The sequence below is a fragment of the Dufourea novaeangliae genome, unplaced genomic scaffold (assembly GCF_001272555.1).
Source record: "Dufourea novaeangliae isolate 0120121106 unplaced genomic scaffold, ASM127255v1 scaffold8, whole genome shotgun sequence".
NCBI lineage: Eukaryota > Metazoa > Arthropoda > Insecta > Hymenoptera > Halictidae > Dufourea > Dufourea novaeangliae.
Genome location: NW_015373923.1, coordinates 10000889 through 10072977, shown reverse-complemented (window position 1 = coordinate 10072977; position 72089 = coordinate 10000889). Strand labels below are relative to the sequence as shown.

The window sequence follows — 72089 nt, the reverse complement described above, 5'->3', positions numbered from 1 at the left end:
TATACTATTCACTGCATTCATATAAACAGTGAAACACTAATATGAATGCATAGCATGAGTTTATTGCATGATTACATGTCGTCAATGATTTAGAAACTAGTCACCCGTTATACACGATTTGAATGGTTCGCTGGCGTTTTACTTTTCGGTCGAGGGCACGCGGCGTGAAAATACAGCCAATTAGAGACAACCTGCTCAGAAACGAACGAAAACTCGTCCGATAGCAGTTACAGACTCTGGTGGGACCAGGTATAGTGCGTAATAACTAATAGAGATTCGCACTTGCTCGTCTGTTTTGCAGTTTGTTTGGAACTAAGCATAATTAAATCAAAATTAAATCAAATCATAATTATATTGTTGATTTCGTTTTCACACCAATTTTTCTTGTCGGAATTGACTGTCGCGAGTTACCCTCAAGAGTATTTCTCGCGAGTGGATCGCTCAACGGTATGTTAATTGTCTGTGTGTTTGTTGTATGTCGTGACAGTACTCTCGACTACTCTCGAGGGCAACTCGCGCGAGATACTCTCGAGTGGACGGCTACCTTAACTTAAATTAAAAGTCGAACCCAGATAAGAGCCCCTCCTTCATTTTGAGGGAGGGACATGGGCGGGGCTGGTTGCGGAAGTATGCTTCGGCGTTCCCATGACCAGCCCACAAGCCCGTAAGGCCACCAGGGGGTTGCTAGCGTAGTGAAATCCCGCACAGGCCGTCACCGCCCCGAGCGAAGACAGTATCGCCTTTAGTTTTCCTTCCGTTAAAAAAAATAAAAAAAAAAACCTATAAGTCGAAATACGAAGTGCTGCCAGAGCCTCCATAATTACACGCTCTTCAAGTTACTTCAAGTGCTGAATGATGAATTACAAAACTATCATCAGTGAATTCTTTTATTTCGCGCCAAAACGTTTATAAGAATTTGGTATGTAGTGGTCCTTTCTTTATGAAGACACTTCGGTAGTCAGTCCTTATAAAAAGTTAACAAAGTTTCATCTGTTTTCCTTGCAATCTTCCAACATGAAACATTATTTTTTATTGCTCTTTCATTTGAACGTGAATGTTACTTCTATTCTGTACCGTCCTTTGCTTATTTTGTTTATACTATTAAAAGTAGAAAATTGCAAAGATTACAATTAATTGATACATCTACAAGGACTTCTTAAATATACTTGGCATTTACATTTTATAAAAAATTGCTTTCATTTCCCTTAAGAAATTAACATCTGTTATATATATGTGTTCAAGAAGATTAATCACCCATCATTAAGTGCAACAATTGACAATGTTATTTGTGCAAAAATAGTTTTATATTTTTTATTTCATCATTCGCAAAATAATGTTTTTTTTCTGAAGTAATTATGAAAATTTCAAGTACTTAAGTTTTCAGTTTTATCGTAAAAAAGGACAAAAAATGTAAGGAAATATTACCATACTACAATTATTAGTGTTATCACTTATGTATCATGTTCAGTGTATGAAACACCAGCACATTCTGAGAGATTGTATTTACAACAGAAAGAAGAAACTGTGTAGACGTCTTGTAATTAACAAAGAAATTACTTTATGTAATGATACTCTTTCTATTTCTATCTTCCAAATTTTGTGATATGTTTGTTTAACAGACTTTAATGGACCTTTATTGACTGTTCTCACTAAGCTGAAATATTTACAAATATTTCTTGGGTACTATGGATAGACTGTAACTATGTATAGTAATATGTTTTTGGAGAAGAAACAATGATACATCAAACAATGGTACATCAACAAAATAACACAAAAAATAGTGATGTTCATTTATACCAATGTACTATTTTTATATAAATTTCACAAAACGTTCACGATACTCAACAATTTGAAAGTTGCTAAAAAAAATTCATAATACACATTGCATGTCTGTTTAATATATTCCAAAAAATTTATAAATGGTTCTACGAATATTTCATACCAGCAGTTAGATCAATGTAACAGTTTCATATATAATCAAAATATAAACATATATGCACTTGAAAAATAGATATTACAATATTTTGTAATCTAAATGACGAACTATGTATCTTAATGTATACATATCTTTAAAGTCAGCAATTACAATAAGCGTATAATTGGAGTCCTAAACAAATTTAAATAATGTAATGCTAATAAACTATGGCTTTTTACAACTATATCATATTGTATGATTATTTATAAGAAACAAGTACTGACATTTACATGTTTATAATCAAATTTTTCTCTCCTTTAACTACTTGTAATCATCTATTCAAAAAGATGTCATACTTATGCACTTCCATTATATTATGAAAGAAAGAAATGTTCTTCAATTCGTATTTGCTTTTAACGGAGCTACAATTTTCAGTGACATGTTATTGCAACCAATTTTGCTGAGAGAATTGAAAACTAAGTAGAATTACTTTCAATAATATAAGTATAATAAAGAGGCTGCAGCTACAGTCAATTTTCTAGTCAGTTTACATTACTGAATTAAAACTGCATTGGTATTAAACATAACGGATATTACAAAGTTTAAATAATAAATATATGATTAATGTTAATTTAATAACTTAACCTTAGACATTTCATTCTTTCACTTCACAAAACCATGAATTATCTTCAGGCACAATAAATTCTAAGTGTACCTTAGTCTTATGCAATGACATAAAATGGCACAAAAATGTATATTCAAACTTTCACTTTTTATAAAAGGCGAGTGTATTACGGCACTGGAAATGTAATATTCTTTCCCTTATTGTAAATCCAATTCCATTCGACTCCCTGAGACAAGAGCTTGAATCATCTGAATATTACATACAAAACTTAACGACTGATACGGTATTATATACAGTACATCGTTAATATATATAACTGTAGCTTCTTAAAGAATAACTGGCAATGTACATTTTCCATATAAAAGACACGTGGTTCTGTTAGCACAAGGCAAGTAGAAAATTTTAATTCTTTTATAGAAATTTGCAGATATTTTTTATCTTTTGTCTGCCCTTTGCACAGATGTTTTACAGTTTCGTGGATATCGAAGACCAACACTTTTATCATATTATAAAAATCCCATCGTATTAGCTTCCCATCATTTTTCGAAGTCTCTCTACTTTTTCACACAAACAATTCAATGGTGTCAAAGAAAAAGTTGCGCATTATTCATGCTCTGTACTTCAAAGATCGGATTTGTCCTTCATGACTTCCTCTGAACAATTTCTGGAGGATAAACAAAGTAATGTCAAAAAGACTATGGAAACATAGAATACAGACAACTACACCAACTCTTATTATGAACAAACATTAAATGTATTTCAACTAATTTCATACTTTGCATAGTATTCAGAAGCTACTAAGTAAGATTACCAAATAAGATATAACGAGTTGGTGAAGAAATTTATATATGAAACAAGTACTGACAGCAAATGATAAATAGAAACATCGCACTGCGTTACATAAAAAAAACTATAGCAAGCAAGAATGTTCTATAATTTGTCACTATATGAAAATGCACAAGGTAAAACCTAATATAATTAAATAAATACACGTTAGTTAAGCTACTCATTAAATTAGTTGTTATTAAGACATCCTAATTAATACTATAAACACTAAATAGGCACCATTATTAGTATTGTTTCTATGATATTAGGTACTTGTGAATAACCTTAATCTCAGAAAAAAACGATTGTAAACTATTGATACAATATGAATTACAAACAATGATATAAATGAATTTTTTCACCAAAATGGATATACACATAACATTGATACCAGCAAAAACCACTACATATAATGAAAAGTAAATAACTGTGAATACTGCATATGCAAATTATGCATATTTCATGACGTGTTACAGCAGGTTTTCCCTGGATAGTATGAGTATTTTAATCCATAACATAAATTACAACACATTATTCATACATCTTCATTCAAGTCTTCCAAAATGAAGTAATAAACTTCTGCAACACATTTACATTCTATTTACTAATAACTTTACATTGCTTTAAATGCACATTTAACTGGAAATTTCAATCCAGTCTATATAATTTGTCAAAGTTAAATGATTTTCTGCATCTACACATTGACATATCTATATCAACATGCAAAAAATATTTACGTATATGGACCTCTTAATTGTTGTGTTTTAGAAGAATAAACACAAAATGAAAGAAGTTAAGGCACATTAACAATGGGCAAGATGACCAAATATGGTTATGTAATAGTAGCGAAAGAAAAATTGAATTGCTTTTGACATACTAATTACAACCTTCTTAACGAAGCCATACTGAGGGAACTGCATTTGGCCTTTCGTGTCGGCTGAACCGACATGGGTGCTACTAGAACATCATCTCTAGATGGCGAGCCTGAACCACCATTACCCAGCTCCTGGAAAGATACAGGAATATCTATTTATGCTACTATCATATGCACACAATTTTGGAAAAATACCGGAAACAATTGAAAACCACACACTTATACAAAACAAAACAATTGTAACACACAAGTAACATTTACTTAATACTAAAATGTGATTATGTTAAAAACAAACAAGAAAAATAATTAAAAACTCATGCAGTAATGTAGGTGTAATGAAAAAAAATGCTTGTACACATCGTTTTTCTCAGTGCAAATATATTTTACAAAAAAAGGAAATAAGAAAACAACAAAATTGGATCCAGCCGAATTCAGCTTTTAGCTACAAGCCATACCAAAAATTAAAAAAAAAGGAAAACGAAAAGATCTGTCGGTATAAATGCCTCTATAAGAGAAATGTTAATTTTGTAAAAATATACATTTCCAACATTTGTAGAATCCATTCTAAAGATATAAGCTTTATTCATTAACAAGATAAATATAAAATTCTGTATCTAATTTGTGACGCGAAGTATTTTGATCCAGTCGAAACACTGCGTGACGTCACATTCCTAAAACGAATTTTATTTGATGAAAAGTAGGACTCTATTAGCCCTCCTCTCTACTGCCGTTCACGAGAGAAGACGTTAAAAGGATGTATCCTTGAATCATTCGCACTAAATAATTAAATAAGTACTCATTCGATAAGATAACGCGCTACAGTATACTTACGTGGTAGAGAATAAAAACTTATTCATTAATATTGTATCATCATAAACATTAATTTTACCATTAATTTGGTACCGGAACAAATATGGTAAAAAAAAAAAGACACACTATGGATAAATCAATGTAACTCACGAAATAACAAATTTCAGTAATGTATTAAAATGAACATGAAAGAATAATATATTATAATGTATATGTATGTACACAACAAATTAATGTTTCAAAGCATTGCATGATGTTTTTATATGACCAAAAGAAGAAATGTGTTAATTCATTTGAATGTTAGAAAGTATGCAAGCATACAATATCAGATATTTATATAATATTGCTTGGACAAGATCTATATAAAAAGGAAATAATATTAAATACAAACACAAATGGTTTTGCAGTCATGCATTTAAGTGGATTCTACAAAAAAGCAGCAAGCATTTTAATATAACTATAGACAATTGCAATTTTAATTATTTTAAATGAAAGTGATATAGAGAAATTAATTTAAAACAGTAATACTGAAGAGATAACAATCTCCTGTCGTGAAACGAAAGTAAACAAGGAGAAATTAAAAGAAAACATAAGCAAAGTAAAATACATGCGATAATAAACAATCAACTAACGTTAATATTGTTGCAACTAGCAAGTCGCATCTGTGCAAGTTGTTGACTTGCTGGTGTAAGGCTATTGGTTGATCCGAATGGTGACATCATTGTTGACATTGCTCTTTTCAGTTTGCTTGGAGTTTTGTTAAAGCTAAACGCTCTGCCGACTTTCATCCTTGTTCTAGATGCAAACCTGAAGAAAAGTATTCGTTACAAATTTATTTAAATTTAATGACTAAGGAAAAAATTAAAGCAATACTGAAACTTTATTTCCCTCTGAAATTTCGAAATAATTGCATACATATTAAAATATAATTCTTCTCAAGGAAATATTTAAAGTACATATATACCAAGCAGAGAGAAATAAACTTCCTAATAATAAAAGAAATTAGCAAATGTAAAATAAAGGAAAAACCCCAAACCTTAACAAACCAGTTCAAGTAAATATTATGATATAATTGTTAACTGTAATGTACATGCAAAAGCCAAGTCATAGTTTATGAAATATTTTCATGCTGTACTATCAGAAAGATTTATCCTACAAGTATCAATCAACATTGTAAACGTATAAATAGGACTGAACTAAAAAAGGAGATTTGTAGATACAAAATATATTGTCTATAAAACAGAAACACAAGTAATGAAAATATATTAGTTATGCAAATTTGTAAGTTGTGCTGGTGTCTTGGTAAAATGTATATTAAATATTTTCATCAATTAATGTTAATAATCTATCACATGTTGGTATTACCAATATTACGCTTGAACTGGTCACACTATTTTCGCCAAACTATTTAATACGTAATTCTACATTTTTAAAAAAGTAACTGATTTATTGAAACAAGCAAGGAACAAAGGACCAAAGCGAGTAAAAAAAAGATAATCAGCCTGGTGCGAAAACTGACGGTAGTGGGACATGTAATGTGGTTTCACACATGCTATTGAGTAGGAACACATACGGGTCCATATACTCCAGGTAAAAATTATGAAATAGGCTCCTGCAACCAAACGAGTCGTCGCCCCATTATTTTTTGTTAACATGCAATACAGGAGAAAAACAATTTAGAGCACCTAATAATTCTTCCATTCATAACTGTGCGCATTGCTTATAAAAATTTATGTTCGAATTAATATATATCTAGCAATGTCTTACAAGGACATGTGATATCTAAATTAAAAGTGCAATAACTTAATTTTAAATACATTCTATGTATAAATACACTTTTGCCCGATTAGATATGCTATACTTAGGGGCTGCCAAGTTTTATATAATGAATGAAGTCAATAACAGCTCAGTGGCCTGTTTCTTCTACATTCTACATGATTTTTTAAAGAAATACATTTCTTTTTGTAAATGCTACTAAAATAAACATTAATGCAATCAATAAAACTACTTTATAAAGTTGAGTTTATTATTAATTAAAAAATAATGTTTAATTTAAAAGATATTAATCTCTTTTTAGAAAAAACATGTCTAAAAATTGAAATGGAAAGCCATCTAATTGTGTAGTAAGATGTAGGATATAACACTATATGAAACTCATCTCATGTTTCGCAGTAATTGAAAGCACACTATGCATCATATACTAATGTAACATAAAAATTTTCTTACTTTTTTATATTTTTACAAAATTTTTCCAGTAGCTTGGTTAAATTCTCCCAACAACATAGAATTTAAATAGAACTTCATTTTAACTAAATCTAGTTGCAATATTATTCGAATTATTTTAATGAAATCGAACATTATATGTCAACTATCAATAAAAAGTGCCTAAATAGATTCATATTTGAATTTATATTTATTAGCCAAATATTATTATTCTATTGGTAAGACAATTTTTATATTGAATTAGTAGTTAGCACATGCAGTAGTTCCTTCCTATGTTTGTGCTCGACTTAACTCCATCAGAGTCAATAAAAAAACGTAGGAAATTGACGGAATAACATATTAACTTGAGTCACAGTAACATATGCAATCCGGAAAAAATATATAACTAAAGAACATACAACTTAATCAAATTTAGTAATAATACAGAAAGGCATATTCTAAGCTAAGCTTGCTTAACAAAGACCATCACATAATGTGTCATAAGAAGCTGACTTCGCTGAAATTTGTTTATGAGGTAATTGTTTGAAAAATCTTTGACAAACATTTTTTTCATCTATAACTGTTCATACCTAAGAGGTAAAAATAATCCTAAAAATTAAAGATGAAAAATATATTTTTCTAAACATTTTTTTCGACATAAATTTTTTTTTTAAATCGTATTCAGTGATAAATGTCATACTATAATGTTTTTCACAATGTCAACTTATTTAAAAAAATACATGGAAACTTATTAATTTTCTATAATTTTTTAATAAAGTAAATTCAGAATTGTTACTATAAACAAACTGATATGAGTCATATGGATTCGTCGAAACTTTCAATTTTTATCTTCTAATACAAATTGGAACTGTTCCAGTAAAACCTCTTTTCATACAAGACAGAAACTTAAGGAACATACTACACAAGAAATTGTAAAATTCAGTAATAATCTGGACATTAGTTTTCTTGATTATTCGTTCTCTGATAACAGATACGAGATAAGTCTCGTGAATGATGTTTTGTAACTTTATCAGTTTTCTGATCCTTTTGCTAATAAGGAACTATTTCATAGACAAATTCTTTAAAATCCACGTGTGAAACTTAAGTGATGACCCGTATTAGAGTAGAATTACTAGTCCTACAAAACTGTAAATATTTTCTTTAGAATACATAATAAAATTCAACGTTCCAAAAATAAGCTTATTTGACAAAACTTAAGCTTATTTGAAAATAAATTATATTTAAGTTTGTAATAAAAACTTTCAGCTCTTGAATTAGTTTTTTATATATTATATTAATGCCTAGTTTTATAATTCTTTTTTATAACGATTACATACAATGTGTAAAAACACATACTTACAGTTGCGTAAGAAACAGACTTACTTAAAAAATTAATAATGTACAGCGATTTCAAGTTTAATTCTGACTACTTACTTAAATGCTTTACTTAAAGTTCCTAATGCTACATCACTTGTGTCAATTTCAAGTTGATGCGAATCAAGACTTATCAGGAACGTATCCTAAAAATTGAAAAGGACAAAACTGTTGTGACTAACAAGTTTTGTAACTGAATAATATGAGTATTGGTAACAGATTTACTAAGGTTAAAGTATGTATAGAAATAAATTTCAAACTTACCGCATCAGCTTTACATACTGTATTAGCCATTTGCCTACACAAAGTCCGTAAATAATTCGTTTTATTTACTTCTTCATCCGTAATTGTAAATGAAAACAGCTTCTCTTTCAACTCTTGATTACTTCTTACCATTAGAGCGAATACTTTATGACATTCTACAAGTATATAAGTGAATAATACTTGAACTGTACAATCGATGTGTAATTTATGAACAACGCACATTCTTTCTTACATGTTATCTTTAAACAAAGTAATATTTAAAAATACGTGGGTCATTTGAAAAGTTTTCAGAGTGGAATGGGAAGACAACTCATATTGTTTTTAAAACATTTCTATATTTCAATATTATTCTCTTTAAAATCAATGCACTTGAACCAATGGGTATGCCAATTTTACCGACCAACGTTCTATACACACTTGCGAAACTTACATTCGAATTCGCTTCTCATTAATTGTCAGGAGATGCGGCACAGGTCATGAAAGCACTTTTTGTTCAAGCAGCTGTATACAACATAAAACCTTCGATGGACTAAAACTCTCGGAACTACTGATATCATCTATACTTCATTTCAAGAACTTTTCAAATGATCCAGTCAATATTAAATTTCACATACTGCATGTTCATTATTTCTAAAAACGAATTACCAAAATTTAATTAAGACTACAAAAAAAGTGTATTCCAATAAAGTAATTAGAGAAAAGAAGCTAAGATTTTCAAATGAAATTGTTCAATGATACAGTGTGTTACTAACATACCGTCAGTTTCTCGTATATCCACAACCTTTTTTATCGTACTAAGTGATAACATTTTAATATGTTTATATGGTTTCCCTTGACTTAATTTTGTTGTATGCAATCCATTTGCTGTATTGGGACTTTTTAACGAATTGAAGGCCTTTGATCTTTTCTTACATATTTCGAGTGTATCGGTAAACAGGAACAAAACTAAATGATCACCACGTCCACTTAAACCTTCACTGAGTTCCATCACATCACATTTACCAATAAATGACCGATGCGAAGAAACTAAATGCGGCGGACAGTTATCAATCTCATTGAAAATGTCAAACATAACTAATTGACCCTCGGTTTTTCTTTTATCTTCGTTTATGTACGTCATGACTTCCTTAATACTGCTAATTGATAACTCCAGTGCGCTATGATCTGGATTATTTTTACTTGTGTGTTTAAGGATATCTATAATATATAATACATAATATATAATACATAATATATAATACATAAAACATAATACATATATATATTTATTTATTTATATTTAAATATGTATCTAAAGTATGATTGCAATTGATTATCATTATAATTAATGTATAATGATAATTAAATCCCTTACCATTTAATAATAAACTAATACTGGGTAACCGTTGTACTGGTTTAATCAGTAACTCCTTTAAGCTTTGTCGACCACATTCGGGTTTTGTCTGGCAAATTTTCAGAAAGGCATGAAATCGAGGTTTATTTTGATCACACTGGTCGAGCATTTCTTTTGTATTTTCGAAGAAGTTGACATACGGTGGATATGCCTTGACTAGGTCAGGTGCAAACTTCAAAAATATATTGCCTATACTAATGTCCTCCATCCAGTGTGTTGCACTATACCTTAATTCTTCTAACATTTTTTTATGGACTTCATAAATGGGTGGAAAATTACCAAATATAATTTTAGCTTCAGTACCATTTAATAACTCGCCGCTTGTATCTATGAGATCTTCTAATGGTGACTTAAACAACTAGAAAGAAACAAATGTATCAATTCAGTTTTTGATCCAATATAAAATACGACAAAGGTATATACTTACTGTCATAATTGTACTGAGAATGCCAACATAATTTGACTCTGTTTGTACTAATTCTAAGAAAACTTGATGACGCGGTGACAAATTTTTCCTAGAGCTGTCCACATTAACAGCTTCCACTTCTGGAATATCTGATAGTTATCAATAATTCGATTTTTTATTATCTTCCCCTTCATATGGTTCATATAAGCGTTTACTAATTGTTAGCAATATTAAATTGAAAAATTTGGATTATGTATGGTGTTAGTGTGATAATATTAAACAAAGTAAATACACAGAATATACCACTTTATCAAACAAAACAAATGAACCACGCAGGAAGGGAAGATGTAATTGGATAGTTAAAAAGATTGAAACGGTTATCATGTATCAGTTTATGCGTGACAACTACTGATTATAAGGAATGATATACAAGAAGCGACAGACTTTCAAAAAGAAGTAAAATATAAGAAATTATAATCGTATCTTAACACTAAATAACTAACCATCAAGTAATGGCTTATCTGGGCTTGCTGTGCAGTCAAGAAAACTTCCACTAACACTCAAAAGTCCTGCATCACTGATGCTGGATCGCCTTTTATGCAGAGCTGGTGAATCGGTACCATTTTGAACCAGACTAGATAAAGTTTCTGCCAAACGTTTACGTTTTCGTCTTGTAGATGCTGTACTCGGAGTCGTTGTTGGTTGACTATCACGTCTAGCAGATATTGCAGGCGATAGAACAGATTCCAAATACTGGACCAAATAATAAAATAAACTATTAAACGCTAAATTTATGTAATAATCTTAATAAACTTACATCTTCAAATAAATACTCCTTTTCATCAGCTGCACCTTCATTTTGCACAGATGTCCAAAACCATTCAGCTTTCACAATGTGAGCTCTAACAGAAGCTAAATCTGGCAACGCATTTACATTTGATTCATCCACAACCTAAAATAACAATAACTTATAATTTCATAGTAATTAAAATTTTTCAGAGTGATACATACAGTAAACACAGAAATTTCTTAGTTTCTTTTATGCTAATACGATTAAAAAACTACAGGGGCACAATATATATTTATAAAGGTAAAGTGTTAACATTCATGAATAATCAGGTAGTATGCATACAAGTATCCAATGGTATATCTACAGATATACAATTTGGTACAACACAAAGATAATATCACAAAGACATGATGATATATAACCTTCACATAACAATTACACTTAAAAATAAACATTTTGTTTCTACATTTCCATGTAATAACCTGATACTCCCACTCTACAACTTAAGTTTTATGATCTCTTTATATGCAATTTAACAATTAACTAATTAAACAACAAATTAATTTGAGTTTCCACAACCTATAATACCCATTAATAAAGTAAAGGTACCGAGAATAATTGTCTGTCCTCCAGTTTCTCCTGTGTCACATAATCATCTTTCGAAGTGCAAGTTTTAGAAATAAGACTCGAATCTTTCCCACATGATGTAAAAGTACTTCTTGAACAACATTCAGTATTTGATAACTTCGCTACCTTAGCAGGTACAGGAAGAGGACTGGGTAAAAGAGTATACTTTTGTTTATGATTTTCTGAAATTTTATGAGATGGACTAACAAGTTTGTATTGCTTAAACATTGGAGAGAAATTTATGTAACTCAGCTTTGACGAAATGGATGAATTCAATTTACATGTACTCAAGAAACTTCTACTTTTTGTCACAGGTATAAGAGTATTGCGTAAGAGAGAATCGTTAAGCTCAGAGTCATATCTCCTTAATAAATTAGGATGAGAATAAATTTTTTTAAATTTAAATTTGTCTGGGGAATTAATTTTATGAATTGCAATGCAAGACTTCACTCTTCGCCACTTAATGTATCGCCTGGGAGTTATAATTTTCCTATTAAAAAAGAAAGAATTCTGAGTACAATGTGTATTTTTACAAGGTTTCAACAAATGTGCTTCACTATCAAAAGATTGTTTGTTTGTATGTGGAGTAATTCTTTTTTTAGACAATGTAGAAGACTTGAAATTATATGACCTTGATTGAGCATACATCATATTTTCATTGACCGTATTTTCATTTGATAAATCAGACATATTATTTGACATAGTAGAAGTTATAGGGAAATTAGTTTGTCCTAATTCTCTTGAGCTATTTGTTTTTATTATGTTATATGGATGCCTTGTTGTGAGCATATCAATGCCTGAATCAGTTTGTGGTATAGAGAATTCAGAAATGTAAGAATCATCTGGTAAATTCGGATAATCGTACAAATTATCATCCATACAAATAGCTGAGTCCTGACTAATATCATCTGCGATAGAGTAATTAAATTTGTTTCTTTTGTACTCTAAGTATTGTGGCACAGAAGAACACAACCAATGTGATAAATATCTGGTATTTAATTTTTTTGGTATATTCATGTGACTAATATTACAGGTCTGTGATGAATTCATTTTGTTTGGGTTAGGAATAGTGTTTGTGTATGGATTGTAGAAAGTAAAAGAAAATGGTTTTGCTTGTATGTAATGGAATGGAATATAATTAGGATCTTTAGCGAATGGTAGCATGTCAAAAGTATCGTTGCATTTCTTGTATTCACGACTTTTTACATCTGTTACCTAAAGAATTTATTAAGTTTTTGTATATAAAATGTTTATGTGTACGATGCTTGTGTTGCAGACTATAAAACATGATAGACGTGAAATGGTTTTTTCTAAACTTACCACATGCGTACAATTTGGATCATCAATTTCTGTCGATTTACCACCTTGTTGTTGTAAAACTTCACACATGTGACGTTTCTCTTCTTCAGGGAAACCAAAGAAACATACTTTTGCACCAAAAAATGGCTTCAGCTTATAAGTTGTGATCTATGTAACAAAATATCTTTTACAATATAATAATAGAATTTTGAAGTTCAGAACACGTTTGCTGGATATATCCTCAATTTTTATTTTCATTATGTACTTATATGGAATTAGCAAGAACATTATAATTATTATGAAGAAAAGTACTCTATTACCAGTTCTTCATTATTTCCATAATTGGAAATATCGTCTTTGGCATTCCATAAAGCTGTCACCCAATCCATTGACATTATTGGCACACGAAAGGTCACAGCATATCTGTACTTATCTCCACCGCAACAATTAGCAATGAGATGCGTCACTTTTGCACCCATTTCTTTTCTAATACTTCCACCCATATTATGAATCATGTTGATCAATTTGGTCTACCAAGGTAAGATTAACATCAAGAAAGTGATTCATACAACGATTCATTTTCTACTGTACTAAATGTAAAGCAATAATTTAACACTAACCAGTTCTTCCTTTTTCCTAAATCCGGTAAATACTACTACTGTGCCTACCATAGCTTGTGTATACATTGGTCTGCTAATACTAGGTAGTGAGTCCTTTCTTTCTGCTAACTGCAGAAGAGCCGTCGGTCCCAATATTCTATAATTTATTACATTAAATCAACCAGAAGTTAGATTCTTCTGACCACTCTATAATAATTGAGGAGCTATATAAAACAAATTGTAACAAACCTATGAGCACTTTTATGAAGAACATCATATTCAGGTCCCTCAAACTGCTTTAATATAAAGTAAGTACAATATGTTGTATCTTCTATATATTCTAAACCAGTTTCTGATTTAAGGACAGGTACGCTAAACTGCTGTGCAGTAGCACCAAGTGCAGGATCATTCCCAGCTGCACCAATTAAGCATATTCTCTTTTTACGTGGAATAATCACAGCTAAAATATTAACAATAATTAATTAGTAACTAGGCGTTTCCCTTATTAAATACAGTAAGTTATTTTATTAATAGGTACACCGACAAGCAAACTCGGCTTCCTCTACGGGAAAAAGCAATGCAGGTGTAAGAGCCTCCTATTACTTGGTATCAGCAATTACTGAAATTTATGTTAAATTAATGTTAGATTTAACATTTATCTCAGTACTTAAAATAAATTTATCAAATGATGGGAGGCCCTTCCCCTTCGCCACTTTTTCTCCTAGCAAGAGAAGAGTTTGCTCGTGAAGGCATGTTTAAATCATGTTTTTTAAACATTTTCATGAAGAACAATACTTTAAAATGTGTGTACTTAACTCATTCCTCATAAATAAAGGAATCATCAGCTAAATTTTATAACAGTATAAATAATATTCTTTACAATAGTATAAATATATTTTATAAAAGTACAAATAACATTTTGTCATAATTAGAAGGGCCTAATTTTAGAATGACACTAAACAAAATCCGTTCCTACTCACCAACAAAGGCTCCAGTAAATACCTATTCCTACATACCTAATCTCACTTCACATAATAGATATCAAAGAGCCCTTTGTACCTTCTACTTTTCCATTTAAATACCTCATAAATAATGACTAAGCCAAAACAAAACAAAGATATATTAGCTCTAAGTATGTAATGTGACATTTTACATTTAATCATTAGTTGATGATTAATTGATACTGAAAGTTAATGCGCTCAACAATTTCTTATAAAAATTACACAGATACTCATTATATTTTATGAAAAATATATATATTTAAATGATACTAAAATAAAGGTTAAAGATAATGTAAACACGAAATACGAATACAGTGGACTTCAAAAACGCTTATAAATGTAATTTTGGAGAATAAGTCAAGGCCGTATTTATAAGAAACCGTTGACATTCCTCCCGCGTAAAGTTCAAATCATAATACGAGAATATATGGTGAAGTTAACGAATATTATACCTTAATTTATACGTGACTGAGGATAGATGACAGATATAAGGACACGAGTAGTATCGCGTGAGTTTTGATAGAGTAAGGTAGGGTTAGTTCGTTCCGCTGGCTAACTTGTACGTATCAACTAATAACGAACATCAACCCGCAAGTGTAATATTACAAGTGACAATGCTGACGAACTTACGTTCACTTCTAACTGCCTCTTCACTATTTATATCACTGATACTGCTGTGAACGCTTTGCTCTTCCATTTTGGCCGTTAGTTACAACATCGTTTCACTTGTACGCTCTTCTTCGTACTGATTATTGAGCGCCTCCTATGGTCGAATCCAGCCTGAGGAAGGACCCCGAAAAATAAGAGAGAACAGTAGGGCTTGATAGCGCTGTATATAACACCTTTGATTTGCACGGTTTGCACAGACGAAATCCAAGTTCCGAATACTAAACAGGTCCCCCACGTGAATCTTTTTTCATAGATCCTACAAATACATGAGAAACCTTAGATACTTGTATATGTGTGCACAGGCGCGTGCGCACCATATGTCCCAGTCGTGTCGGTATCAGTCGCAATCAGTCGGTATTTACGTGACGTGCACGATCAAAGTTTAAGAATGTTTGCTTCATTTAAATCTAAAGGACAACTCAATGCAGTTTTATAAATTAATTTTAATCCCATACATTCTATTAAATGTATAGACTTTCTTGGTGAAATATAAGAATTTGAGTCTAGTGAATCAGAAAAGTTAAAATCTTTATAACGTGAAAGAATATATTAACAAATGTAAAGTGAATGAGCAATACAAAAAAAGAAATAATTGTTCAATTTACCAAAAAGCAAAAGAATAAATGTACACATTTACTGTTGTTAAGTAGGTTAAAAAGCATTTTCTGTCATCTGTAAATAAATACGTATTATATTGATGAAATTTCATACATATAGTGAAAGTTTGTACTTTTAAAATTGTTGTATTAACATCTTAATGAGTGACTTCATATTGTTTTACATAAATATTCTAAAGAAATAATATTTTTTAGAAGTTAATATAACATCAATTTTCTGTTATTCTATTTCTTTAATTTAAAATTATAGTACACAAGAATATTTAATTATGTAGTTGAATAAATTAATGCATTAGGAAAATTATGAATGCGTTAAAATATATGCCCAAGATTTTTGAAAGTGTTATTAATTTCTAATTGTAATCTTAAGATTCCATACATATAGTAAGATTTAACCACACATATTGTTAAATTTTTAGATTACAATTATAAATGATATGTTATTGATGAATGTATAATCACAATATAGTGCCAACTTTATGTCAGATACTCATACATCTAAAAAGATTTAATTTCTTACATTAGAATAATTGTACAGAATTAGTAAATATGTGAATGGTGTATGTATATATGTATATAGACGGTCATCAATTTTATTGTAAATATTCCTGTTTAATAAAATAATAAACTTCAGCATACACCAATTCCAACGCGACTGTATATATGCTAGAATATTGGCACTAAACACTTTCTACCGTCAATGTTTATTTAAAATCCATTATGAATATGACAGCTATGTGATCCACTGTCTTGTTCAGCAGTGTTCAGCAGACACAAAAGTCATGGAGTCGCACGCACACGCACACGCACACGCACTTATCAGTAGCAACGCATTTTTCTCTAATTTATCTCTGTCGTTCTCTTTTAGTATTTCTCTACCCACTTGTTACTTTTCATCGATTACTGATATTCTGTTCTCCTGTTTCTAAATCTAACGCGCGCACAGTACTTAAATGACAATTCCACTCACTTCAGATTAATATGAACTCGTTGTATCGTTCACAAAGAGCTTGGTACATTGAGGTGGAAATTGAAGTTCTGCGAAACACAAACTACGATTTACAATAAAGTTAGGAGATAAATTCACACGCGTTACAATTTATCCTGGAAGATTGTATTTCAACAGCATTACAAAAACTTTAAAAATAATGAAAACCAACAAACGACTCCGACAGTTGGTACGCGTCGTTAATATTGGTTATTATTTGTGTCAGCGTGAAGTTATCGCTAATATCAGAAGCAGACGCTATTTTATACTACCAATTACAAAGTTCTCGTATGTTACAATATGAAAGAATAAGTTCAAAGATATATAAAAAAAGTACGTTCATTAATACGTAGAATAGAAAATCATATGATACTAAATATGTATGTAACTTCCCCTATGAACAAACTGACGTCAGGTGCACGCATCTGATATGGAAATGGAAGATCAGGCCATCAAGCAGTATGTCAAATTCATGTACATCTGTCGCAGCAGTCTGACTGTCAACTGCCGTCATGGCTGTCTGACATTGTCTGTAGTCGATTCGCAGCAGAAACACAGCAGGTCTGCAGTATAATGTAACAATAGATTAACGTCAGAAACAGAGCAAATCTTACGTATATGTCATAAATAGAAATATTAATTATTTCAACGTTTAAACAAATTAAAGTAGAAAACCCTTTTAAAAATAAGTAAAAACAATACATACCTCCTTTTCGTATGTAATGTTAAAAATGTATGTAAGTGTAATAGTAAACACGAAATATAACCTTAAATTAACTTTTATTATACAGGTATATAAATTATTTGTGAGTGCCAAAAAATAGGTGGTAGAAAAGAACATAATCAATATGAACCTTTGGGGTTCAGTGGGAGAAAGAATAAAAAAGGCAAGAATGTAGTATTTTGCAGTGTGCAACTGTGATATTAGAAATACAGCTGTGAAGAGATTAGAATGCATAAATGAGTCTGCAATAAGAAAAATTAAAATTTCTCAATCAAATAAATAAATATGTTTATGATAAGATTAATAACAATACATCTGATGTAAGTATGATAACTTGCAGTACCATGTGTACAGATGAGACTAAAAACGTTTATGAAAAGAATATTAATATCAATAAATGTAAAGCTATCAGTAGTAATGAAATTAATTATTTTACACCTTCACTCAGAACCTCTCCAGTTTCTCTTATTGTACTAAAATTCAAAGAGTTTAAGAAAGGTTTTTGGCCACTTGTAAGATGTAACATTAGCCATGGCCACAACAGTTTTATTATAAACTGGTGAATTTTTCCACCAATCAATTAGTAATACTCCATCTTGTGGTTCATCTTACCTTGTAGAATTAACAAGTTCATCATATTGTGTATCAAAAATTGTTGTTGCCAGTGCCTTCCTTGTAGGAAGCTAATATTGATCATTCAGTGCATTTATAAATGCTTTAAAATGTTCTGCATCAATTAAGCTAAAAGGGATATTACATAAAAAAAATTTTTTCAAATAACTAATCAATCTTTGTCCTAAATAAAAAAAAAACTTTTTATTAACATAATTTTCAATCTAAAAAAATTTTATTTATTATTCTGTATCAATTTTCTGGAACCTTTTAACATCCATTACCGTTTTTCATCAATGTTACCGAATTTAATTTAATTGTTTTTAATTAGAATTATAATTGTTAATAAATTGACACTTCTTTCTAACCTATACGAAAAACGTTTTATAGGTTAGACATACGTTAAAGATATTTTTATTCTAGACATACGACATTTACGACATTTAAGACATGTGTCACATATAAAATAAAAAATTCACGTATTTACCCATTTCTGTCTGCGCATCAGGTCTACAGTCTACAGCAGCAACAGCAGAATCTATTTAGTAATATTTGTTTAGATAGAGCTTATCTTAGAGCAAGTTTAGCTGACAGAGTTAGAGTATAAACAGTGACCCCAAGTGACCCCTTGCAATTTAAATATATGGCAACACTGTCGCCTCTTTCAGTGAAGCCAGAATGTGGGATAACCACGCGAGCGCTTACCCTCTCCATGCCTTCCGTGCGTACATTACACAAGCATATTCTACCTTGTAGGTGAGGTCCTCTTTGCCATGTTTCTCTAGGCAGGCATCGGAGGGAGGAGACTCCTTTGGGGCCAACTCCGAATCGATCGAAGCGCTGATGTAAACAATCGGACGCTAGCGAAAACACATAATCGATCATTGGGACCAATTGGGACTGTGGCGCATAGGACAAGCCCACCAATCAGGCGCAGAGGAACAGAACGCCACCAGACGGGCGCGGCTCGTACGCGCTCGACAGGAGCACGTCTCTCTAGGTTTAAGAAGATAGGCTGACAAACAATAGACGACAGAAAGGATAGCGTCTATAAGTGTTATGCGTTGTACCTGAGTACATTTTAAGAATAAAGTTTTCGTTCGTTAATAAGCACTACTAGAATTACATGGGAATGAGTTTCAAAACCGTGTAAATTTTTGTGAATGGGGTCTGCAGAAATTACAGAGTGATGAGCTGTTTTTGTCTAAAGTTTTGTTTATGGATGAAGCCACATTTTCAAACTGTGGCCAAGTCAATCGTCATAATATGCATGATTGGTCAATAGAAAATCCACAGTGGCTGCGGGAAGTGAATAAACAAAGACCTTGGTCTGTAAAAGTTTGGTGCGAACTTCTTAACGCTGAAATAATTGTACTTCTCACTACTGCCTTGCAGTTGAGGTATTCCAATTTTTCACAATATCAATCACTGATTTTCGAAACATTTTTGTGTCAGTATCCTGTAAAGCATAATATAAATCAAAGACTCGTTGGTCTGCCTTATTTTGTCCCTCAGCCGGGGTCCAATCGACTGCTTTATAATCTTTGATATCAGATAGGTCAACAGCTCCTTCTGCCTGAGGGAGGCTGAGAAAACTTTGATTAGCAAAACATGCGTTTGGGAAGAAAAAGTCGGTTGTCCCGTCTTCTCTGGAACATTGCAAGCTTGCAATCATAGGAAGAATCACTTGATTTGCTGAGCATCCGGAAGGTAAAATCCCATTGAAATAATATCTATAAAAATGAACAACGGTGGCTTTTTGTGCCAGCTCGTTTCTAATAGCTGCTGGAAATTTAAAACGTTCACAGAACTGATCTAATTCTTCCTCTGACCACTCTCCTTTCTGAACAGCCCCCGGTTTTGGTGCAGTAGGCAACGCCTTTTCTAATTCAGTCTCGATGGATCAAACAGTGTCTGGAATTGTCGGGGTTGTCATCTTGTTAAGTTACGGTCTTCAGGGCTCACGAGTAGCAAAGAGCAGGCAAAGAAAAGAATTCAGAGATTTAATATCTGATCCTTCTAATATTTACTTCTTTACGATTTTCGGTTACGAGCCTATCACGGTCCTGACGACTACGCTCGCCCCTCGTCTCACTTTCGCGCCTCCAGCATCTCATTTCGTGTTCGAACTCGTTAAACTTTTTTAGTAACGCCTCGTTTCCTAGCCTAATTCTACCGACTTCGGCGCATCGTTCCGCGTTTTCTTGACCTTCACGTTCCCCTCGCGTTTCGAGCTCGCGTCGCCAATCCCGCATTTCGCGCTTGTGTTCGCTAAGTCGTTCATATACCTCATCGATCCCTACCTGGGTTTCTACTCGCTCGGTTAATCGCGTTTCTAATTCCTGAATTCGGTTTTTGTAATCTGACGATTTCTTGAGAAAAATTGCCAACGCAGCAAGAAGGCGTTTATCCAGGGCCATCAAGAAGGATTCCCCTGAGACCCCAACCTTAAAGGCGCAATACAAGCAACTGCGCAAGGATTATAAACACACCATTCTCAACAGTAAGGAGAAAGCCTGGAGGACTTTCATAGGCACACTGGAAGACGACCCTTGGGGTAGACCATACCTGTCTCTAGTTAAAGATATTCATCGTTGGAAAACATTGGATCCTTATTATGAGGATTCTCAAACTGTCGAAGCTGTAATCGACAAGTTGTTTCCCAACTGCACACATATCGGTGACTTACCTGATATCCTGACCGAATCAACCACCAACACCATCGGCAGTTATGCACCCAACCCAATTATAGAAAAACATATAACGCCTGACGCCTGCCTAGATACCACACCAGACTTGAATCTCCTGAATGGTGAAGACCTATCGAACATCATCCGCAATCTATCAGATAAAAAAGCACCAAGACCCGATTGTATTACAAACAGAATGATTAAACATACTCACAAAATATACCCTACCTTTTTCCAGGATATGTTCACAAGTATTGTCCGGATAGGGTCTGTACCTCCTGCCTGGAAGACCGCCAAAGTGGTACTCATCCCGAAATCTAAGAAAAAAAATGATTACCGCCCCATATCACTAACTTCCGCTGTATCCAAAGTATGGGAAAGGCTAATGATCTCTTTACTCACCAACTATCCTGGGTCAATCTGTAGCACTCACCAATACGGTTACACTAAAGCTAGATCCACTCTGGACGCCCTGGAAGAAGTAGCATCCACCTACTCCTTCTGCACCAAAAACAGTAAAATACTTGCAGCCATGTCCATAGATGTAACCAACGCATTCAACACAATAACGCTCGATAGTATCGCAGAACAATTAGTTAAAAGAAAGTTACCGTTGTGGTTCGCTGGATTATTAGTTGACTTCCTTCACAAGAGATACATTTATGTGGAAAACTTTAGTAATAAAATCTGTAGGAGAACTGTTAACGGGGTCCCTCAGGGCTCCGTTATTGGTCCCATCGCATGGAATTGGGTATACGATGATCTATTGAACCTGATTATAAATAAAAACACCACTCCTGTAGCGTACGCCGACGACCTGCTTATTTTAGTGGAGGCATACAAATGGCCTGACACTGTGAGAGCACTATCACTCGCATTTAACACTACATACAAATGGATGGTCGATAAAGGTCTTAAAATTGCCACCCACAAGACCTTCACGATGATCCTCGCGGGACGCAATTACAAAAGCAGAGAAACAATTAATTTACAAAATTTCTCATTCACATTGGTGGATAGGTTTAAATACTTCGGCATTATCTGGGATAACAACAACACCTTTAAGTACCACATAGATATGGTTACCGCCAAAGCCAATGTCTTTGTGAACTCACTCTTGAGAATCCTCCCTAACACACACGGTATTAACAGCAAAAAAAGGGAAGTGTATTACTATGTATGGCGCTCCATAATCTCTTATGCAGTCCCCCTTTGGTATCCTAAAATTAACAGAATTGATAATTCAAAAGCCCTTAAAAGATCCCAAAGAGCCATACTTCTAAGGGTCACGACCGCGTACAGGACTACCTCAAGAGACAGTCCGTGTATTATTTCAGGCTTCCCACCCATAGAACTGTATCTAAAGGGCCTCTTCTGGTACCGCCAAGAATGGAAAAGCGAACACCAGAGTGGCCTTATATCTGACTCGCAGCACATCACATCAAAAAGTGTAAGGAGAAAAGCCCTAAAAGAGGCAATGCACTCGAGGGTTTTCGATAACTGGGTTAAGTACAACCATACGAACCCAAAAACATCTTGGACCTCCTCCACCATTACAGATATTAGGAAGTGGATGGGTAGAAGTAAGATGATGACCCTAAATCATTACGCAGTGCAATATTTAACCAACTGCGGATGCTTCAACGCCTACCTACATAAGATCGGGCGTAGAAGCAATGCCATTTGTTTCTTCTGTGACTCCGAGGACGATGCAGCTCACACGCCGATTATGTGCCCCCAGTGGGTAAACGAGAGAGCCATTCTCCAAGGGAAAGTAGGCTCTTCTGTCTGGAACAGCTTCATTAACATAATGACCTCTAGCCAATCCAACTGGCAGGCCTTTATGGACTTTTTCACCGATGTACAAAAAAGCAAATTACAACATGAAAGAAACATTCAAAGGAAAGCAAAAAAAAAGAGAAGAAGATAAGTATATATATTATCATAACCTGTATATACACTACTATTACTACTATTATTAGTATTATTAATAACAATATTATTACAACATACACATAAACTAACTATAGTATAGTTCTCCCATAAACGGAAGGTACATCACGTACATTATCAGGAAGACGCCGTACCCGTCGAAGGGCCACCCCCCCTGTAGAAATGTCGTAAGATGGAGCCGGGGCGGGGCTGGGTGTTTCATCAGGTAGGAGGAGAGGTTTTAGTGGGTACACCGAGTATTGGGAGTCCCACATATCGTGAGTGGCACATACTCAGGAATGCGTAACGCATTTCCCCTCAAAAAAAAAAAAAAAAAAAAAAAAAAAAGTGTGGGCGTAGCGAAGATGATACGCTAAGTACGCATGCGGCAGCAATTAGTTGTTAGTTCAAAATCTGTCCTCGCTAGGCGTCGAATGAAAAAATTTAGAGAGCGTATGCGATTAATTGTGTTCTTTTTGCATCCTTTTTATGAAATACATGTGTAAGTACATGTATAACACCTGCATCAATTATATCAATAAATGATAAATAACTATTGTTTCTGGGGAATGCGATTTCAAGTATTTCGTATGTAATTTCGTTAATGAAAAAAAATAAACATCATTGCAAGTACGAATAGAAAAAGTTTATAGAATTTATGTATTCTGTACATAATTAATCGGATTTAAGCGGATATAGTTTTCACCTTATTTATTGTCAAAATACTTGTACAATTGGTAAATGGTCAATAAATGAAATGCGCGTGGTAACTCGAACGATGTGCAAAAGAGCGTTACACGTGTGGACTGTTCTATACAATGGTCGGACGAGAAGAGAGTCAGTAGTCCATGCGAGGTGTGAGCGTCTGTTTCGTCAGGTGGCGTGGCGGTCTGCTCGGTGGACTCGCACGCCACGCAGTAGATGGTGATTGAGGTTGGAGGTGCTGTGTCGGCAAGTTAGTCTGGTTGGTGGTGCAGAGTGACGTGACTGGGACACCACAGGTTTATCGTTGCACACATTAGTACGTAAATATTTTCATTCTCAAATCTCTTTCAGTCGCACCATTCTTTTCTTACGTTCGGCGAGAATCGAAATCTCGTCACAAGCCGTAGGTATTCCACCGTTCTCCCGATGGGCAGAATTCTAATGCGGAACACGAGGCAACAGTGTAGGAAAAATTGGTACGGTCAGCAACAGTGGCTTCACGTAGTAGATACACAAACCCAACTTGATGGTAACGTGGAAGAAAATTTATTTGTAGGTACTGCCGTTAAATGTCGTATTATTAAGTTGTCACAATTATCGATTATGTGTTTTCGTTAGCGTCCGATTGTTTACATCAGCGCTTCGATCGATTCGGACTTGGCCCCAAAGGAGTCTCCCCCCTTAAGCTGGTTCCATCTGGAAAGCCAGATACAAATTTTCATTGAATCTATCAGTATTTCCCAGTAATTTTGCTAGCAGTGGTTACACGGATTTATATGACATTAATGAACCTGAAAAAACACGTATTTCCGTATCTAGTCGCTTCAAATTGTTATCAGTTCCAAACTGGAAATACAGTGCGAAATTCAGATCAAAAAGCTGCTGGCATTTCGTCTCGGGAATCGTCTACCAAGACTCGTCAGTGGGGCTGACGGTAGACGACCCCTACTGTAGACATCTGGGTTGCTCCTCGGCGGAGCCCCATAAGTAGCCAAAGGCTCTAATTACCGCTTGCGAGAAAACTCGCCACCTAGCAGCTGCTACCAAAAAGCCAGGCGATACGGACTCAATAAGTTTGTTGTATATCCCGATTGAAACTATTGTGTTTTGTATTGGTCATTCTAGATAGAACAAAATCATTTTTTTTGAAGTACGTGTTTCGTCGAATCGCATAGAACCGCATTAATTTTCTGTTCGCAAATCCAATGGAAACCGGGCCAAATTCTTCCTCTGTGAGAACCACATGCATCCCGCGAATTGTTTGATCTGCCAATCCGAATCACGACGGACTCAATAAGTTTGTTGCATATCCCAATTGAAACTATAAGATCTTTTATTCGTAATTCCAGATACCAACCTATCGGTTTTATACAAGTGGCAATCTCTGATAGAAACCGATGAATTTTTTACCTTTAAATCCTGTTTCATCCATCGATTTGGATATCTGCATTGAGCCGCATTCTTTTCTTGACTGGCAAAAATCATTTCTCCGAAATTCAGATAGAACCGCATTGAACCAGATTCAAAATTCAATGCGGTTCTAGCTGACAGTTACAGCAGGGTACATATTATGTATTATTATTATTCATGTTTGCTTAAATATGAACACAAAATGTAATAATTAATTTGCCGTTCACATTGTTTAATTAAAGAAGTAATAGAAATTGTTGAGTAAGATCTTACAAATTATGTATTTATAACCTAACTTGAACAGTACTATATAATCAGCTGTATATGTAATATAAGAAACATATACAATACCACATATAATTATACATATATAATATAATATACATATATGTATAATATAATTATACATATATTAATACATATATAATTCCACTCCGGCCTCTACAAGGGTGGTCGTCCAGGACCAAGCAGCGTCAACTGACACGTGTCGGTAAATTTTTTTCCCTGCTCCTCGAGATAGACAATGTACACTGTACTTTCCAACTCGAAGCAAGGGATACGTTGATGGTCCTCTTCATTTCGGACATTTTTAAGCCGATGCACGTGATGTCTGTTTTCTATCTCGAAGGAGTAGGTACCCTGGCAATAAATTAACGGGCTACGGCGCCTTGGAGAAACTGCGCGACGGTCCTTTCCTTCCACTTCTGCAAAGCACGTGTTATCCTAGAACCGTTGGTTTCTTTCTACCTAAATCTTGTCGTGATGGAAGTGAACCCACAATGTAACGATGGGAAACTACTTGGGGGTAGAGGAAAAATTCTGTCAGTCGGTTAGCAATCGGGCGACAGAGATGTTCAGTTCACGGGAGTATTACGCAATGTTATGGTGGTACGTACACAATAACGGATATGCGGGTGTTGCTGTGCAAGTGTTTGGTTACGTAAAACATCTGAAAAATTGAAAACAATCGGCCCTTTCCGGGGCCACGAATTTTCCTAACGTAGTAACAACACGTTGGATTAAAAATACATTAAGTGATTGTATCGGGTGATCAGTGTTAGTGGTCGTGCAGTGAAGTGAGTACGTATTCTGTGGAATAACCAGGACGCACTTGACGTTACAACCCTTAACTTCGGCTGGTGAGGTATACCTGCGATCACCTGCGAACTGGGCGATACCTTGCCATAAACCGTTTCGGCCGTCGATGACCAGGATCGGTTCAGTGACCTAGTGACACAGGTTTGCAAACTGCAGGTGAATTTCCGAAAGTCTGAGTTCTAATCAATTTATTGCCGATTATTATTTTCTTAATTTAACGCAAGCTATGGCTTATTTCCGGCGATAATTCTGCAAGTTTTCGTACCTACATTTTTCTTCGGGCTTCTTAAAGATTCTGTTTAAAAAAATAATTGTGTATTCGTCTTTTTACGTTACACATAATTTGCCTACATTTACGTTTCATTCATTTATCTCTTTAAGTAACAAACGACAGATGATAAAAAGTATGATTTTATTTGTTACGTCTTGTTTATTTGCTATTATTATACGCGGTTTCCTGCGATGCATGGTGACCTACTTGTTTGGAGTTTCGTAGTACAAGCGTAGCGCGTAGCCACCGCTAGTGCGGGAACTCGGCTGGCAAACTTGCGCTCTGATTGGTCGCGGTTTTTCGTTAATATGTCGGTAACGAAGCCTCAGTTTACATTGTTGTTAAGGAAAAAGTTGTTCCAATTCACCCCCCGAGTGCCCCATTTCCGGGTCGGAGGACATTTTTGGGACACCCTGTATAGATGTTACCGATGTACCAACAGGCGAACAGTTAGCAGATCCATTTACAAAAGCATTACGTAGACAAAAATTTGTTAATTTAATGTGTCAGATCGGTATGAAAGATGAATAGATTGAGTGATTATTCATGTATCTATACTTATAGAATTCTGTATAGAGATGACGAATGAGAAGTATGATAAAATATGAATTGAGTGGGAGTGTTAGAAATATGCAAATCATATTTTGGCGCCGCTGAATGTCAGGTAAATAAGGTAGTCAGTTACCTGACCGACTGATTGTAGTAAAAACATGCGATGTAACGGAGCCTCGTGTTTCGAAGATAGAGAACTCCGAACTGTCGTTCAAATCGGAGCGTGCAAGATTGTGTCTGTGTCTTGCGCCTGTACTCTCGTTCGTCTATTAAATATATATCGCTTTTGTTCTTAATTCTCTGTGCCCACTAATACCTCCTTGATTACTCAATCGTCTGTGTTCGTTATACGCGTAATATTTACCACTATAACAACATGTTTACAGGAAAAAAAGGCACCTAGTCTTTAGAGCTATTCTTCGGTGATTTAATTTTTAAAATTCATTTCATTTGAAGTCTATATGATAGTACAACTTTCAAAGAGTAAAAAATATCCGCGCTGCTTGCTGTCCCATATGAGAAATTTAACTTTTCCGGAGACGTGTTTGGGATAAATTAATGGCATTTTGTAAAAACTAAGAAATATTTAGTGCTGAAATTTGGCATACTTTTTTATCGTAATGGATGTCATATTCTCCTAAAGTTTTGAAGCTCTATGTTCAAATCCTTCCGAGTATTTAACAATTAACAAAAGATCTTATTTTGACAGTTTTAATTCTTTTGCAACTGAACATGTAAAGCGATTTTAACGTACTATATCTCATTTTGTAGGTAATAAAAATATCTATGTTTTATTTGACTCTTTTTTTTTCTCTGAAATCATTATATTTTCTTCTGCGCGCGAAAAGCATGTTTTTCACACACTTTCAAATTTTTCTATCAATGTTCCCCACAACATTTCACGAGTTTCCAACATATACATTTCATTTCTAATGAACTTCCGAACTATTTTGCATAAAAAAATAGCTAAATAGCAAAACCCTCTTCGAATACAAAAAGTATCTTTATTCGTTGAATAAATTCTCATCGAATAAACTTGTCCATTCAATGTTCTTTTTGCGTCCTTTTTACGAAATATATGTGTACCTCTATAATACCCGTATCAATTATGTCAATAAAAGATAAATAACTATCATTTCAAACAGCAGATTTGCATAGTATTCCATGTTTTTTGTATATAGAATACCCGGAATATATGTTGTGTCATTTTTACAATTTGTTTCTCGGGAACACCAGTTCTAGTATTTCGTATGTAATTCCATTGTACGAATAGAAAAGGTTTATCGTTGCACACGTTATTACGTAAGTATGTATTGTTTTATTCTCGAATCTCTTTCGGTCGCGCCATTCTTTTCCTATGTTCAGCGAGAATCGAAATCTCGCCACGAGCCGTAGGCCTAGGCCTGCCTAGGCCGTAGGTATTCATGTGGCAACATGTGGGAACATGCGGCAACAGCGTAACAAAACAATCGATACGATCCAGCACGTGTTGCGAGATTACATTTACCGATTCCCTGTTTTATCGATGCTCGATGGCAACATAGCTAAAGTGACAGACAAATACCATAAGCGCCCATAGCGGAGAATCCTTGAACTAACCACTGTATATTTCTGAGTCTGGACTCGTCAAATCGTAGAATCCAACTTACGCCTTCCACGAGTGATAAATTAACAAAAATCGCATTTCTACGATAGTGTGACAGTGGTGTACAGGGTGTTATGGTCAGTTTGTGACGAGAAAACGACTAAATCGTGTGATATTTGACAAAATGTGACTTGAACAGCCATCTTGTGTACTTCATCGGCGTCTGTCACAATCGCACAATTTCTAAAATTCTAATTCTTTCAACGTATGGTGTTTATTGGTGTTTCTAAGGACCAGACCACCCTGTAGTGAAGTCTATCCCTGAGTACTATACACGTGAAAACTTCATTTGTCCAATTATCGAGGCAGAAGTTAGATTCTACGAAATCGAATGTCTCTCTCGTGCATTGCGTATACATACACTAAAAACCAAATAAGACCATAACTGTGAAATGACGAATTTCGGTCTTGTTTACGCATATTCCTCTCGGTTACCTTAGTTACCAACGTCTTAAACAATTGAGCATCATTATGCCTCGTGTAGCATCATACATCGAGTGACTGTGAAGTACAAACGTGCCAATTCATAAGTATTCATGCTTGAGAAATACTTTATTATGTCACCCGGTGTGTGACAAATTGTATCGTCCCTGTTACAGAAAGCGAGAAAGTGGGGAAACCAGGGGTTCGAGAGACCTCTCCTGCTCATTCGAGATGCGCGAAACAGTTATTCTCTTATTTGGCGTTTAGTGTACACGGTTCCGTTATTCCGTGAATGCACGGATACAGCTCACGGTCCACGGAGTCTCCCCCCGTAAAAAAGAATGAAGTTTTTCGAGAAGATACTTTGTGCAAATCCGAGTAGAACTCATAACAAATTGTGCTAGAAAATACGGATAGATACCATCAAAATTTTTACATGCATATCCGGATTGAAACTGACAGAAAATATTTTTCATTTGTTTCAATCTGCATTTTACGGGAAGAACACCGTATCAAACCGGATTAAAAATTATTTAATGCGGTTATAACTGGCAGTTGCAGCAGGGTATACATGCATATTGTACTTTAAAAATGAAAAATTTAATTTTGTATTACTTTAATTTTTAATTTTAAAGAAACAGTTAAAAAATTATATAAATTTATTTCATCGTTTATAAAACTGTGCGTGTCCAATCATTGTCACATATAAACGTTAACAAACTATTTTAAACATTAATTATTTAAGTAAGCAAATATTGACATATTATAAAAGTATTTTCGCATGCTTTAAAGTTTAAACCAAAACAAAATGTCTGGCACCACTGGTACATTTTAAGAAACTGAAGTGTATTAATGTATACAAATGTAGTACATTCACTTTATATTATCAATTTTTCACATTTGTTTGACTTTGCATTTACAATTGAAGTTTATTCACTTAAGTTAACATACATTAGCCCTGGAACTATACACTATTAAAAAAGTAGCTCATTCGCATAAAAAATTATACTCAATACTATTTTGTACGCTACATACCAAAAGTAATACTAAATATTTTTATCGTACATTATATCGTTATATTAAAAAAATATTTTATTTCAATACAAGAGTTTGATAAAACTACAGCATGATTTGAAAGCACAAAAATGGTTGTACCATTCCAGGGTTGTTGTGTTTGCATATCTTCAAATGAAAGCACCATATTCAAAACGCGATTCATACATTGGCAATGCTTACTTAAAGAAAATGTTTCTTTTCACGTTTCCTAAATTTTATCAATTTGATTTTATACAAATCGTATAACACAAAATTATTTAATAATAAAAATAAGTTGCCTATATTTTTTATAATTACTTTTACGTTACACAATAGTAATTAATAAAAATTAATTTAGTTCTCTTCATGTTTAATAATTAAGTAAATAAAGATACCTACCTCTAAAATAATACATTTTATTTTATTCTACTCTTCTAATTTCTATAATCCCTTTCGCATACTAAAATAAAATCCACTTGGCATTTGACAAATTCTTCATTTGTTTCATACTTTCGCAATGTTAATTGTGTCAATAAAAAATGTAAATTTTGCACAATACAAATGATTTCATACATACTACTTTCATGTAAAAAACACCGATATGTGTCATGTGTACATATATAACAATACATTATGTGAAAACAGAAATTTATAAAGTAAATATGTCGACATTTACTTGAAAACTGAAACATAATCTAATCATGCATGGTACAGCAGAAATATTGACTGTAAATATATCACATTATTTAAGTAATTCATTATAAGGTCTGTAAAAAATTTGATATAAAATTAATAATAACATAATTGAAAATGATTAAAAAGTGTTAATTGGACATTTGATCTATTAATATAGTTTTCTGTATAAAAGATACACTATTTGACTCTGTAGTAAAGTATGAAATTCAAAATATATAATAAAATATTGTTTTAAACATAGGAACTTAGAATTAAGAATGCATGTAATGATAACGAACAATTTTTTCAACAATTGCAACGAACGTTTCGAATAAATTATAATGTGATTTCTGTATGCAACAGTATGCTTTTAAATTAAATTTCTACACCAGAACAGATAATTTTATGCTGTGTATAGTATAAAATTATGCTATACAAAGCCTATGAAGCATAGTATTATAATATAGTTCATATCAGCAGATCACGTGGCTGTATGAAAATACCACTAAATTTTTTTAAAGAGATTGCACATTATTTTTGGTCAGAAAGCTACTCTGAGGAAATGTGTTATCATTTAGACTGCAAATTTTCTTCTTCATCGTCGCTGTAGTCATCGCTCAAATAATAATTACTTTGTGAAAATTCGAAACGGCCAGTCTTTTTTGGTGGTGGACTGTAAAGTAAAAAAAATACATTAATGAAATATATTTCCCTTTACCATTTACCATATATATATATACATATACAGGGTGTTAATTTTAACTCGAGCACCTAAATTATTTCCGGTACTATTGAAAGTAAGAAAAAATGTCTAAATAGGATGTACATGGTTTTAAGGCGTGCATCTGATGGTGATAAAATGTTTTTTACTTCTTATTACGTTTATTTACTTCTGCGTTCTTCAAACTGAAGCTGAGTTCTTCGTCTTCAAGGTCACTTTAGGCGTTTAAAAAATACATGTTAATTTGTAAAAAAAATACGATGACCTTGAAAAACCCGTTAAAATGACCTACACACGATTTTTTTTGTCACCATCAGATGCACGCCTTAAAACCATGTACATCCTATTTACTCATTTCTTACTTTCAATAGTAGCGAAAATAATTTAGGTGCTCGAGTTAAAATTAACACCCTGTATATATGCACAGTATTGTACAGGGTGATCGTTCCGCTGAAAGGGTCGAAAGGCAAACCGCCTACAGGTCGATTTACATTATACGGCACAGACCGTCGTGTACCGTCACCGGCACGGACCGTCACCGGCACGGACCGTCACCAGCACGAAATTTCTATGCACATGCCGCCACTGTTTCGCAACAGTGTAAACAAATTCGTGAAGAGGAACATGATGACTTAAATTCCACCTAATTTCACGTGGACTACAACATATTTCATTTTGAACAAAATCCCTGGCAACGAGTTCAAAAAGTGATCGATTGGGCGTGGAATGACCCGAAACTTTTTTCCGTATTTTCAATAGTTAAAGAAATAACAGCGTGTATACACTTAAACCAGGCATACTGTATATAAAACTATATATATATATAGTTTTATATAAGTACAATGAAATATTTCAGACAAAACTACAAAAATTTCAAAACATCGAAATAAACTATTTAAAATATTTATACCAAAAGTGTGTCAACTCACAGTTGAGAGTTTAATTGATTATGTAACGATTAGTCATTGAAAGTAGTTATTTATTCATCTGTTGGGTACGAACTCGTGGAATTAAGTACAACATTTTAAAGTCTAATAAAAGGTTTATTCTGCTACATGTTATGAAGGTACACAAGATTCTAAGCTTCTCATTTTTCGGAGTAGAGCTATGCAGGATGTTTCTAGTAATTGGGGCGGGCTACAACTCTGTTCTAATATGTGAAGTTAGAAAAAAAATCGTAGAGGAAAATGTTGCATTGCTTAACACGCACTATCATATTACTATAGATACATATATCTTTCTTCACAGATACACTGGTGCAGTTGCGAAGTATAATTGCCCTTTATTTAAATGGAACTCTACAATTTTTTTCCATAGTTTTATTTCCCCTGTCATTTTACGTATAAAAGGTATAAGGCTAAGCCATTAAAAACTCGACACTTTTTGAGATACAATATTTTACCTTTTTTCAAAATTCGCTGTTATGTGAAATACTATGTTAAATTGGAATCAGTATGTGGCTATTATGTTTACTAAATTGCCATTGTGTTTAAAAGAAAGAAATAGAATGAAATAGAAAAGTAATGACGTGGCATGAACTATAGAAGTAGCAAGGGTTCTTTTCACTTATTGTTAGTGACTAAATGCTACTGACTAATCGCAATGTTCAGGCGTTTTCCGCAGTTCACGTCCTAACTGGCTGGCAGGTAACAAATTTAGTACAAAAACTTCTCGCGACCGCCAAGAATTGCAGCATTCAACGTTTGTTTATTGTCAGCGACCGAAACGAACCTTGTCCAATCACGCCCGAAAATACAGGTGACTCTCAGTTTTTTACATATTGATGTAGGAACGGTAGTAGCTGCCGGAATGCGATACATTGTCGCGCGAAGGACGGAGTTCGGCGAAGACGGTCGAAGCGACGCGGTTTTCGGCGATCGGACAGTCGTTAAGCAGCATGCGTAGAGCACAGTCGTATAAATATAACATTCTGTATTCCTTTATATTGACATTTTATTATATTGCTTATTTTCATTACACTGGTGTGTCCGAAGTTGTTGCATTTGTGGAACCCCGAATTTCCTACATACATGCATGAGAAAGTGATCATGGGGAATCGTCTTGGAATGAGTGACAGAGAGGCTGTGGACTACATTATTGAGGGAATCCCAGACTTATCGTTAAGGAATATCGCTCGTGCTCAAAGGCTGAACACGAAGACGTCATTGATGGAGGCGTTCGAGAAGGTGTCGTTGTATGGAAAATTCTTGTCGACGATGTATTCATATGCGAGAACCAAAGAGAATACGCTTCGACCATGGAAAACAGAAGAAACTACGTATCGATCATAGAGAGCAGAAGAAACTACGTATCGACCATGGAGGACAGAGGAGAGGATGTTTCAACCACCGAGGGTAGAAGAAAGGATGTACCGCCCTATCGAGACCCGATGATAGAGCGTATGGACCGCTGCGAGTGGAAGAGATACCATTGCGACCACCGAGGGAGAACGAGAGGTTTACGTCACCGAAAGTCGAAAGAGGCGAGAGAAGGGAAGTACCCAGAAATCCTAATCGTTGTTTTAATTGCGGTATGGAAAGTCACTATAGCGCGAATTGTCCTTTGAAACACCGCGGCGCGAAATGTTTTAAGTGTCAAGCGTTTGGTCATGTAGCAGCGAATTGTCCAAAGAAAAGACTATACAAGTCCTAAGAAAGTAAGGATGAATGGGGAGAGTCTGACGGCGCTAGTTGATACCGGTAGCGATTTGTCGGTAATGCGTGCGGAACAGTACGTGAAAATAGGGTCGCCAGCGTTAATACGACGAGAAATTAAATTTTGCAGAATTGAATCCCAAAATAACAAGACGATAGGCAAGTTCAACGCACAAATAGAAATCGATGGTAATCTATATCCAATTGAGATCTGGGTAATATCCGATACGTTGATGCAGCATGATCTGATAATTGGCACCGATTTTTTAAATACAGTCGAAATAAATATCAAGAGAGGCGAAATTTCTATTCGTAGCGTTGTAAGAGAACATCAGTTACAAAGCAATCTATCCGAAATTTACAAAATTGATTGTATAGATGAAGCAAATGAGATTGATTTGTCAAATATTTCAAATATCAAACATAGAGGGATCATAAACGATTTGTTACAAAATTATGAATTGGTTAAGACACGAGAAACGGGTGTGAAAATGTCTATAATACTTAAGGATGACGAAACAGATTATCAGAGGGCTAGACGCTTATCTCCTTTTGAGAAGGGAGAAATAGATAAACATATAAAGCATTGGCTTGCTGACGGTATTGTGCAGCCTTCCTTTTCTGACTACGCTAGTCCAGTGGTACTCGTTAAAAAGAAAGATGATACAACCAGGCTCTGTATAGATTATAGGAAGCTAAATACGAAAATAATTAAAGACCGATACCCATTGCCATTGATCGATGATTAATTGGATGCCTTACAAGGTTCACGAATTTTTAGTACGCTAGATTTAAAGAATGGATTCTTTCATGTGCCTATAAAGGGTGAGGCACTAACTATTGCCACCTAGAATAACTCCGATGTATGAAGTATGATAGTAGTAGAAAAGTTTTTGAAACAAAAGTTGCATGGGACAACGGGGGCTGTTATATGACGTTAGTTTTTTGTTGCTAGCTGGAGTCGCTTCAGAGATTTGAAGGTCAACTTTGTTTTTCTAGATAGAATGTTATGTTTCGGTACTTATTTTCTGATAGCGGATATCGAGACGAATCCAATGATGTACAACATTAAGGTCTTTGAAGGTCAACGAAGGTCATTTAAGGCAAAAAGGTGAAATGGACTTACATTTACAGAAGGTATTCAAAGTGATTACCATTGGTACTATTTCTTATCACTTCGGCACTTATCGAATCACATGCTCTAACAATTCTCTCTCGCATATCGTGCAAATACAGTAAATATTTACTAAATACGGCGTATTTATCAAACCTGACAATGTAAACACTGTTCGGACGATATCGCAAGACAACAATAACAGCGGTGTACGAAGAACGTAACAAGTAATAAGAGCGGTAAGACTAGTATCATCGAATCAAGCGAATGTAAATGATGTATTCTTTCGAAGAACAAACCGATATGCTTCTCATGTACGGAGAATGCCAGCAAAATTCAGTGAGATCTAGAGACTTATACGCTGAAAGATATCCTCAACGTTCTCACCCTACACGCCGTACATTTAAATATTTGTACGATAAATTGAGAACAACTGGATCTTGAACCCATCGGAAAAATAGCCGGCAAAAGCAAAATCAAAGTTTTCTAGGTTTGGCTAGCTATTTTCGAAAGTTTATCCTAAATTATTCAGTGATCGCACGACCATTGACAAATTTATTAAAATCGAACGTTAACTTCCACTTTGGGGAGAAAGAAAAATTTGCATTTACAAAATTGAAAACTATATTACGTAATGGGCCAGTTTTGAAATTATATAGATTAGAAGCGGAAACAGAATTACATACCGATGCTTCAATGTATGGTTATGGTACAATTTTTTTGCAACGTGATAATAAATTTTATCCGATACACTTTGCAAGCGGAAAAACGACACCAGCAGAATCGAGATATACCAGTTACGAGCTGAAAGTTCTGGCAATAGTTAAAGCCCTACGAAAATTTAGAATATATTTGTTAGGCATACCATTTAAGATAATTACAGATTGTCAGGCGTTTACATTAACAATGCGTAAGAGAGACTTGTGTGTTCGGAATGCGAGATGAGCTCTCTTATTAGAAAAGTTTAATTATAAAATAGAGCATTGTTCAGGAAATAGTCTAAAATACGTAGATGCATTAAGCCGAAATCCGCTTCCAGAGTGTATGTTAACGGATGAATGCGAGGGTAGTATAATTGTGAGAATACATAAAGCGCAGTGTGAGGATGAGGGATTAAAACCGATTTTCGAAGCAGTGAATGAAAAACAATTAAGTAGGTTTGTAGTGCGGAATGGACTTTTGTTTAAAGAAATTGAGAGTGACTTGCTCAACTTTGAAACAAATGTCATCACAAATAATTCGACAAGTACATGAGAGAACGGTAATTTTTCTGTAAATAAAACCGAGATGCTTATTAAAAAAGATTATTGGATTCCAAATGTGGGAACAAAAATAGAAAATGTCATCCGAAACTGCGTTGCGTGTATACTAGCTGAAAAGAAGTGTGGTAAGCAAGAGGGATACTTGAATCCCATAAATGAAGGTGAAGTGCCGCTCGACACGTTCCACATAGACCATTTAGGGTCACTACCGTCGACTAAGAAAAGTTACCGACATATATTTGTTGTTACTGACACATTCTCAAAATTCGTATGGTTATATGCGACGAAGAGTACGAGTACAGCAGAAGTAATAGTGAGACTTCGAAAGCAGGCTGCGATTTTCGAAAATTCGCGACGTATTGTCTCTGATCGGGGAAGTGCGTTCACGTCGAAAGAATTTGTTGATTATTGTACAGACGAAAATATTCATCATACTCTTATAACAACCGGTGTACCGAGATCTAATGGCCAGGTAGAACATGTAAATCGTACGATGATACCGCTTTTAACGAAATTATCCAGTTCAGAAAAAGGAGAATGGTATCGTCATTTAGATAGGGTACAACAATTTTTAAATATTACAATACACCGCAGTATTGGTATCTCACCGTTCGAACTATTATTCGGAACGCGAGTTCAAAGACGATTCCCACGTAAGAGAGATGCTGGAAAAAGAATGGGTCGTGATGTTTGAAAATGAATGAAATGAATTGAGAGATCGCGCGAAAGAAAACGTTGCTAAAATACAAGCAGAGAATAGAAAAACGTACAATAAACGAAGGACGGATGCAAGAATTTATTGTGAGGGTGACCTAGTAGTGATTAAGCGTATGCAACAAGGACCAGGGTTAAAGTTTGCAAATAAATATTTCGGACCTTATACTGTAACAAAAGCAATGCGTAATAATAGGTAGGTTGTACAGCGAGTTGGCGAGCATGAGGGACCGTTTACAAACATTGACGGCGGCTGATTATATGAAATTGTGGATGGATAGAGAGAGTGATATGTCTGATTGTGAACTTGAGACGTGAGGACATTCGAGGGCGAATGCCCGTAGAAGATGGCCGACTGTAGGGTGTGAGATGCCTGAGGTATGTGCGTACAGTTTTAGATCGAGCGAGTATGGTGCGAGTGAAGAGTGTTTGGGCTGTGTGACCGTTTCTTCGAACGAAAGTGTGTGCGAGATAAGATTGAATGAAAGGAACTGCGTCGAACGTCGTGACCGAAAATCGACACGAGGTAAAAATGTGTGAATGCATGTGTGAACCTATGACCGAGTCTGACCGCGTATGAAAGGGGATATAAGAGGGAAGCCAGTCTAGTGTTGTTAAAATGAGCCTCGAGTCTTCAGCTTTAACAGCTCGAGTCGCGGTTCAAACCCTAAAGGCTCGAACCCTCAAGGTTCGAAGCTTGAGTTGTGAAAGCTCGAGCCTTTAAGCTTGAAGGCTCGAGTCGTATAAATTGTATGTAGTGAAGTAATGTACAGACCTTGAATTTTCGAAGCCTTAAAACTTAACCTAAAAATTTTCAGTTTTTAACTCTAATATTACACGAATCTCAAGCTTTTAAAGATTCAAGGGGGAATAATCCAAAAACGTCCAGAAAAGCGTGGTTTTTATAAATTAGTTCTGCAACACCCAAACCTCATTAAACTATTATTAATAGGGTGATCAAATATATATTTTGGACAATACGTTAAATTTTCTTTTATTACAAAATACCTATGTATACTTGAGCAAGATATACGAGTCATAGGATGTTACGCGTCGAACAAAATAATTTCTCAATTTGTTCACGGTTCATTGATCAAAGTTGGGACATTTTTTTCGTTATTCACGTGATATTCGACTTAATATTCTGGTAGAATATTTTCGAAAAATTATACTTTGAAAGTATATATATAAAAAACTTAATTTTTGCCAATCGTCACTGTGTTATTCCACATTAAGTCTGAAGCTTTAAGGTTCAACCCTCTAGAACCCTTAAGTGTTAAATAATGGAATTTACACTAAATCTATAATATTATACTTTATACAGTTTTTAAAAAATACAGCGATGACTGCAAACACATGAGAGATTGATACCAAGAAAGGGAAATGAAAAATGAAACAAAATAACCATTGAATAGTAGACGAAATGAAACATTGCTAAAAATTTGTCTGTAATGTTCAAAATATAGCATTATCTGATCGACTGGAAACATACTCTTACGCCGTGGGAGTCATAGATGACCGGCAGCAAGATTAATGTACTACGCATGATAAGTTTGCATAATACATATAATCATATTGTGTAATATATTATTATATGATTCTAATGGGCAATCACTCTTTGGCGCTGAAGACAAAACCAGCAGAAACACGCTCAGCAGTGAACGTGTTAAACATAAAAGCCTCGAGCTTCGAGGCTCCAGCCTCGACTACTCAAAGCCTTGAAACTCGAGCCTCGAGCCTCGACGACTCGAGCCTTGGAGCTCGAACTTATAGACTCAGTTTATAGACTCGTTTATAGACTCAGTCTTTAAGGCTAAGCTTTGTAGCTTCAAAGACTCGAGCTTTATACAACACTAAGCCAGTCAGAGCGCGTGTGTCCTAAGAGCTAGAGTGTTAGAAGCGTGTCCTAGCAATTTTCTTTATATTACACATTTTAGAATAAACCTTTTATTTCTACCAAATACAACCACCACTTGAATATTATTCCTGCAATACCATATTTCAAAAACTGTCATTTTATAGAAAAAGGATCGAGGAATAAGGAATGACTTTTATTTTTCCGGTATCATGGTGGGAAAAGTGATAAAAATCACGACAAAGTTGGAATGGAGTCGTAGTAATATGTAGGTAGTAGCACATTTTGAAAACTCTCATTTTATAGAGAAAGGACTAACACATGTGACGATGTTGGAAATATGGAGTGTGGCCAGTTAGAAGTACATATTTTAAAAATATACATCCAATAATGTAGGCATCTCCCATTTTACTTCCACCGTTCTGACACACAAGCATACCTCTAGCCCTGTCCGTTCGGGTGTTTCCGCCGACTACCTGCGTCACCCGGCAACGTAAAGAATGAGGAAACCTTGGAAACTCTGTTCGAGAATCTCACTGGACCGGAAATTCATGATTCCGACGCGATGCCCGGCAACCCAAACGCGCGAGGAACATCCAGGAGACCCAGTTCGCATCCCACTGTGGCGGTTTTATTTTCTATATTTAATTATTTTATAATTTCACTTTGTAACCTGTCAGTAAAATAAAAACTTGAAAAATATTAATTTGTGAAGTATTTCAAAGAAAGGAGATAAATTTTTTCCTCTCCAATATTTAAATTTTATATTTTATACATACTTATTATATTATGAATACGAAAATTACTCTTGCAATTAGATATTACCGCTATCTTACCTATTGGAGTACATAAATATAAAAACATTCGTAGAAACATCCATTAGATTAAAATTTTACGTTATAAATATATCTTCGATCTTTTTAAAGGATATAGCCGGATAAGGGGACCAAAAATCCCTATTTAATGGCTTGCGAGAATTCTGTAAGTAATCTGATAGGTAGTATTTACTGGGGCACGTATTAATGATTTTTTTGTGATTTTTCAGACGAGTATTTTAGTTGTGAAAATTCAAAAACGTTCTCAATTTTTTGGAGATTTTTATTAGGGTGCGCCGTAGTTTTAAAAATGGAAGACCGATATTTTCGACGTTGTTTCCGTGAAAAAATAACTTACAGATATTTTAACTTTTTATATTTCCATTATTAAGTAAGTATATTATACGTTGTAAATATTTTATATGAATTGTAGAAGTCGAATTACCTCAATTTAAACCGTCTTGTACTTATTATATAGTATGTAGTGAATGTAATAATACAAATTTTAATACAATCTGCGGGACTCGAACCGCGTTCAAAAAACTACACACCGGTATACCGTTGTCGGAACGCGTAGCCACTACATCAACTACCCTCTTGAAATTCGAGGAAATATTTTACGATATATTGAGTGCAGCATGGTTGTAATTGACTTAATTCGACTTCTACAATTTATATACTGTCTTACTGGATATGGAAATATTTACAATCGTATAATATATTTATATAATACTCCAACGCCCAGACTCTTAACTCGTTATTTCAATGTTATGAGACTGATATATATACTATATCTTGTTATTTTGAAGTTCAAACATCAATACCTATTTTTTAATTTCTTTTCCTTACTCAGAAAAGTTAGATATTAATCGGCAACAGAATTGGACGCACTTTTAGAATCTGTGTTGAACCGGTGCAACACTAGGGGTTAAAGGATTAACAAAAAAAGTACAAACATTTAAAATACCTGTAAGTTTTTTTTCACTTATGTATGTATATAATATGAAATTTAAATATTCAAGAGGAAACAATTCTTTTTAAATGTCTCGCAAATTAATATTTTTCAAGTTTTTATTTTACTGAGAGCTTACAAAGTGAAATTATAAAATAATTAAATAAAAAAAGTAAAACCACCATAGTGAGATTCGAACGGGGTCTCCCGACTGTTGCTCACGCGTTTAGGTTGCCGGACGCCGCGTCGGAAACGTGAATTTTGGGCCCAGTGAAATTCTCCAACAGGGTCTCCAAGGTTTCCTCATTCTTTACGTTGCCGGGTGACGCATGGTAGTCGGCGGAAACGCCCGAACGGGCAGCGCACACGGACAGGACTAGAGGTATGCTTGTATGTCAGAACCATAGTCACATATAGACGGAGCATAAGCTACCACTGTTGGCGAGGGGACCGTAGAATTGGAGGGGAAAAGACAGCGGTCGTTAGATATACTTCGGTTAGCTTCGGATGCATTCGGCTCGATTCGGCTCGTTATTAATGACTAGTGGGCTGTGTGCTGTACTATTATTTAATGCTTTATACTATTTATTAATTTTGTTAAATACATATATCTATACAAACTACATGACATACGGAATTTTTAACGTATAATAAGTATATTCTTTTCATCTCTCATAGCATACATGTATGTAACGTGATTGTATACCCGAATAGCACCGAAAAAGAACGAAGTTACCCGATTTATAATTAACCACCCCCTTACGGCGAATCTTACTCCCCCGCTCAGTTCATGCTCCGTCTATATATGTCTATGGTCAGAACGGTGGAAGTAAAGTGGGAGTTGCCGGTAGGTCATAGTGGGGGAACCAAGTTCCACGATTCTGGCATCACTGGGTGGTTCAGTAACTATTACCAGTTCAGATATATTCGAAACTATAAGGTACACAAAAATATTTGTTTAACCACAATTGCACAGTACGAAGAGAGCCATCTGATTTCGCTAATAGGTTTTTTTGCAGGTGGAGGTATGTACTTTAGATATTTCAAGGTCACCTCCATTTTTTTAAATGGATCGGTATATTTTTGTTTCCGTAGAATGATAGAGGAACTTAAAACGAGTTCAACGACTTATTACATAAGGTCATTGAAGGTCACAGAAAGTAGAAAAAAGCGATAGTACTTACGATTTATTTCACTGAAAATAAACACTGTTTGAAGGACACTTTAATACATTTGCCTCCTGGAGAATTATCAAGTTGGCGTTTGATATGGACACCCATTCCACATCGTTATATCGATTAATGCCAAAAATTACTCTTCAACATGTACACGAAAGGTACTTGAAAAAAATGAGGGTCAAACTTGCCGCTCAAGTTCTTAGTAGAACAATGACAGGTTTCATCGATCATCATACCAAATTCGACAGTAAGTGTTCGTCCAATTTGTTTAATCACGAATTGTTATTTATATTATTATTTTCTAACGTGCTATCTATTTGTTTATAGACAGTATGCATACTTCTATAGGAGTATTGAAGATGCCAACAAATGGGCATGACACTGCGGAGACAATTTTATTCTTTGATAAATTGTTTGACTCAGTCAATGGCCATACACACAAAGCAGAAACTCCATTACGAGAAGTCATAAACAACAACAGTGAACACCATATTTTTTGGTCCAATGTAATTGAAAAATTAAATAGTATGAGATATGTGGACACACAAAATAAAAAACCAATTTACAATTCCCCAGTTTTAAAACACTGGGTGATAACAATAAAAGGTTTACAGTTATTGTGGCATATGTTACAAGAACTGGGATTCAAATATTTTAAACCTAGGGTTTTTAATCAAGACCCTCTTGAAAATTTCTTTGGACAAATTCGTAGTTCGAACTTCCGATATATAAATCCAACTTGCATGCATTTTCAGTCCTGTTTTAAGACATTATTATTCAATAATTTAACTTCGCGACAGTTAATGGAAACTAATTGCGAGAGTATTTGTAATGGAACACTATTGTTGAATATAAAAGCATTAACGAAAAACACTGAAACTGGCATAGAAAAATACTATATTTCGAATTTAATTTCATTGAATACTAGAAATATAGTATTTGACAAGTTTTTACAGCCACAGATTATAAACAAAATACTTATGAGAGTATTTAAAAATAAACAACTAGATTTATGCACGGTCTGTAATCATATATTTTTACATGGAAAGTATGAACAATTGTTCACAGAGATTTCATCGAGTATTTTAACATCCCTACCAAATATTTGCTTCAAATCAAATTTGACATTAATATTAGAAACAATATTGTTAACTAATATTGATTTTTCAGTTATAGGATGTAAGGACCACAGAGAAAGTATAATTGAATCGTACATAAAGCAATCTGTATTGTATATAGTGAGTAGTTGATGCAACTTCATAAACCAAATTTTAAAAGGAAAACAGCAAATTGTACGAAACGGACATGCAATATATAAAAGAGCACACCATAGAAGTATAAGATATTTATCAAAAAAAAAATATATAATTCTATTTTTATATATAAGTACTTTATAATTTTATATTTAAATATTAAATAGTATATTAATTTTTACATATAGTAGTAATTTTAACTGTTTATTGTGCAATGCTTTTTAATGATTGTACATTTTTCCTATATGTACTCTACAATAACTTTCAACAGTAGTGGATATAAACAGATTAAGAGTGAGTGTTCATGTTATGACGCATCACCATAAATGTGTCACAAAATTAACGTTCACTATATTTTAATTTCACTGTAGCTTTTGTAATCCTTTGAATGCATTTCACTAGATATTCACTGTTTCTTTGACTGAATCACTGAAAAATTATGCAATTTGAACTTTCCATCCTTTACGACTTCCTTGGATCATAAATACCAAAATGCATGGTCATTGCAATTCCTGATGTTTTGTAATCCTCAGTGGAATTTCATCCCACATTTAACAGCATATTTTATCAGTGTTTAAAATGTATAAATTGTATTATTGCATTAAATGTTATGTTGTAATTTTTTAATAAAATTTTTATATTTGTAACCTTGAAATTATATGTAACTTTTTTTTTACAGGTGGATGCTCCGAATCAGAGATTTATGATGTCTATAATTTCTCATGCAACACAATAATAGTTATATATATCGAATTTTAGTTCCCATAACCGCGAGCCTTCCTAGATAACGTAGCGACTAATGCTTCACTTTTATGTAGAGGAAAGTTTCTAACCCCTGGTCGGTACCGATTAGTGATGGGCACCATCGACTACTTTTAGTCGACTAATTTTTTCAATCGTCGACTACTTTAGTCGATTAAATTTAGTCGCTCGAACTATCGAGCTATTGATCGCTATTGACTGGATCTTGATTATTTTCTTCGCGATGCAAACCAATTGTAATTTTTCCATATATTTTTTATGCATTACCAAGAACTGTGCAAATTATTGCTTATAACCTAATTGATTTTCATAAAAAATTTAGAGCAGTTAATTTGTTAAGTGCCAATATTATCGAGGACCGTATCGAGGGTTTTCTTACGCTGTTGCCACATATCCCTCATTACAATTGTTCCCATCAGGAGAACCATGGAATAAGTACGGCTCGAGGTGAAATTTCGATTCTCGCCGACCGCAGGAAAAAAACCACGCGAGCGAAAGAGATCCGAGAATGGAACAATACGTATGTATTAATGTGTGCAACGATAAACATTTTCTGTTCGTACTTGCAATGATGCTTATTTTTCTTATTCAATGAAATTACATACGAAATACTTGAAATGGTATTCCCGAGAAACAAATTGTAAAAATGACCCAATATTGTATATTTCGGGTATTCCATTTTTTTTTTATATAATTGATACGGGTGTTATATGCATACACATATACAGGGTGTCTCAAAAACGTCTCTCTTCCGGGAAATGGGGGGTTGTTGGGATGATTTGACACCACTTTTTCCTTAGCGAAAATGTTATCTGCGGCTTTGTTAACGACATATTAACGATAAACCCCGACCAATCAGAGCGCAAGTATGCCAGCCGATTTCTTGCGTTAGCGGTGGCTACGCGCTACGCTTGTACTATAAAGCTCTGAACAAGCAAGTTGGCATGCATTCCAGGAAACCGCATATAATAGCAAATAAGAAAAACATAACAAATCAAACTTTTTATCATCTTTTGTTTGTCATTTAAAGTGATGAATGAATGAAACATAAATGTAAGAAAATCATGTGTAACGTAAAAAGACGAATACACAATTATTTTTTTAAAGAGAATCTTTAAGAAGCACGAAGAAAAATGTAGGTATGGAAACTTGCAGAATTATTGCCGGGAAAAAGTCATATGTAGCTTGCGTTAAATTAAAAAAATAATAATCAACAATAAATTGAATAGAACTCAGACTTTCGGAAATTCACCTGCAGTTTGCAAACCTGTGTCAGTAGGTCACTGTACCGATCCTGGTCGTCGACGACCGAAACGGTTTACGGCAGGGTATCGCCCAGTCCGCAGGTGATCGCAGGTATACCTTACCAGCCAAAGTTAAAGGTTGTAACGTCAAGTGCATCCGGGTTATTCCACCGAATACGTATTCACATCACTGCACGACCACTAACATTGATCACCCGACACAATCACTTAATGTATTTTTAATCCAACGTGTTGTTACTACGTTAGGAAAATTCGTGGCCCCGGAAAGGGCCGATTGTTTTCAATTTTTCAGATGTTTTACGTAACCAAACCCTTGCACAGCAACACCCGCATATCCGTTATTCTGTGCGTACCACCAGAACATTGCGTAATACTCCTGTGAACTGAACATCTCTGTCGCCCGATTGCTAACCGACTGACAGAATTTTTCCGAAAGGGCTTCCTCTACCCCCAAGGAGTTTCTCATCGTTACATTGTAAGTTGACTCTCATCGTGGGAACAAGATTTAGGTAAAAAGAACTAGCGTTCTAGGAACACACGTGCTTTGCAGAAGTGCAACGAAGCAGCTGAATTTCCGAAAGGGTGAGTTCTATTCAATTTATCGTTGATTATTATTTTTTTAATTTAACGCAAGCTACATATGACTTTTTCCCGGCAATAATTCTGCAAGTTTTCGTACCTACATTTTTCTTCGGGCTTCTTAAAGATTCTGTTTAAAAAAATAATTGTGTATTCGTCTTTTTACGTTACACATGATTTTCTTACATTTATGTTTCATTCATTCATCACTTTAAATGACAAACGAAAGATGATAAACAGTTTGATTTGTTATGTTTTTCTTATTTACTATTGTACGCGGTTTCCTGGGATGCTTGCCGACTTGCTTGTCCGGAGCTTCATAGAGGACGCAAAAAGAGCATTGAATAAACAAATTTATTCGATGAGAATTTATTCAACGAGTAAAGATACTTTTTTTATTCGAAGAGCGTTTCATTCGTAGTGTCGAATAAAATTTTCATCTTTTATCTGTATCTTTATGTGAAGGCGTCGATACAGCTTCGAATAACTTTTGTCAGCCCGAATAATAGTCCAGTCGAATTAGACTTTGAACAAAAAATAATTCCAATTAGCTATTTGTTTGTATGAAATGCTTTGGAAAATCATTAGAAATGAAATGTATATGCTTAAGGCTCGTGAACTGAAGGACTGGATGCAATAAAAGGATTAACGTTCGAAAATGCGAAAAATTATTGTCCACACACTAAAAAAAAATTGGAAAATGAAATGTTATTAAACTGGATTTTAAAAAATATAGTGTTGTAACCCTCGTCACGACACATGTTTTCTATCTATAGTTTTTCTATCCAATCATTAATATTTTAAATAAAAATTACAAATGAAAAATTTTTCTTCGTCCACAGTCAATATTTTTTGAAACATAAATTGCGACTTGAGTAAATATTAACGGATCATTGTGAGACGTAAGATAATAAGTTCGGAAAACTCCAACGACGTGAAGTATATGCACAACACCCTTACATTAAAAAATGTAATACAGACTCTACACGATTATTTTCCATGAGTTATCCCCAGCACTGGGGAGTGGAGGCCATGGAACCTGTGAAGTGCAAACTTTGTTGCCCCTCCGCTTTTGTTGCCGAGGCTCGGGCTTCGGGTAAAAAACGAATTTACGAGGGTCGGAAGCATTTCTCCCTATACGATTATAATCCCAACACGGACCCGTGTTCGGGACGATAATCGAGAGGAGTCTGTACTATATAATTACAAAGTAATTCTGGGCAGATCCTGTTTTCCAATATTCGCCGATAAAAAGTGTCGAGGCAATTTTGAGATACATGTAAATTCTGTAATACATGTATATCTTCTAAATAATAAATAATTTTAGAAGATATGGCGATTTATCTGAACCTCGCGCGACACTAACAGACAGTAGCCCGTACACTGCGCTAGAGGTCTGCAACGGGCGGATATACTACCCTGTTCAAAAAATTCCAGGACAAGTTAAATAATACGCGTACTATTCATTTATTATTAATTTCTATTTTGTCACTTTCAAAGTAATCCCCGCTGCTCACAATACATTTTTGCCAACGTTTTTTCCACTCTTCAAAACATCCCAAAAATTCAATTTCTGTGATGGCATTTAATTTTTTCAGCAAATTTTGTTTTATCGCCTCAATCGATTGAAACCAACGTCCCCGTAGCGGTTGTTTTAATTGTAAAAAAAATAAAAAAGTCGCAGGGAGCTTGATCGGGTGAATACGGTGCTTGAGGAATGAGATTCGTTGAGTTTGTAGCCAAAAAGTTGCGAACAAGCCTTAAGGTCTGGGCCGGTGCATTATCATGATGCCAAATCCAGGTGTTATTCTTCCATAGGTTGGATCGCTTTTTATAAACTGAACCACGAAACCGGTTTATAACACTCAAGTATGATAGTACTCTTTATTGACTGTTGTGCCAATTGGTAGAAATTCTTTGTGTACCACACCGCAATAATCAAAGAAAACTGTAAGGAGAACCTTAATTTTCTACTGCATCTCGGCTCTCTTCAAAGAGTCAAGTTTAAGTTCAAAAGAATGCTTTTTGTAACATCTGGATTGTCATGGAACGGTTAATTTCGTTTTTCACGCACAATTTAATGCAGATCGTTGCTCAATGAATTTCGACATTATGAAAATCGCCGCTCGTTGTAACCTCAGTTGACAAACTTAACTGCTGTTGTTTATACACTATTCGACTGATCTGAAGTTGGCACTGCAAATATATTCTACACTCTACACAGTTGTAGTAAGAACATAGAATCAAAAAAATTTACATAGCATTCTACTGTTTCTTGTAAACGAGACTGTCCTGGAACTTTTTGAACAGGGTAGTAAGTACACGATACACGGGTCTTCCATCATTCTCCTAATGGGCAGAATTATAATATGGGTAATGTGGCAAAAGCGTAAGACAGGTGTGGCCAACAGGCGGCTCGCGGGCCACTCTGTCCCCTCCCCTATCGCCTGCTCACTTCTGTCGTAAAGAACTGCTCCCTCTCCATACCCAACGCGCTTCTGTCGCGAGATCGCTGTGCATGACGTCAAAACAAGAAACAGTTAGTGCGCACGCTCTGACAGTCAGAGCACGCACGCACACTTTGTTACTCCTCTATCGTCTATTTCGCACATTACACTGAGTAGTGGGGGGACGGTCTGACAGACGGTAAAGACCGTTTCGTCCTTACGAACGACATGTTGGCCAGGCCTGGATTATGTATTTTCACTACTGCCCGTTTGTTTCCATCTGCGCTTCGATCGACTCGGAGTTGACCCCAAAGGAGTCTCCCCCATTAAAATCTATTTCTTGTTTCCTTAACCCTTTGGCGACCGCGGAGGATGTATCTCGCTACCCCTTTGTCGTTTATACAACGCTATAAACGAGATATCTCGCGTGTCTCTAATTAGAATGCAAAATGGCTTACTAAATGTAAACACTGAAGGATAGACGGAAAATATTTCATCCTTAGCCTTACATAAACAGCAGTGCGAGATACCACGTTCATAGCGTTGCATACACGATAAAGGGGTAGCGAGATATCACATCCAAAGTGGCGAAAGAGTTAATAAATGTAACAAAAAAACCTATTTGGAAATAGAGATATATTTAAGATAATTTTGTAATATTATTAAAGCAAATGAGCATTTTTATAAAATGTTGTTATATAATATCTGAATCTAGAATGAGTTATCAAAGGTTCCTACCCACCATCATGCCAATGTTAATAACAAGCGTTAATATAAAAAATGTATAATATTAATCAATTTTATATTAGTACTTAGAATTAATTTAATGTATTTAAGAACATGGGGATTGTATACTAACATAACATGCTGCAAGTGGATGGTGTGAAGTATTGAAGGTTTTCGTATGGAAGCGGTACGGAATGAAGTGGTGTTGCATATTAATCAATTGACTCGAATGCTGTGATGTACCTTGTCTGATCTTCATCATTATTGCTGATATTACTGCCATTTGGACTGCCATCCCTTTTTGGACTTGCAGGAGGAGATAGTGCTTGCATCAAACGACCTTTACTTTCATTCCAAATTGTTGACTGTGAATAACAAACAGAAAATATTTATATTATTAGTTTTTAATAATAAATATGAGTATGCATACACACACATTGTATAGACACAAATAAACACTTGTATCCAAGAATGTCTTATTACAAAAAAAGCTGTTGTTTATAAGAATGTTTATTTTTATATAAAAAAAGTTTTAATCATAAAAAAAATGTAGGTAGAGAAAAGTAATTAACTGTTAGTCAATTGGTACTCTGTTTATTTCTTTTTAATGCATATCTTGCAATGTATCACTAATAATGAGTACAGAATAATTAACAAAGTAATCCCTCTATAAATACTACCCACCAATCTGCCTTCTCTGCCAAATAGTAGTAGAAAAGCATCAATAAAATCTCGAGATTTTTCTTCCCATTTGCTAATCATATCCATACGTTTTTCACCAATATTTTCCATGACACGTTTACCTTTATCTTTTAAATCATCAAATTTATTCTGCAACCGAAATTTCTTCTCCTGTAATTGCAGATTACTTAGAATTACGTGTTACGATTACGTTCTACACTGGAGTAATATGTACATACACTGAGAAAAGAAACATTAAGTTCTTTGGCACTGTAGCCTCGTGCAAGATTTCTTCTTACATACATATCATAATCCTTAACTATTCTGGCTACAATATCCGATGTAGATACTCCTTCTGTCCTTTGTGTGGCTACAAACATACCTTTAGCTTTTAATGCAGCATATACATCTGTACTATCATCCGTCATATAGGGTATATCATCATGTGCTACGAAATCGATCTACAACATTAAACATTAAATTACTAAAAATTCGTATACAGATTTGTAGAAATCGTAACTATATATATTGTGAATTCTACCTTGTGTTTTGTGAGAAATTCGTCGTCCAATTCCCATGGAGCATCTCTCACTACTTCATCTACATATCGACAATGCCTTACTGCATCATACCTTTCAACATCAGTCATAACTGTCCTACCTTTCTTGCTATGAGTAAGTTCATCATTACAAACTGCAAGATTATAAAAATAATATGGTATTTTTTAAAAATAGAACGAATTTTATATTATAATACAAATTGAATACTGAAGTATTCATTCATTAATATAGGTAAAGTAGCTCTACATGCAAGATACTCTTGCTTCTATCATTCCATTGTCTAAATTACTCTAAATAGCCAAACACATATATTTTGTTTTTCTTATTTTCATTTATTCAAGCACACTTAAATCAGATTCTACAATTACACATGCCAAACATCATAATGGAGTTATATTCTTTATACATACCTCCAACAATAAGATATACATTAGGGAAAATATTTTTTGCTTGTAAGAGTTGTCGTGCATGTCCTTGATGAAACAGATCATAAATACCATCTGCATACACCCTGACCTTCCTAGGAGCTAAAATAAACATTATGTTTTTTATTGTCACTTTAAATAATGTTCTAATTATTTTATTTCATTAGCATTTACTTAAACTAACCTTTACCACTTTTTGCCATTTTTAATGTGATACGAATATTATAATCACATGCATTTCTTTCAGCAAGTGCTTCTGGGTCATCATTAAAAGGAGCTTCCTTGCAGATAGACTGGAATAAATTAATTACTATAACAATAATAATGTGATAGAAAAGAGAAGTCCATTTTTAAAGCTATATAAACACAAAACAATATTAAAAATAATTAACGTATTGTGTGCCACATGGGCTACCAGTGACCAATTATATCCAATTATGTAGAAGGAAACTTCAAGTAACTGGATAATCTTTTTTGTTGGCTCAATGTTAAAGTAAAATATGGTAAATACAAAATAGCATCTATAGTACAATAAAATACAAATTGATGTGATAAAATATAATGATAGATAAAATAATTTTAAAATGCCTTTATTGAAATATATCTTTAGTTGTTTTTAAAGTATGACTAAAAACCTGGAATTCTTAATGACACGGAATGTGTTAATGGTAACAAATATGTGTTTAAACACATATCCGTAACTACTAATATTCAAATAATTATTGCATGTAATAATTATCTATTTAGTCAGGATGTAATAATATAACTTCTTTGTTTTTCTGAATGTTTGATAATATATGAAACATAGAATTAGAATGGAATCATTAATTTTTTAAACAAAATAACAAGATATGAATTTAAATAGCTACGCAATGCATTCAATATGATTAAATTTATTTTAAAAAAAATTTAGACTCACTGGAAGTTCTTTGTGGCAAACAGATATTTCACTATTATATTTTTTCTGTGAAATTTGACCTGACTCATTATTTGATGTCCTGTTGGTCCCCCAAGTCATTGTCACCAACTGTTAATGTTAAACAACAATATTTTGTTTATACATTAAACTAGTTTTATACTAATTTCTTTTCCCGTCACAGGTTAAAAGTCATTTTGTATTAAGACAATGAAATAATTTTTTTAAATATAATATTTGATTGCATGGAAATGAAACATATTTGTAGATTTGTTTTCTAAACACTTTTGTACAAAATACATTACAAAGCATACTACACTTTAAATCTTTTATTAATATAGTTGCTCACAAGATGTTCCAACAGGAGCATTTGAAGATTGAGGTATCTACATTATTATATCAGTTTAGATGTAAATGTACTTGTTTCCACATTTTAACTTTGACATTAGAGACAAATTATTTCTGAATGATTAAGGATAATTTATATTATTACAATGTGATCTTATATATAAGCTCTGTATTATTTGGTACAAATACATCAAAGAGCAAAGCTATTATACATTAAAATAACATATATGACATATATAATGTTAATAAAATGATTTAATATCAAATTCTTAAATATAATAATAATAGATATAGATCAAAATGATTAAAAATCATTGAAATTATTAAAAGTATCAAATGAATAATTGAAAAAAGGATTAAAGATTAATCCTTTAATTCTTGACTGAGTATTTCATTACATGAAACACATATTGCTTCCATACTACTGCTTTTGATTGAATATTGGATCTACCTATGTAATTAGCTGCTTATAATATATAATATGACTGTCTTTTCATATGTAAATAACATTGATTAATAATAATGGATAAATATTAAGTAATGATACAACTGTAATATATCACGCAAGCATAGAATTTGTGTGTCATTACTGCACTGCAGATTTTAATGCAAAATAACATTTTCTAAAGTAATTCCTAAAGACAAGGACCAATGTAGGAATTTCTTTCTTTCCTTAAATGTGTTATTGGGTTCAGAATAAAGTAGAAAATTCTATAAGTTATAAACGCATAAAATCCAGTCTGCTTGTTACATTACGCATGAAGGGATAAAATTATTCTGTAGTATGTCATAGAGGTATTTAGATTATAATAAAAATTAAATTACAAATAAAAAATACGTATAGTTTTTTATTAAAATGTTAAAATACACTCACAGGATAAATTGGTGAGTCTTCTGTGGAACAAGATGCATCTTCCCCATTCTGATTATTTGAATATGATGTAGAATTCAACATAGTTTCTTCTCTGGCACGTTTTCTAGACATTTTCTATTGTTTCAATCTCAGGACCACATAAATCCTATTAAATAAAACTTGTATTAGTATTAATTTATTTTACCACAGCTAGGTATATAATATATAAAATGGGTAACATTTTATCACTGACATAAACCATATTTAACCTACAAAACAACAAGCATATTTATTGTACGTAGATGTTAGTTGTCTGCTATATAAAATATATACATACATACATACAGTTTCGTAAAAATGAAGTGTTATATATTATAACATGAAGGACATATCGACATTATACGTACATATATATGTTTATATATTTGTAAGCATTAATAAATATATAAAATTCAATAAATCAATGAAATTAAGTTATCAATAATATCTGATGTACTTATAAATTTACTAAAGAAAGAACTGATGTGTGTGTGTGTATATATATATACATATATGTCAATTGAAAAATAGTTTTATACAAAATAATTACTCCCAACGTCTATCTGTATGTATATTCTATTTATGATACATACATACATAAACGAACCTGGTTTTGGATACGTTATTCAATAAATTATGAGGAAATTTTTTAGTAGTCAAACCTGCGAGAAGTAATTATGGGATTACCAAATTTGTGTAAACTATATACAAGTCATGTTTGGTGCTATTATACATTACTCTGTCATAAAATTTTACAAACATTTTGTATAAATGGTTAACATATTGTAAAATATATTAAATATATAAAAAGAAGACGAACAAATGAAACAAAATGTAACCAAAAAGTATGAGTCACAAATACAATCTACAACTTAATATTAATATAATGATACATTGAACGTGCAGAACTAAGTATGTAACTTAATGAACCGGCTTTCGATATTCCATCATTATGTATACTTTCTGTCATCGAATAAAGTCTCTCTTTTTTTCTATTTTCAAAATCCGGTTAAACCAAACGAGCCTTTTCACGCCCTAATTTCGTTATGTACCTAGCGAGCAAACTCAGCTTCTGCTAGAGGAAAAAATGACGTAGAAGAAGGGCCTCCTACCATGCTCCTACCTGTTGGTATTTGGAAGGACTGAAATTTATGCCAAATTAACATTCGATTTAACATTTGTTTCAGTACCTGAAATAAATTTATCAAGTGGTAGAAGGCCCTTCGCTTACGTCACTTTTTCCCCTAGCGACAGTCGAGTTTACTCGCGAGGTACATACATAACATATACAACTACACATAGGGACAAGCAATAGGATATGACGAAAAAACCAAATGTTCCGTTAGAAATTTGTGAACTGTGGGTTCGATGGATTTTTACAAAATGTTCTAGCAGTATAATTTAAAGAGCATGCTTGCACAAGCTTTAATAAGTATCTTGTATTTAACATTACTATACATACTATTTAACAGTTGATCCAGCAGACGCCCGCCACGACACTTGTCATATATTCTGCACACTGCACGCTGCTGCACGCGCTTCAATGTATAACCAGGCCGATTAACAGCACTACGATTCCCCAGGTCATAAAGTATTTACAAACTACTCGTGTATGTATACGTACATTCTGCGTTAAAGAAACATGGCAATCACGAATTAGCACAAGAAGCCGTACTAATATATTTATTTACAACTAGTATTGTTTTCATCAATACCGAAAATAAAAGCACTGAAGCGTGTACTACGCTCTTAAATATTTTTTCACTTTCATTGGGAAAGTAGAAGTCACATAACGAATTTATAAAAACCAGTCATTGCTAGTAAGATTAACTGTCACATGCAGTTCTAAAGTAGTTCAATTGAAATAACTTCTTTTATTAATAACAAATAATCTTATTATTATCACTTAATCGGAACTTAAATGTTTGTATCTATCGTACATTAAATTTCTAAGTCGTGTCAAAAATATCTAAATCATACAATGATATGATGAATAATAGGACGGTATTCATAGTTTTTGCTTAATATCATCTTAAGCATTTGCTTAAGTTTCCGTCTAGATTACGAGTTACCGTTACATGACGACTTAAGCAAATGCTTAAGGTGATCTTAAGAATAAGTTCGGATCGTTCGCACTATAAATACCGTCCATAGTGGCCTATTGAAATTGCCGCGTAAAAGGCGCTGCAGAGAAAAGAACTGACACGATTTAAACTTTCTCACAATTTCAAGTAACATACGTTTTAAAAATAACAGGTAGGCGTGTATACTTCTTAACTGCCAACGGAAGTATGCTAACAATTACAAGCTGAATGTTATGTGATCAAGTAATGATCAATTTTTACACAAAGTATCATGTCACTTGATCGTATGAAATGAGCTTGAAATGCACCACGACATGTACTTAGGCGTTTCACGATAGAATGAGCGCCAGTTATAAAAGAGGGGGAAGAATGGTGACGTAATATCGGATGATCAGAAGCGTCACATATTTGTTTCATGATAGGAATGATCAGTTGTTAAAAAATTGAGGACTTCATTATTACCAGTACGAAGTATTTATAATTACTTGTAGTCATAGTACTATTGAAATAATTTCATCGCAATTTGTTGAACGTTATGCACATCATACGTATTAAATCAGTGGAAGTTTCCATGCCCTGGGTAATAAATTTCGCCACATAGTGTGCTTCAACCCCCCTGCTTATTGCATTGGTACATCGCTTAAAATGTTTAATAGGAAAAGGATTAATTTTTGTTTAATGTAATTATAAGATGTATGATTTTAATTTAAAAAATATTTTTATTCACTATATAATATTCGTATTCGATATATTTTATACATGCAATGATCCTGTACACTCTCATATTTTCCATTTTAAGTAGGTATCTAACACAATCCAAGAACTTCGATGGTAAAGTGTTACCATGTACCCTCGCGGGCAAATTCGGCTTCTGCCAGGGGAAAATGTGACGTAGAGAAAGTGCCCCCTATCAATTGATAAATTTATTTCAAGTATCAAAATAAATGTTGAATTGAATGTTAATTTGGCATAGATTTCAATAATTCCCGAGACCAAGTGATAGAAGGCTCTTCTCCTAGACCGCTTTTTCCCCTAACGGAATTCGAGAATTCGAGTTTGCTTGCGAGGGTACCTATGTATGATGTAATCTAATATCTGTTCAGTAAGGGAGTACGTGAACAATACAAAGCACATATATAATTTTAATTCTCACGTACATACGTCAATTATGTACTGTTCGACTGACTTATTACCTATCTATAAAATGATATGCACAAAAAGAATTATTCGGGACAAATCGTAGCAAGAACGTCTGGATATAAAAATAAATAAATCATGAATTATGTGAAAGCTTACGAACTATCTATATCTTGATAAATCTGTACGTGTAGTATAAAGAAATTATTCCATGTTGGAATTAAGGCCGTCGCATACTATGGCGAAATGCAGCAAAGCGAAATACGGCCAAAATTTGATAAACAATTGATTCTTATGGAGTCAAGCACACTAGACCGAATCGCAGCGACTAAACTTTTCGTCGAAAAACATTTCCGCTTCAAATTATGTCACAGTCGACTCTAGTACTAGCCGTGCTGAAGATAAAAATGGCAACAACGCGAGGGTCTGACTTAACTATACCCAACCTACTATATCAGCCTCCCAGGCCTCTCGCTTTCACCGGCCTTCCGGCTACTCAATCTCCCTCTACCGGCCTCTCAGTTTCCCGCCTATCCTTCAAATGTTTAGATTATTGTAATCCTCCGAATATAAGAATCAGTACAATACTGCAGGTAAATTTTATTTATTTATATTAACTCTACATATCATTTTTTGTGTGTAGCATATTTAATTAATAATATCTATAGCCTTTTTGGAAATTTTGTTTTACATATATTTTTGTCTATAATTTTCATATGTTTATAATTTAATAATGCCACGGCGTTGCTGTGTTCCCAATTGTAAGGGAAATTATGATAGTACTTTCAAAGATAGTAATTATATATCTGTATTTGTATTCCCCAAAGATGAGAAATTACGGAAAAAATAGATGGCTGCTATTCCTCGTAAAAATTGGACATCAACAAAATATTCTGCCGTTTTCAGTCTGCATTTTGCAGAAAGTGATATTCAAAGGTACCAAAATATTCTATCACCCAATGGTTTATTCGAGAATGTTTTGTTATGGATACTGAATACTTGTCCAATTGTGTTGTAGATGATTCCATTAAAATTTACATATCTGGTTATGGGTCCCATTCTGTTGCTAAAAAATTAAATTGCAATATATGTCGATTATTAATTGTCGAGGATAAAGGTAAAACTGTAAGCGATGTATACTTTGATCACTTACAAAGAGGGGGCCTTTCTGTTCCCACTGAAGAAGTGATAATCTCATTTATTCATATGTATGCAATAATGGAAGCCATAATAAATGACGGCAATTTGGAATCTCAATTTTTGCAATCTGAAAACCATAAACATATTTTATGTAAATTAACATATATTAGTATTCAATCAGATATACATTATTCAGCATTACTACAGTATTTTGTTAAAATTATTGTCAATTTTTTCGAATATTTTATTAAATGATTATGTGAAAACTGTAACTAATAAACTATTCTCTAACACAAGTTCATAATTAACTGCATAATTGTTCCTTTCAATAGCGACTTATCCTAACCTCTTTTCCACATGTCACTTAACCTGTTTGGCATCGTACAAGTAATTTTGTCTATTTCAAGTTTCAATTATCTTATACATATCTTTATCAATTTTGAAATGCTTTAATTTGGTTCAAAGATGGTTTTATCATGCTTCACGATTATATTATCTTGAAACCACTGTAAATATTTCAAATATAATGCACACAACACCAAACTATTCAGTGTCCACAAAATATATACCACATTTATAAATATTAGTATACATTTATATTACTTCTATTTACTATAGTTATGATATTTATGTAGTCCTTATGCATAATGTTTCAAAAATACTGTGTATTAGTATGGTTTTATGTAAAAAATAACGTTAATTATAACACTGAACACAAAACTCTATTCTTCAAAATAGGACTCCCGAATCTCGAATCTGCCATGAGCGGTGTTGCCACGTTGTTCAGCACGGCTAGTACTAGAGTCGGCTGTGACCGTGTCTAAAAATAACGAAAATTTATAAACCGTCATATAACACTGTCTACTTATAAATATTTCACTTTTATGATGTAAAAAATATATTTTTTAAAGGTGAAATGAAACGACCAATTAAAAAGCTGAGATTTATTTTAATTAATAATAACTTTAAAATAATCTGTATATAATTATAAGAATTATAATTTTATTTCTTACATTATTGATTTTGTGTCAATATTTCTCTTGTCGTTGTATATCGCAAAAACAGTCCATTGATTTTTAATAAAATGTTTGTAGTCGCACATTGTATTTTTCACAAATTTTTTGTTAATCATTATGAAATAATTAAGACGATGTCTCTCATTTATCAATGATAATTATATTCATGTAATTCAACTTTATGTATTTATTTAATATTTATATCCTTTGATATATATACAAATTAATATCCGACCATTATTTCTATTCCCTTACATATGTCGTAATAAAAAATTTTTTTAGGGACTTTATGTTGCAACTAGCCGCAAATTTTGTATGATGCATTTATATTTTCTATTACAAATTTGTATGCAATAGTAAATATGGTGTCAATTATTGTGTATAAATAAATAGCAACAAGAACAGGAAGTTGTAATTTCGCTATTCCTCTCAGTCATTTCGTTTGCAACATTGCTGTTCTTAATTTATACTGTTGTTACACAATAATCTGAAGAAACGTAATGCTCAGCATTATCATTTTATACCTGTAGATGATATGACAATAAAACAAGTGCAAAATTACAGCTAAATAAGCGTAATAAGTTAATGTAAATTAGCTGTAAAATTACGAAGTCGAGTAAAAATTTTTATCAAATTGAAAAACCTTCATTTTTGTAATAGAACTCGAAATATTAGAGTAAGTAGGTAATTTGATATCCACGTATCATAATATCATCCAAGACTTAAAACTTTTGAAAGTTCATTACGTTTCATTTAAAAGGCATTCGTATACAGTTCCATCTAACTTCAACGCTGTAATATTATCGATATTATTAAATAACATTTACTGTACCTAAATTTAACAATAAAAATACCTAAATCACAATGTTCTGCCATCAATTAATGGCAATGAGTTGGTGTCTTTCCGGTCTATTTTTCTCTTTTTGCAGTTTCATTATTCTGACAAAAAGTAGCTTCAGAACGCATATAAATGGGACGAATTAGAGATCGCAGTGACAAAAGTACAAGACTTTACTATTCACGGAACAAAACTATAATTTATATCTAGAAATACTACGCAATTTACAAAGCTGCATTAAAAAAAGAATTTAGCATCGTTCGGCTGTTAATGGCGTAAAGTATAATATTGTATTAATTTTGCAACCTTGAAAATGAATTAGCATATGTACATTTTGTTATTACGTTTTCCGTATGAATGATGCAGTCGAGAAATTAATTCAAAAATTTTCGTCAGTGCGAACTCGCTTATGTAATTTCATTAATTTTACAGTCCTAGATTTACGTGCAACATATCACACTTCATTGAGTAGTGATGAGCGTGAGTTTCGTTTCATGTAATTTGCAAAATTCTGAATTGTAAAAAATGGAGTGACTATTGTACCTATTAGTGCAGTATAATTAACAAATATACGCGTCATGTCAAATAGTTACATACAGTATAGTGTCTCTCTTTATCATTAGGCTGGAGCAAATGTTCCATAGATATAATGTAGCTACCTAAAGTATGAGTTCACGATAAGCTTTATTAAAGCAAATGTGTTCTTTTTTGTTTCATATTAAGGCGTTTAAGTTCGGAATAAAAAACAACTGACTAATTAGTAGACTGTGCACTAAGTGCCTCATGTAATGCTTGCTGCTGATTTGACGTTAACGCATTTATGCATGCCTGGAACATAGACTCGTTATTCTAAAACAAACAAATAATATTATTTGTAATGAAAAATGATCAATATATAGAGCTGTATGAGTTTTCTTCTAATATACCTGTATTTGTCTAACGATACTAAGAATTCTGCCCATAACAGGATTGTCTGAAGGTACTGCATCTCTGTGAAGTGCTTCAGCAAAGAAACTTATTAGCCGAGGTAGATTTGAATTATTTGGACCTAAAACTGCTACATGATTCATTTCGATTAAATCGCAAAGGTATCCATATACGTAAGGAGCTTCATCTTCGTCTTCTACTACGGGTAACCAAGAGAGCCTATATTTAAATATAGAAAATATAATCCTCGGTAAAAATAATTACTGAAACAATGTATACGTACAGTTATTCCTCAAAAATCATGAATTTTTAAATTAAAAAAGTTCTGTATTATTTTCAATCCATTTTTGATTTAGTAATTGCTTAAATAGAGATATAACCTCAAAACTATACCGTGCAACATATTGCTGGGTCAATCACTAAAGTAAAATAAAAATTTCTTTATTTTCAATTTTCCTATAAAATGTTTTAGCAACAAATTAGACTTTTTCACTGAAAAGGAGATCAAATACGACAATATTTTGATAATGTTAAATTACATATCTAATAATATCTAATATTAAGCAGCTAATCAAACATATATAATTACAGAACATACTGTACTACATTGGTAAAATTTTTTTGTATATACGGGGTGTAACCAAAATGTTGAAGGCCCTGGAAATGGGAGACTCGTGAGGTGATTTGAAACAAGTTTTTGCTAAAAAAAAAACTTCTTTCAAATCACCTCACGAGGCTCCCATTTCCGGATCCTCCAACATTTTTGTCACACCTTGTATAGATATAATGAAGAATGAAAAAGTACTAGCTTAGTAGCTAAAAGGTGAATATGTCATTCAATATCATGTTGAAATAGCATAATTCGCAAAATCTCGTCCATGTTCTTAGTGTTCTATCTCACTCAATTTCCATATAAATCATTTACAATTGTCAACAATCACTAACTGTTTTTGACAGTTTCAATAATTAATATAATCAATTGCTATTGTCAAGTAGTCGCTTATTAAAAAGATAATTTTCTAATCAGAAGCCAATTTGATTTTCAAAATTTTCAATCGATTCAGATTTAATCTCTAGAGATTTTCGAGGGAATACTGTAGTATGAATAGAGGAGACTTACCAATGAGGGAGTATTTCGTCAACATTAATTGCTTTGTTGTTATATTTGAGAATTTTTGTAACTGCGGAAATAGCATTTTCAGTAGGATTAACATTTTCTACTGATCTAGATTCTGGATCGTTTATAACTTCCATTAACCTAGGTAAGGCTTCCGCACATGCTTGAGCAAATGCTTCTCCTCCATGCTGCCCCAAAACTCCACAACCATACGCAGCTGCTTGTCTGACCTCTGCCGATTTGTCTGATACATATTGTATCATTGGTCGTAAGAAGTATTCCTGATACTTCGCACACTCGGGTCCACCAAATTCTATTACATCGTCAAAAACACATAAAGCCCATTGATGATCTGACCAAGATCTGTCAGGACTCAACAATTTTACAAAATGTCCACAAATTTGATCGAAATATGGAAAGAATGAAGAATCGTGAGTGGTAAACAAAGCATGTAAAATATCTGCTATTTTACTTAGTGTATATACATCTTCATCGTCTTCATCAGCAAGCTGTTCTTCGACAACCTAATGTTAAAATGAAAATTCTTATTTAGATACAACTGAAATTCAATTTTATTTAGTTGTTTGGTAAATTTCTTTGTGTATTTTTTTGATGTTCTTTATATATTTTTAATTTCCATGGAACTTAATATAATCTCTTATTGGTATTTATTTTAGTGCAACTTCGTTATGCTGTTATCTCAAATTTAGTTTGTTCAAGTTTATCAAAATTTTGGTAGGAGATGTAGTGTAGTATGAATTTTAATACTAGAATAACGCGACCATAGCAGTCAGAAATATTTGTTAAACAGTACGTAAGAGTGTATTGGCACTTTGAAAACTATACACATACTTCTAACTTGTAATCAGAAAATTAAACAACAAGGACAGTTCTGTACTTGCTTGATGTGTCCATGTTAAAGACACTAAATTGTCTTGTACACTCGATAAGATACATTAATGTCTACAGTGTACATATTATCGTTAAAACGCGCGAAAAACACAAATATTTATGAAACAACCATTACACAAGTTACATCATTATATATATAATTTTTTGTACCTCGTCGTAATCTTCATCTTTACGCTTTTCCAATCTGGCCACTGCTCTTTCAAAATGTTTATTCAGTAGTTTATCTAATATACGTAAAAGTTCAGCCATAGGTTGCGTTCCTAAACAACCAGCTCCGAGTGTTTCAATACATTTAGCCAAAGAATACAATAATTCCAGCAGAACTTCAGATTCTGGTTCCGTATCAATTGCTTTTAACAAATCTGGACAAATGTATGCCCACATTCCTTCCAGATATTGTGGACCTGTAAGGCAGTTGTTATACGATTCTCAATTAGATATACTGTTTCTATCTTAAAATAGTTTTTGTTGCATTTTTTTTTTTTTGTAACTATTAACCTTTTATTTTTGCACAGTCAAGAAGGTAGGGTAAGCTTGCAGCAGCTGCTGTTCTGACACCATCATGAAAGTAAAACTTCAACATAGGAACCATTAATCGTACTACTTCCTCTGCATAATCTGCGAAACCTGCTTTCAATTCTCGTGCATAGCAAACTAACATTTCACAGGCAGAAGCTTTATCCTCTAATCCAGCTGTTTTAATTCCAAAATTCTGCTGTTCCCCGACAGAAATGAATTCCCAATCCAAATCTTCTATACCTTCCATATCTTCATTATCCAATAAAGCAACTTCGGGCTTCATAGCTGCTGTACGTAAAACTGGACCCATTACCAGTGGTAAATATTGCTCAAATTGTTTACCTACAAGGAATTGAAATGTTATTACACTTTTTAAACACATTTAATAAAATACGAAAATTTTTTGTAGGTGCTCCTCTAACTCTATTTGAAAAAATGTTCACTTCCAAAGAAATATTAGATATTGTCCTTATTCATATAAGAATAGACATTTTCCCCAATTGTCATTTATTAATTGACTGTATAAAGCCCCATGTTTTTAATTAGAATTAGAAACACAACGAGAGGGCTAAAGCTCCAATTATCACAGAAACACCAATATGAAAATAATTCATCATCTTACCAAGAATTTTGCAAATTCGAGCCCAAGCAGATATTAAATAACTTGTTTGTGGATCGTCATCTGGAAGATCTCCTTCTGAATGAGTTTTTAATAACATATCCATAACTTCACTGGCATCTGCTATAAACTACACAATTGAAGAAACATTAATTGCACTGAATGTTTTAAAGAGTCGCTGATTTCATAGTGTTATATTTTGTTATAAAGTTTCATTATATATTACATTCTCAGAACCAACTGCAAGTCCTATAAGGCTGACACATTCAATGGTTTTACCACGAAGCAATTTATGCTCCTGCTGATTCGCATTTTGTATGATATACTTTAGGCATGGCATTAGCCTGTCATAGTATGTTACAAACTGTTCTTCACATGTATCAGCTACTGATGCGATAGTTGTAACAACCTTTTATGAAAATAACATTAAGTTATGAACATTAATGCACAGTATATAATTAAATAATTATATGTACTCAGTTGTACATACTTGTTCAAGAACAAGTTTAGTTCCTTTCTCGACTAACTCTTGAAATTTAGCAGTAAGTATCGATTCCAATTTAGCCATAATAGCATCCAAATATGGTGTCAATATATGTTTCGGACAATCTTCACTGAAATTCACAAGAGCTGCACCTGCATGGGCTTGAACTCTTGGGTTTGCATTGTCATCCAAAACCATTAATAATCCAGGAATAACTTTATCATGGAATTTTTGTTCAAATATAGGTGCAAAATCAGTGGACATTTGACCTACTGCATTACAAGCGGCATATCTTACACGAGGGTGCTAGAAAAGATTAATTAAAGCAATTAAAAATCGTAATACTGTATAAGTTTGATATAATTATTGTATATTCCATGACTATGATTAATTAACAGTAATTAGTCAACTCTCTGGAATTCAAAGGCAAGTATTTTAATATACGCATTATCAGAACGACAATGCGAATAAATATCAAGCTTTTGTTTTAGTTTACCATGAATGTAACGCTATTACGTTCACACACTGAACGTAACTGCTGACTCTATTCATGGATATTAGATTTATTTTATAGTAATGATCAACTTACAGGGTCGTGTAAATATTGAATGACTCCGTCCATAATCTGAGGTAATATTGCTTCCATTTGTTTATGACAACCTTCACCTACTGCCGAAATTGCCATAAGAGCCGCATGCCTGGATACAAACATTCAATATTTGTCATATGATTTTATAGATTTAAAATAAATTTGTATGTTTATGAGTGTTTGTTCTAAATCTATGACAATAATAGTATAAAATTATTGTCAACTCTCTTGAAAGAACATCCTATACAGACCTCAAATATCTAACTGTCAGAACGATAGAGAGACAAAGAGAAGAACCTGATAGGTTACTCTATCACAGATGTAACGCAATTACCTGCATAAGGCATATAAAAGCTGACGTTTCTGTGATGAATATGAAACAATAGAAGAATGAAAGTATATTAATGAGAAGTACATACCTAAACTTCCAGTTAATGTCACCCAACAGTATAGGAATATCTTGTACAATTTCTGGTAGCATAGTTTTACCACCTAAACCACATGCTAATCTGTCTAAAGCACTTTCAGCAACAACATTGTTACTGTCATTATCATAATCAATAATTTCATCAGAAAAACTCCATTTTTCATCATCTTCTATATCTGCCATCATTGTTAATACTAATGATACTAAAGACGAAATGTATTGTCCACCTACTTTACGTACCATTGCAGGAGCAGTTTCTGATAATGTTACTAATACCTCTAATGCTAATTGTCTCCAATAATCTGGCAGACCTATATCACCAAATACTTTCATACACATCCTCATTATATCTTGTAAGTTTTTTCTTAGAAATTTTGGAGTTGATCCTGCCAAATCAATTAAGACTTTAAAGAGAGCATCATCTCTTTGTTCTTGTACTGACTGCTCTGTTACTTTTATAACTGCAGGTAGTAATTCTGAGAAATGTTTTTGTATATTGTCTTCTTTATCATGCAAAATAATAAAGGCTCCAATTGCTCTTACAGCTTGAAATCTGACCTAAATAATAATAACACTTATTACTTATTATAAGGATACCTGAATTAGAATTCAATTTTTGCAAAGATTTTATTGTCTTATATGAATAAACATAATCTGGGTCATTAAAAAAATTCTCAGAGTGGAAATGAAAGACAACTTATGTAGTCTCTAACATATTTCTATTTTTCAACACAATCCTCCCTAATATCGATGCACTTGGACCAACAATATCCAATTTTATAGATCAATATTGTAGACACTCTTGAGCAACTTACATTCGAATTCGCTTTTGATCAATTATTAGGAGACGCGGCACACAATGTAAAAGCACTTTTCCACAAGCGACTGTATATAAATATTACGTAGTATACTGACTTAATTCGTTACAGTTATTCATACAACAAAGAAAAATCCTTGATAAATTAAAAATTTCAAAACTACTAACAGCATCCATACTTCATTCTGAGAACTTTTGAAATGATTCATGTAAGAGTGACAGATACATGGAAATGATAAGAATTCTTGTATGCCCCGTATCTGTCTGTAAATTAAATCTTCACAAGTCACAGTCATCAGAAGGCAAAATGTTTTATAGGAAGAATTAGTGATGAGAAGCCTAGTTAACTGAATCTCATGTATCAGTCTTCCATGTCAAGGAATAGAATTTTGTTAGAATTAAAACTTTTCACAAAGTGAGTTCCATTAGAATTACCTCATAATTTGTAGAATCCATGACAGACTGTTGTAACATTTGCTTGATGAGGTCAAGATAATTTGCTTGTTGATTTCCAAAAACACCTGGGACGGATCTACATAAATACATAAATATATAATGTAACACTTACGTGTGTAAGTTTACATTTAAAAATAAGACCATTATAAACTTACGTGAACATACGAAGAGCACTTTCTTTTAGTGATGATACAGGACTATTTGCACACTGAAATAGGAACTGCAAGAATTCTGGCCACTGATTATTACCATCTTCATCAATTAAATTTCGTGCAACTTCGGCTGCTACCTCACAAATTTTACGTCGAATAATTTCTGTCTGTTCATTTTGAACAGATAACAAAATTTGTTCTTTTAACTGAGCTTGTGCTTCTGGCGGAATCTGAAATAGTATTACAATATGCAATGAAGATGTTGATATGATTATTGTAGTATACATTTAACTTTATTCTGAACATTTTTTATATTTATGCATTTCCTATTTTCATAAATTAGGCAATTCATTTTATTAAAATTAAACAATATATTTATATTATGTTATCTAATAAGTTTATTTTTAAATATGCAATGCGTAACACAACCGAATTGAATATAATATAACCTATGCAATTTGTACATGACTAATAAAGTATTTATATTTAATTAGGTATTTAGGTCAATGGTACACATTATAAAGAATATGAGGATTTATCATTCATAAGTTAGAGAAGACCAATTTGTCACTGGTAATAGTTGTCGGCATAAACTACAGAAAGTATTACACAATTTAAAATAATTTTAGTCTTCAGTCTTTCATATCTATTAAAAAGCAGTAACCTCACTACATTTCTGTTATATAAGAACAAAAAATAAATGATTTAATTTTTAATGAGAATTTAAAATATAATACACATTTCAATTTTTTTCTTATTTATATGTATATTATTTGTTACAAGTGAAACAAATGCATAATTACTTTAGGATAGTAGTCCATGAACTCAGAAGAAAATAGTCGACGTAACAAGACAGCAGCCATAGCACGCATATCTTCCATAAGGTTGGCATTGCATAAAGATGTTAAGAGAAATGTCACCTTATTTTCCACCGGAAGGTTGTTGTATGCCTCCTAAAATGTTTTGATATTTATGAAATTTAATACATTATTTACTAGAGACAAAATTAATATTCATTGTTTAATTTCAATAGATCAAATACTCACACATTACTAATTAATACATCAAAGACAAGATTTTATTGAATACAAAAGAATTTTTATATTATTAATAATTATCATCAGTTTATAATTTATTCTTGACAATTTTCGAAATATACTAAGAAGCAGATAATCAAAGACAATTAAAATAAAAGATAAACAAAAAAGGTAACCTGTCAGTTACATTTCAATAAATAGAAAAAAGGACCGGTAATAAAAATGTAGCACATGTTGCCTGTTGATGACGCATAGTCAAATATACAGGGTGTCTCAGCTAACTTAAGCTTAATTGTAAAAGGCAATAACAGAGTAACCATAAATGTGTATTAAGATCCATGTGAATAAAAGTATTATTTGTAGCATCTGAAACACGTTCGGTAATGTCGGAAACTGAGCCGAAATCGGGTGCGTGTAGGCGGGAAAGTGAATACACAAATTTCAATCTTGCTAGGTAGTCACGTTATATATCACATGGTATCTAATACTACTGGGAATTGTATTTTTTCAATGCTGATGGAAATAAAGAAGTATGACTTATGATATGTTCATTAGAATCTGCAAATTTTTTTTACAAACATTGAGAATTAAGGGGGTACATCATCCTGACGGTTTGAAAAAAACGAATTAAAAAAAAATGTTTTTAAAGGTTCAAATGAACAGAATATTACGTCAAAACGATTTGTCAAAATCCAAGTACCTGGTGAGGTTACAGCGATGGATGCGGGGACAGGCGTGCATGTAGAAAGGTCTCGCGGACCGGATGAAACGGAGGTATTACGCGAAGGTGGTTTTTTATAGAACACATTAAAATATGTTTTTTTCAAATATGGTTGAAGTTTTTCAGATCACATATAGTATGCGATAAACTATAAATGTGATTTAGAATGAGTTGGAAACTGTCGACGGGGAGTGACTTGCGAATCGGGTATGAATGATAAGTGTTTGAAACCGAAAAAATGAAGAGTGTTAATGTAGAGTATTGGTTGCATCTAACAAGCGTTTCTAAAAATGTACATATGTGGAGATTTGGGTATATGATTGATGTGACTGTGGTTCAAATTCCAATTCTGCGAAATAAGAGATAAGCAATGGATAAATAACGCTGCAACAAAGATGGAGGAGAAGAGTTAAAGAGTTCGACAACTGTTCACAGCAACTCAAAAGGAGGCTGGCGATAGTTTTTCTGCGGGCAGAAGGATTGCTATAGAGGCCTGGAATACTTGATTAAAGTGATAATTTTAAAAATCTCTCTTCATCACGAAAGTATTTTATTCTAAAAGTTCTTGTAAGTTATTCTCAAAACTATGTCCTTTGACCAAGCCATTACAGAATCGTTGGAACCACACATCTGATTTTCTTCAAATTTAGTGGAAACATTCTCATTAATTTATTCTACAATGTAGCGTAGGATTTTTTTGATATTTCAGTTACATCATTTTTTAGAAACGATTAAAGTTGATTCTTTGTTGTAAGCAGAAGCGTTTACTCTTCAAATTGTTGCCATTTCTATAATTAATCAAATTTTTGAGAAATCTTATTGCCACATTGTAGGTAACAATTCTTATTTATAAATCAAAAAGTATTTTTTACTTTGGACATTCCAGAGGTTTCGGAATTAGCGAATAACACCGCCATTTTGTAACATTTTTACTTTTTAAAAATTAGAGAATAAAGTTGGAAGTTACATTTATATCCTCTGAAAACTTGAAACTTTCATTTAGTAATTTGTTATGAGAAAAAATTCTGAAACTTTACCTATTTTTAGACGCCTCAGGGTGGTATACTTTCTTAAAACTGAAATGAACCTTTGTAAAAGATTGGCGAGGTGCATGCTTCTGCACGACACCATTTTGGATTTTATTAGGTTGTTCTAAACACTTGTCAAACTTCTTCATCTTAATGTGTTATTTTAACTACAAAATTGGTTACGGTAGCAGCATACGCAGTTATTTTATTATAAACTATAAATTAACAAAAATATTCGGCATAAATGATCGGTAAGTAGTACCCACATGCGAGCTCTGACAACACGTTGGCAACGTGCTCGGAGATTGGACTACCTTATTTTACGATATTTACGTTAGAATAAAAATTAATATATAGAAAAAATATACAGAAAAATTAGAAGAGATATACGCACCTCTGCTTGTGTTCTGGCGTCATTATCCGGGCTAAGAAGTGTATTTAGAAGCTGCTGAAACTGATCAAGGTCTGCCGCCATTGTCGCCGAACGAATGAAACTACGGCGCACACTCTTGGAGTTGATCGTCAATTTATCTTACCAAGCAAATTATTGAAATATTCCTAGATACTAATAGTACCAACATTCTGATTGATCCATTAAAGATGAGCCTTAACAACCTCTGTGAAGTTAGCCGGGCAATTATGACTTGTTAACGTTTCGTTATATCCAATCGATTGGTGGTTGATTAGTGGTCATTGGTGGCCTAATTAGAACATTTGGTGGTCACGCGTTCTTTTGTAATCAAATGATCAGAATTTGATAGTGAGGTTAGGTAAAAACTGCATTTTTTTCCTCGGCTGAGTTGTTTAACTGCTCAATCGATGCGTAATTGTTTGGTGGTTATTGCTAGCCTAATTAAAACATTTGGTGGTACTTAGTTTTTATAAAAAACGAAAAAACGATGTAGTCATCTGGCGGATACAGAATACAGGTGTACGAACGCACGTTTATAGTCGATAACACAGATATTTCTAGATGGATTGTCTTTTCGGTGGAATCAATCGATGTATGTAGCAAGGTGTGCTAATGATTGGTAATCTAATTGAAACATTTAGTGGTCATTAATTAAAGCAGAATATATGAAAATTCGTACCTCTGCAGTACGGAGAGCATCAAAATCTGTGATTGGCTGAGAAGTGAATACAGGAATATTGAAATACATTTTGGTGGATAAAACTTATATTTCTTTACCGATTTTGCTCTGCGAGGGCTCAGTCGAAGCAGGGGTTAAATTTATTAATTATTGACCTAATTAATTGCATCAAATAGGTCAATAAATGATAAATAACTATTGTTTCTCGGGAATGCCATTTCAAGTATTTCGTATGTAACTTCGTTATTGATAAAAAATAAACATCATTGCAAGTACGAAGAGAAAAGGTTTATCGTTGCACACATTAGTACGTAAGTATTGTTTCATTCTCGAATCTCTTTCAGTCGCACCATTCTTTTCCTACGTTCGGCGAGAATTCAAATCTTGCCACGAGCCGTAGGTATTCCATCGTTCTCCTGATGGGCAGAATTGTCAAAAATCGATACTGTCAGGAAACACTGCGTTCACGTAGCAAATACACAAACCCAACTTGATGGTAACGGGGAATAAAATTTATTTGTGGTACTGCCGTTAGATGTCGTATTATCACCGACTAGGTATAGGATAGACCTATCATCTTATGGGACTTCGTGTCTCATGTTCTGAAATACCGATAGTGTAAAAAGTCAGGGATTTTCTGCTGCCCTCTACGTTATGAGAACGGTGAATTTGTGAACTACGTTAAATCTAAGAAGGGACCATGGTCGTGAACGGATTCTCTTCCGTCCGTTCGCTATAAAGTAGACGTATTAGAAAGGAGTCTTGGGTTCCAATCCCGACGGACCTATATTAGTTTTTCTTCGCGTACAAAAAAGTTATTGCGTTTAATATTGTTTTTATGGATATGTATATGTATTATTATGTACATGTGAGTAAATTATATTATTATTCCATTGTTATTACAACAGTTTAGCAGTGACAACGAACGCATGCATATTTTCAAATATCGGACTAATAGTATATTTTTATTCTATATTATTACATATAAGTGAGTAATACGTATCAAAAACGTAATCGAAACACAGATTTTTATTACACCACAAACATCGCATAAAAGATATTTCGTTATATTGACATTTGTAATAATTATGGATGTTGCAAGGAAATCAATATTATTGACATTATGGAACATATAACGAAATATCACTGTAACACTTAAAAAAGTTTTAAAGTTCCATTTATATCATTGTCCTGTGAAAATGTTCATACTTCCAGCAACATTCATATTCCAATCAAAGAATTTACAGAATAAGGAAAAGGAATCTAAAGTAATTTTCAGTAGTTCCATACATCTTTATCTCGAATACTTTTCTAAAACATTCAAAGTACTAGACATTTTTACACTTTGAATCTTCGCAGCCTGAAAGTTTGCAGCCATTAGCTCGATATTGTCATCAGTTTACAGTACTTTACCGATGATAATACCGATTGCCCAGGCCTCACCACGAGGAGGTTGCTGCGAGTGGAGGCCCAAGGCAGGTAGATGGAATCACAAGTTCTACATCTTCCCACCTTTCACAATAAACCTTATAAATAACTTAAATCTTAACTATGTAATACTATCGGTACTAAAATCCCTCGGCGGATGACTTCTTTCTTGAGCCTAAACCTATAAAAAACTAAGTTCCCTCGTCGGTTGTCTTCGTTCTTCAGCTTAGAACTAATATTATCTTAATATTCTAATTAATACGAATTAATGCTATTAATACAAAATAACTTAAACTAAACGCAACGTAGTCGCTAATACTCAAACGATAGAGATAGACGGAATGGAAAAAGTTCCGCACCTAATATTCTATATACCAAGCA

The 72089-nt window shown here is 33.4% G+C and overlaps 3 protein-coding genes across 12 annotated transcripts; all 3 read right to left on the bottom strand.

Annotated features, from left to right (window-relative positions):
* Window positions 1–3020: 3020 nt before the first annotated feature.
* LOC107194689 (protein ECT2) lies at window positions 3021–17432 on the bottom strand. Its single transcript, XM_015584349.1, has 17 exons — window positions 17261–17432; window positions 15635–15929; window positions 14253–14463; window positions 14025–14160; window positions 13725–13934; window positions 13426–13572; window positions 11506–11640; window positions 11192–11441; window positions 10710–10837; window positions 10244–10640; window positions 9646–10086; window positions 8890–9044; window positions 8686–8771; window positions 6569–6661; window positions 5682–5856; window positions 4253–4371; window positions 3021–3204 (listed from the first exon to the last, which is right to left on the bottom strand). The coding sequence occupies exons 2-17, from the start codon at window positions 15699–15701 to the stop codon at window positions 3162–3164; spliced, it is 2793 nt and encodes a 930-aa protein (XP_015439835.1). The 5' UTR covers window positions 15702–15929; window positions 17261–17432; the 3' UTR covers window positions 3021–3161.
* A 14188-nt stretch (window positions 17433–31620) lies between these two features.
* Window positions 31621–55553, bottom strand: LOC107194752 (choline-phosphate cytidylyltransferase A-like). Of its 10 annotated transcripts, XM_015584432.1 has the most exons (11): window positions 55410–55553; window positions 54632–54796; window positions 53152–53296; window positions 51933–52040; window positions 51198–51306; window positions 50999–51115; window positions 50570–50721; window positions 50268–50489; window positions 50032–50199; window positions 49591–49712; window positions 31621–31723 (listed from the first exon to the last, which is right to left on the bottom strand). In XM_015584432.1, exons 3-11 carry the CDS (start codon window positions 53260–53262, stop codon window positions 31621–31623), a joined length of 1212 nt encoding a protein of 403 aa, XP_015439918.1. In that variant the 5' UTR covers window positions 53263–53296; window positions 54632–54796; window positions 55410–55553. The 10 variants fall into 10 exon arrangements, with proteins under 10 accessions (XP_015439918.1, XP_015439926.1, XP_015439927.1 ...); XM_015584440.1 differs by lacking the exon at window positions 51933–52040; XM_015584441.1 differs by lacking the exon at window positions 51933–52040 and having other exon boundaries at window positions 51198–51294.
* A 3791-nt stretch (window positions 55554–59344) lies between these two features.
* Window positions 59345–69670, bottom strand: LOC107194672 (importin-5). Its single transcript, XM_015584325.1, has 14 exons — window positions 69584–69670; window positions 67207–67356; window positions 66407–66633; window positions 66231–66327; window positions 64971–65536; window positions 64552–64660; window positions 63969–64268; window positions 63705–63887; window positions 63482–63608; window positions 62839–63201; window positions 62491–62744; window positions 61432–61952; window positions 60311–60530; window positions 59345–60233 (listed from the first exon to the last, which is right to left on the bottom strand). The coding sequence occupies exons 1-14, from the start codon at window positions 69662–69664 to the stop codon at window positions 60138–60140; spliced, it is 3294 nt and encodes a 1097-aa protein (XP_015439811.1). The 5' UTR covers window positions 69665–69670; the 3' UTR covers window positions 59345–60137.
* Window positions 69671–72089: the final 2419 nt, after the last annotated feature.

Excerpts from the sequence above, each read along its gene's own strand:
- LOC107194672 (XM_015584325.1), bottom strand. The coding sequence starts at position 69,664 with ATGGCGGCAGACCTTGATCAGTTTCAGCAGCTTCTAAATACACTTCTT. Across the intron at positions 64,269-64,551 it reads TTCAATATTTACACGACCCT|CACCCTCGTGTAAGATATGC; the intron begins GTAAGTTGATCA and ends AATCTTTTCTAG. Across the intron at positions 62,745-62,838 it reads TGACTGTGCAAAAATAAAAG|GTCCACAATATCTGGAAGGA; the intron begins GTTAATAGTTAC and ends ACTGCCTTACAG.
- LOC107194689 (XM_015584349.1), bottom strand. The coding sequence starts at position 15,701 with ATGGAAGAGCAAAGCGTTCACAGCAGTATCAGTGATATAAATAGTGAA. Across the intron at positions 13,935-14,024 it reads TTAGGAAAAAGGAAGAACTG|ACCAAATTGATCAACATGAT; the intron begins GTTAGTGTTAAA and ends TTACCTTGGTAG. Across the intron at positions 3,205-4,252 it reads AGTATGGCTTCGTTAAGAAG|AAATTGTTCAGAGGAAGTCA; the intron begins GTTGTAATTAGT and ends TTTATCCTCCAG.
- LOC107194752 (XM_015584432.1), bottom strand. The coding sequence starts at position 53,262 with ATGTCTAGAAAACGTGCCAGAGAAGAAACTATGTTGAATTCTACATCA. Across the intron at positions 51,116-51,197 it reads AATGGCAAAAAGTGGTAAAG|CTCCTAGGAAGGTCAGGGTG; the intron begins GTTAGTTTAAGT and ends TGTTTATTTTAG. Across the intron at positions 50,490-50,569 it reads AATTTCTCACAAAACACAAG|ATCGATTTCGTAGCACATGA; the intron begins GTAGAATTCACA and ends TTAATGTTGTAG.